Consider the following 72,089-nt stretch of genomic DNA (forward strand, 5'->3'; position numbering starts at 1 on the left):
AGTGATGTTTTGGGGCTGTTGCTGGGCAACACGGACTTTCAATTCCCTCCACAGATTTTCTATGGGGTTGAGATCTGGAGACTGGCTAGGCCACTCCAGGACCTTGAAATGTTTCTTACGAAGCCACTCTTTCGTTGCCCGGGCAGTGTGTTTGGGATCATTGTCATGCTGAAAGACCCAGCCACGTTTCATCTTCAATGCCCTTGCTGATGGAAGGAGGTTTTCACTCAAAATATCACGATACATGGCCCCATTCATTCTTTCCTTTACACGGATCAGTCGTCCTGGTCCCTTTGCAGAAAACAGCCCCAAAGCATGATGTTTCCACCCCCATGCTTCACAGTAGGTATGGTGTTCTATGGATGCAACTCAGCATTCTTTGTCCTCCAAACACGACGAGTTGAGTTTTTACCAAAAAGTTATATTTTGGTTTCATCTGACCATATGACATTCTCCCAATCTTCTTCTGGATCATCCGAATGCTCTCTAGCAAACTTCAGACGGGCCTGGATATGTACTGGCACTGCAGGATTTGAGTCCCTGGCGGCGTAGTGTGTTCCTCATGGTAGGCTTTGTTACTTTGGTCCCAGCTCTCTGCAGGTCATCCACTAGGTCCCCCCGTGTGGTCTTGTATGTCTTACATTTCCTAATAATTGCTCCCACAGTTGATTTCTTCAGACAGATTTGCAGATTCAGTCTTCCCAGCCTGGTGCAGGTCTACAATTTTGTTTCTGGTGTCCTTTGACAGCTCTTTGGTCTTGGCCATAGTGGAGTTTGGAGTGTGACTGTTTGAGGTTGTGGACAGGTGTCTTTTATACTGATAACAAGTTCAAACAGGTGCCATTATTACAGGTAACGAGTAGAGGACAGAGGAGCCTCTTAAAGAAGAAGTTACAGGTCTGTGAGAGCCAGAAATCTTGCTTGTTTGTAGGTGACCAGATACTTATTTTCCACCATAATTTGCAAATAAATTCATTAAAAATCCTACAATGTGATTTTCTGGAATTTTTTTTCCTCATTTTGTCTGTCATAGTTGAAGTGTACCTATGATGAAAATGACAGGCCTCTCTCATCTTTTTAAGTGGGAGAACTTGCACAATTGGTGGCTGACTAAATACTTTTTTGCCCCACTGTAGCTGAGGGAAGTAAGGGTGCAGAGGATGCTGCAGCACCCCTTGAAACCATGTTTGATACCATTTCACTGATTCTGCTCCAGCCATTACCAGGAGCCCATCCTCCCCAATTAACCTCTTGTGGATCATTCTGATCCAGATGTCACAAAATCAACGTCCTACAATCTGGATTTTCAGTGCTTTTAAAAATCACAACCTCATTCTAAATACATATTATCATCTGAAAACGCAATTTGGGCATCTTTCAACTGTGCTTGGAGTAAGCGAATGCACAGATTTGTCTCTTTGTTGGAGCATGACAACTTGATCTTCAGCCAACAAGTCTGCTTTTCTGCTCTTCCATAGGCATTATCACTGGTGTCTTTCTCAATACGCATTTTATCCTAATCACTACCTCAGAGCTTTGAAAAATGTAAAAACAACATTTAATCCTGATTTAAAGGTGAGATTGGATGACCCAATCCTTATCCCTATCCAGATGATCAGAATCACATTTTTCAGTTTTGAAAACCCAATTCTAACATTTGGGGAAATCCTAGCAGATCATTTTTGAAAAACTGGCCCCTGGTCTGTACAGACTAATTTAAATGAATGAATTGCAGTAATTCCAGGTCAATTCAATGTAAATCCGTAGAAAATGAGGCAGAGGAATGGGGAGATTCCAGAGTTAAATTGCTATACATATGGAGCTGGTTTCCCAAACACAGATGAAATCTAATCCAGATTAAGCCTGGACTAAAAATCCAGGACTATGCTTAAGTCTGTGTTGAGAGAACCTGCATGTAGGATTTATTGATGGTGACCCCAAGCTTTTATTCATATTCAAAAAGGTATAGTATGTAATGTCTTAATGGACTCCCTGGAGTCAAGTGTATTTTCATTGTTGCTGATATTGATCTCTACATGAGGTGAAATGGAGTTAACCACATGCTCTCAGCTAAATGGTAATACCAAGTGTCCCATCAACCCATACACTCACTTGTATTATGAGAGGCTTTAGCTAAGAATGTATATAAGCAGCTGTAGGTGTATATAGGCTATAAGAGTATAGCTAAAAAGCTATACGCATGTGATTTGCTGCAGAATTTGAGAGAATTGATATTGCTGAATATCACAAAAATAATTTGTCATTCAATACGGTTTGAGTAGGTGAGACACAGAATGAGAAATTGCCATTTCTATGGATCATGCTGCTGGACTGATGTTGCGTACCCACTGTTTCAATAAATTGAGAAGGTCAACAATCTGCATCATAAAGGTTTCTCTGTGAGTATCAGAAAAGGGGCAATTATCTACCCACAATGCAGTCACCTTCCCAGGGTCCAAGAGGCTATTTCTGACCTGGATTACCATATTCCCCAATAATATTGACTGACTTTTCTGGGGGGTTTTCTGTTCAGATTGCATTGCTTACCATTCAAAACAAGAAGAATATATAGTATAATTGCTTATTATACTGTGTGTAGATAATCTTGACCTTCTTATGACTATGCGGCTTATCCTGTTGTGACGTTGTTCTTGCAGCGGACTATGCCAGAGGTATGAATATCTATTATTGTTTTTGCAAAGAGGTGATAAATGGTGACCAATTCGATACAAATAGGCAAGTCTCCCCAGATCCAGATTATGTTACAGCTCTTGGTCTGTGTTCACACAGGCAGACCGTCATTTTCTTTCACGAATGAAATCTGTTGACCAATCAGATCAGCTCTGAAAAGGATCTGATGTGAAAGATCTATTGTGATTGGACAAAATACCAATTATTGGAGAAAAAAAAGAGTTGGTCTGCCTGTCTAAACTCAGCATTATTATGTTGGTACCATAATGAGCAGCAGTAAATGTTATTCACATAGGCCTAGATGATTTACATGTCTTTACATGCCAATTTTGCTAAATCTGTATATTGAGGTCCTAACAGCTTTGTGTTATCCGAGTCAAATGTCTTAAAGTGGAAGTTAGTCCTATTGGTTGATCAATATTTTATCAGGCTGATGCAAATGAGTAGTAGTGACACAAGCACAGACATATGTCAGCCCTGTTTTGCTGTTGTCACCTGGTGAATGTCTCCTAAAAATGGAACTCTCATTAAAACTTGATGACCTAGTGAATACATTGCTGGCTTCTGTTTTTAGATTCCATTGTCACGTAACCAGGAATCTAATATCCTCATATCTGATTCTACCGCTTCTGCACAGCGCCGATCATATTATATTTTAATTAAAAAAAAATGTTTTTTTAAATAAATACATTTTACCCCCTTTTTCTCCCCAATTTCGTGGTATCCAATTGTTAGTAGCTACTATCTTGTCTCTTCGCTACACCTCCTGTACAGGCTCGGGAGAGACGAAGGTTGAAAGTCATGCGTCCTCCGATACACAACCTAACCAAGCCGCACTGCTTCTTAACACAGCGCGCATCCAACCCGGAAGCCAGCCACACCAATGTGCCGGTGGATACATCGTGCACCTGGCAACCTTGGTTAGAGCGCACCGCGCCCGGCCCGCCACAGGAGTCGCTGGTGCGCGATGAGACAAGGATATCCCTACCGGCACATTGGTGTGACAAGGATATCCCTACCGGCACATTGGTGTGACAAGGACATCCCAACCGGCACATTGGTGTGACAAGGATATCCCTACCGGCACATTGGTGTGACAAGGATATCCCTACCGGCACATTGGTGTGACAAGGATATCCCTACCGGCACATTGGTGTGACAAGGATATCCCTACCGGCACATTGGTGTGACAAGGATATCCCTACCGGCACATTGGTGTGACAAGGACATCCCTACCGGCACGTTGGTGTGACAAGGATATGGTGTGACAAGGACATCCCTACCGGCACATTGGTGTGACAAGGATATCCCTACCGGCACATTGGTGTGACAAGGAGGATATCCATTGGTGTGACAAGGATATCCCTACCGGCACATTGGTGTGACAAGGATATCCCTACCGGCACATTGGTGTGACAAGGATATCCCTACCGGCACATTGGTGTGACAAGGATATCCCTACCGGCACATTGGTGTGACAAGGACATCCCTACCGGCACATTGGTGTGACAAGGACATCCCTACCGGCACATTGGTGTGACAAGGATATCCCTACCGGCACATTGGTGTGACAAGGATATCCCTATTATCAATCAACTTCCCTTTTGCCCCTTTTGGCATTGGAACTATTATTTTACTGCACTGGGCACGAAGCATCTCTGAGTAAGATCACGTCCTCTCTGTCCATATAATCAATCATATTCATTATGATTGTAGTGGAATTTTAATGGGTCTCTTTCTGCTTACTGTGTCTCACAATTGTCATACATGTTTGACCTGTTGCATACTTAACTGATCCTATATCAGCACCTCAACTCTTTGTGAGTATGGGCCCTGTTCATAAGAAGTTTTGCATTTCAGACACAACCCAAGCCTCGCCAACAGAACAGGAGACGTCGTAACAACAGCATGTCTTTTTGAACTCCAGATAAGGTATCCTATTCAGGTAGTAAGCCTTCAAACACCTTCAAATCTAAGAACAGTAACAATTGTTTGTAAAGAAAGTTAAGCAATTTATGATGCAAGATAAACTAGTCTGGAATGGCTGGCCTTTTCCCAATCCCATGGACTCTGGTCCTGGTAGGGTGGGTCTCTGAGCAAAGAGTTAACACTCAAGCCAATGTCCTGATAAATCCTTAATCCTTAATTTCTTTGAGGGCTCTGTTTGGTGTTTGGTTGATACAGGCTTCGGGGGGAATAGGCTATGGGTGTGGAGGTTTAGATAATGAGTGGATAAGTTAGTGTGAAATGTGTACGTGTGTGTGTATGTATGTGTTTTTGTGTATGCGAGCGAGCGAGAGATAGAGATTAAGTGTCAGTCTGCTTTTGTCCTTTCAGATTTTCAGAATTTTACCATGGTGTCATCCGTTTCTGTTGTTGCACATTTGTTACGGTTGGAGTAGTGATAGGATAGGCGGAGCCATTTGTCAGACACTTGTTAATGTTTGTAAACTGCTCAAGAGTCTCACAGATGCAGTCTGACAATATTCAGAACTGTTATTGTGCTCTCGCTTTTTCTCTCTAGGCTTCACAACAATGCTGCTCGTAATCCATGAGATGAAATGACTGAACGACCGCAACAGGTTCCAAACACGTCGAGAGTAGAGCGATAACACAGGCGAACTACCTTTTATAATCTAAAGCGCAGCAGTTTTCAGAGAGCTCACACACACAGGTAGGATAGCTGTATTACTTCCTCCTTCCTGACAGCGGGTGCACTCTTAAAGTGGCAACGCAAGGTAAAGGCTCTGTGCAGGATTTCGCCACACTCCTCCCCCACATTAAAAAACCATGCCTGTAGAAACCGAGACAATTCAGGCTTTGGCAGGCGAGGTTCATACTACTCAAAACCAGGGAAGTCCTCATCATCAGAGTCCTCCAAAAGAGCTCCTGCGGGTGATATCTGGGCATCAGTCCAAATTGTGTTATTACGCAGTTAGTAAAAGCCACTGTCAGCAACATTAGCATAGCAAGGAATGATTGGACTGGTGTGTAGATATCTCTGATGCTACATGAGTCACCGAGGGCAGTACAGACTTACTTTTGTAAGTATTAATTGAGGACCAGGTGAGGAGGGACACGATCGTGTCGGCTGCCAGGTCCTCTGCTGCCAGGTCCTCTGCAGCCAGTTCCTGCACCCTGATAGACACAGTGTTGTGGTAGAGCTTGAAGAACCTGTCAAGAACCTGTTGGGAAGCACTGCACCAACTTCCCTGCTCACTGTGGCCTCCAGCCTTGCTCATGGTGCACTGCAGCACTATACACAATTGCTTGACCAGGTCGTCCCGAGAGGCCCTGCACTTTGCTAAAGTAGTTTTGAATGAGGTTCATGTTGTGCGTGTTCTTGATGCCCATGCAGTGCTGATCGTACATGAGGTCATTCCATGAGCCCTCCGGGTTCATGAGCTTGCGGTGGCCCTACATTAGCTCTGCCGCTAACTCAGGCACTGCACAGGAAGGGATAAGAAGTATTAATACACAAATACATTGTAGCTGTACAGTATCACATCAAATGCAATGCAAGACAACCATAATAGTTCCCAATCAAATGGCATGTAACTGGTGGAGTTAAAACACACCTGAAAATATATTATTCAGGTTCCCCACGGCTGAGGCAAGCTGACTGTGTTGCAGGATCCGTCCCAACATATTCTATGTCCTTCGCGTTTGATTTGATTTAGTAATATCCTCATTAGCCGACACCAATGGCCATAGCTATTCTTACCGGGGTCCGACACGTAACAGAAAATACATTACAGACAAAAAAGACTTTACAATTGACATACATTGAAAAACATGAACGTGTAGTGTGTGTGCATCTATCAGTTACACATACATCTCAGTACATACACACAAGTAGATCACATGGGGGAGAGGTGGTGCTCTAAAAAAATTCAACCAGCTTTGCTGATCACTTGCACTTTATGAGATGGAATGGAGTTCCATGCATGGTTTTGTATAATACTGTATGTTTCCTTGAATTTGTTCCGGACCTGGGGACTGTGAAAACACCCCTGGTGGCATGTCTGATTGGGTAAGTGTGTTGTGTCTGTGCCGAGTGTAAATGGACTTTTCAAACAACATGTTTTTTTTTACAAAAACGAGAAGTGACGCAGTCAGTCTCTCCTCAACTCTTAGCCAAGAGAGACTGGGATGCATAGCATTAGTATTAGCCCTCTGATTACAATGAAGAGCAAGATGTGCCGCTCAGTTCCAGGCCAACTGCAGCTAATCCAGGTCTTTGCAACGCTTGACCATATGACAATGATCAAGATAAGATCAAACTAGAGCCTGCAGGACTTGCTTCGTGGAGTGTGGGGTCAAAAAAACTAAGCGTATCTTTATTACAAACAGACTTCTCCCCATCTTTACAACCATTGAATCTACTAAATAATATGACATCCTACGGGATTGGTGTCCCTAAACCAGGACGGTTGTTGCTAATGTGCGCTAATGTGACTAGAACGTCGTAAGTAACAGCCAACTTTCCAGGACATAGACATGTCTTATATGAGCAGAAAGCTTCAATTATTGTTAATCTAACTGCACTATCCAATTTACAGTAGTCACTACTGTGAAAAAAATAACATGCTATTGTTTGAGGAGAGTGCACAACAACAAAACACTTATCACTGCAACTGGTTTGCTACATTCACCTCTGAAGGAAAATAATGTACAGAAACAATTTTTTTTCCATAAACAAGCTCTAAATCATGTTTGATGCACTCTGGATATCCAATTGTTTTTATTATAGCATTTTCGTATGTTCTATATAGTTATGTAGTTATGCTTCACTGGATCAGTCTGAAACTTTGCACACACACTACAGCCATCTGGTGGCCAACAGCCAAACGACACCTAAAACTATAACTGCATGGCCTTTTCTCTTGCATTTCAAAGATGCTGCATTTTTGAAAACGCATGTTTTTGATCTAATGTGTTATATTCTCCTACATTCATTTCATGTTTCCACAAACTTCGAAGTGTTTCCTTTCAAATGGTATCAAGAGTATGCATATCCTTGCTTCAGGTACTGAGCTACAGGCAGTTAGATTTGGGTATGTCATTTTAGGCAGAAATTGAAAAGAAAGGGTGGTAACTAGTTGCGACCACTCTGCAGAGGCTAGGACTAGGTAAAGGGTGGAACGATAGTTGAACTCATCACCCTCGCGTTCGGCAGACCTTAAAGTGGGCGGTGTCGGAGTGCACGTTGTTTTCTTGTATTTTAGGTCCTGGAAAGGAGAAACGAGAGTGGTCAGCTCAGTGTGTGAAGGGTTGGTCGACATGGTGGGAGAGTACAGATGATGAAACATTGAGAACGGAACACTAGACCGATCATAGTTCCTAAATCGGACCGCGAGACGAACACGGTGATTATGCCCAGCGCAGCAGTGAGACGTTTATCACAAGTCGAAAAATACCTCAACAGCCGGAACGATATGGTAACTTGACGACTTTTTTTGTTTTCCCTTTCTTCTACTCAGCATAGTTTATGGGCTAGGCTGCTCAAACATTGGAGGCATTGTACTGAATCGTCATCATAACGGATCGAATGCCTCCGTATGTGAACATCTGTTGTCCTACTTCTCGCTCATATCTGATCATTCACTGGGTTATGGGCTATGCGACTATTGCCCTGAATAGGGTTTAGTTGCGTTTTAAGTAACGTTACGCGATTGTATGCTACACTGTGTACACTATTTTTTGTGTTACATATAAATGTTGAGGGGGGATTGGAGGAGTCTATTCTTTATAACCGTGTTAATATTTTCAACAGATTTTTAATAACACAATCATGCCGTTCAGTATTGCCTAACATAAATTCGGATTATTATTTGAGCATTTCAAATAACACAATTGTGTTTAATTGGTCTTTCATAAAAATAAATTGTTACCGTTTTTAAAAGTTGAAAGAACACAATAGAATATAAAGGATTAGCAGCTCACCACGACAACCACTCACTTGGTTTTGGTCCAATATGACTTCCTAGTGTCCAAAGCAATGTTCTGTTCTCTATTATCTGTTCTGTTCTCTTACTGTTGTTGCTGTTCCGATTGACAGCTGGATAGACCTGTTATCACTCAGATAAAAATGTTACATATGGCTCACAGTGGGATACAGTTAGCTATTCCATGTTATTACAATGTTGCAGCTGTACAAGCATTATCGAAACCCCAGTGTACTATTGAATAACATGGACGTGTGCACATCATGTAAATGACTGGAGTACTTGATCATTTATTGATAGTTTACCCCTTTAGAGTATAGAGTATAAAACATTATAGAGTATAAAACAACCTTACGTGTTGGCTTATGATGGGGTTAGACAGTTTACAAGGATGGAAAAATCACAGAGTGGCCCTTTAAGGAAATAGTTGTGTCACTGTTGAAAATTGTCCCTAATACTAGTCCACTGTACAAATTTAAAAACAGATTGGTCTTCTCGTAAGCCTAATGACACACACACACACCGAGTGTACTAGTACAGTGACACACACACATTAAAATGCCCGTTCCCTCGAGCCTGGAGCACTGTGTGTCCCATGGTTATGTGTGAACACTCAGTGAAAACCCCAAAAATCACTCAACTGTCAAAAGAGAGAGCATGTTGTTTCTATTTATCCTGGAGGATATCATGCCTGCTGGCCAAATAACCACAAACCTTTGAGGATTAGCCAGTTTGTCTGTTGACTGACTGTTTGGCTGACTGGTTATTTCCAAGCTGTTTATCATGTTTGAACATGAGGTGGATGTCATCTTGAGCCGGTTGTTAAAGTGTCAAGTACACGTTCCTTGATTGCTGCACTCAATGCCTCACCTCTCCTTCGCAATATACACTACCGGTCAAAAGTTTTAGAACACCTACTCATTCAAGGGTTTTTCTTTATTTTTCATTATTTTCTACATTGTAGAATAATAATGAAGACATCAAAACTATGAAAAAATACATATTGAATCATGTAGTAACCAAACAAGTGTTAAAAAAATACATTAAAATATATTTTATATTTGAGATTCTTCAAATAGCCACCCTTTGCCTTGATGATCAAAGGAAACAGCATGCACCTGAGCTCAATTTCCAGTATCATAGCAAAAGGGTCTGAATACTTATGTAAATAAGGTATTTCTGCTTTTCACTTTGTCATTATGGTATTGTGTGAAGATGGGTACTAAATTATTATTTTTTTAATCCATTTTTAATTCAGGCTGTAACACAGCAAAATGTGGAATCAGTCAAGGATTATGAATACATTGTAACACCAATGTACTTAATGCATTGCACTGGGATGCAATCAGATATGTAGACATTTTAATATGTAGTTATGTTCTTGCCAATCTGACAACTTTTAATCAGGGTGCAATATGACTGAACATTGTGAAAGTTTATGGCTGTAACTCACACTGAGGTTATGCCACTTGATAATCCCCCACTGATTAAAAGTTTCACATTCACAAGCCGTCAAACCTTTTCATACTTCTTCCTTACAGGGCATTGTGCCATACAGCTCAACATTTTAAAAAGTTAAAGCTCTACCAGCAGTTATACCACTTGATAATGCCACTAATTTAAGAGCTTCACATTCGTAAACTGTCGTGACTGGGTCATACTTCTTCATCTTACGTTCTTAGTTGCTTCTTTACCCTCCATTCATGCTTTCCTTCCTTCTTTCTGCAGCTAATGAATTGACTGCACTTAATCTCCAATAGTCAGGGTTACGGCAATACTTTAAAATGCACTGGGCCTAGGCTATACCTCCCTAGTCAAGGTTTTGTCTGTCTGATTGGTTCTCAGACAGGTGCTGCTTCTTCCTTACCTTGCATTCATGCTTTCCTTCTTTCCATTTTTTCCTTCTTTCTGCAGATAATGACTGTGCACTTTTTCCTGAAACAAACTAGATGCATAAGGGGATCAGGGGCCCTCTGTTATGCAACACTGCTCAAGCTGTAGGCTAACTGCAGTGCTGCTTAATTTACTTGCCAGCAGCATATCACTACTTTCAGTCTCTTTACAGATTTTTACAGCTTTTTCAATTTTTTACTAACGACATGCCACTAACTTTGAGTAAAGCCAGAGTGTCTATGTATGCGGATGACTCAACACAATACACGTCAGCTACTACAGCGACTGAATTGACTGCAACACTCAACAAAGAGCTGCAGTTAGTTTCAGAGTGGGTGGCAAGGAATATGTTAGCCCTAATTATTTCTAAAAGTATTGTATTTGGAACAAAACGCTCACTAAACCCTAAACCTCAACTAAATCTTTAAATAAATAATGTGGAAATTGAGCAACTTGAGATGACTAAACTGCTTGGAGTAACCCTAGATTGTAAACTGTCATGGTCAAAACATATTGATACAGTAGTAGCTAAGATGGGGAGAAGTCTGTCTATAATAAAGCGATGCTCTGCCTTCTTAACAACACTATCAACAAGGCAGGTCCTACAGGCCCTAGTTTTGTCTCACCTTGACTACAGTTCAGTCGTGTGGTCAGGTGCCAGAAAGAAGGACTTAGGAAAATTGTAATTGACTCAGCACAGGGCAGCACGGCTGGCCCTTGGATGTACAAAAAGAGCTAATATTAATAATATGCATGTCAAACTCTTCTGGCTGAAAGTGGAGGAGAGATCTTCATTTTCGCCTGTCAGATTATTTTACATTATGAAGCTCACCGTAGTTCCCCAGAACAGTGTAGCCAGTAACTTGTTTGTTTGTAAATAGCACAACGGGAGAAAGTGGGAGCAGGTGAGTCCAGCAGTGTCCAGCCAGGGGTTGCATTTTATATTGAAAGTGTTGTTGTTTTTTGCTTCAATAGAGTAATGAGGGACATGCAACTATAGTTTCCCTTCACAGAAAATACATTAGTGATACATTCAGTTTTTTTGCAAAACCGATGCATCGCCATCATATTTCTAATGTTTATCATAGAGAGAATGTAACCAGCTACATTTCCTAATGTTTTGCTGAAAGTTAATCTTGCATTTTTCTGGAGAAGTGAACCTGAAGCACAACATTTGTTTGATGCTGCGGAAAAATTACAGTAAGAAGCATTTTATGTCTGTGTTTTGTACTTTTCTCGGTATAGCCAGCCTACTTTTCTCAGATAAAATGTGAGGTTAGCTTTTTCACACATGAGTTCCAAAAATATCTAACGGCGTGAGTTGCTTTCTGCACGTGATGTCAGAATGCATGCATGTTAACGCTGCCTGCTAATCAAATCTAGTTTTATTTGTTTAGCAGATGTTATTGCGGGTGTAGTGAAATGCTTGTGCTTCTAGTTCCGACAATGCAGCAATATCTAACAAGTAATATCTAACAATTTCACAGTAAATACCTAATATACACAAATAAGTAAAGTAAAGGAATGGAATTAAGAAAATATAAATATATGGACGAGCAAAGTCAGAACGGCATAGACTGTGACACAGTAGATAGTATAGTTTCAGTATATACATATGAGATGAGTAATGCAAGTTATGTAAACATTATTAAAGTGACATTTTTAAAGTGTCTAGTGTTCCATTTATTAAAGTGGCCAATGATTTCAAGTCTGTATGTAGGCTGCAGCCTCTGTACTAGTGATAGCTATTTAACAGTCTCATGGCCTTGAGATAGAAGCTGTTTTTCAGTCTCTCGGTCCCTGCTTTGATGCAATTGTACTGACCTCGCCTTCTGGATGATAGCGGGGTGAACAGGCAGTGGCTCGGGGTTGTTGTCCTTGATGATCTTTATGGCCTTCCTGTAACATCGGGTGGTGTAGGTGTCCTGGAAGGCAGGTAGTTTGCCCCCGGTGATGCATTGTGCAGACCTCACTACCCTCTGGAGAGCCTTACGGTTGTGGGCGGAGCAGTTGCCGTACCAGGCGGTGATACAGCCCGCCAGGATGCTCTCGATTGTGCATCTGTAGAAGCTTGTGAGTGCTTTTGGTGACAAGCCAAATTTCTTCAGCCTCCTGAGGTTGAAGAGGCGCTGCTGCGCCTTCTTCACGATGCTGTCTGTGTGGGTGGACCAATTCAGTTTGTCTGTGATGTGTATGCCGAGGAACTTAAAACTTGCTACCCTCTCCACTACTGTTCCATCGATGTGGATAGGAGGGTGTTCCCTCTGCTGTTTCCTGAAGTCCACAATCATCTCCTTAGTTTTGTTGACGTTGAGTGTGAGGTTATTTTCCTGACACCACACTCCGAGGGCCCTCACCTCCTCCCTAGTGGACCGTCTCGTCATTGTTGGTAATCAAGCCTACCACTGTTGTGTCGTCCGCAAACTTGATGATTGAGTTGGAGACGTGCGTGGCCACGCAGTCGTGGGTGAACGGGGAGTACAGGAGAGGGCTCAGAACGCACCCTTGTGGGGCCCCAGTGTTGAGGATCAGCGGGGTGGAGATGTTGTTGCCTACCCTCACCACCTGGGGGCGGCCTGTCAGGAAGTCCAGTACCCAGTTGCACAGGGTGGGGTCGAGACCCAGGGTCTCGAGCTTGATGACGAGCTTGGAGGGTACTATGGTGTTAAATGCCGAGCTGTAGTCGATGAACAGCATTCTCACATAGGTGTTCCTCTTGTCCAGATGGGTTAAGGCAGTGTGCAGTGTGGTTGAGATTGCATCGTCTGTGGACCTATTTGGGTGGTAAGAAAATTGGAGTGGGTCTAAGGTGTCAGGTAGGGTGGAGGTGATATGGTCCTTGACTAGTCTCTCAAAGCATTTCATGATGACGGAAGTGAGTGCTACGGGGCGGGGCGGTAGTCGTTTAGCTCAGTTACCTTAGCTTTCTTGGGAACAGGAACAATGGTGGCCCTCTTAAGTACTTTCAAGTACTGATGCCCTTCATGTAAATAACTTAAATGCAATATGTAGTTAATTCATTTGTTTGGAGATTCATTTAAAGGTGGTCTATCAACTTTAGCACTGATGACCTTTCTGAAAAGTTGAGTATTGAAATCTTAGTCTCATTTTAAAATGAAGCCCTCAATGTGAACATACCATAGAATAACTACAAAAATAGAATACAATTAAATTAATTCAATCAAAACAAGCACAACTTGTACATATAAAAAATGGATCAATGTGATGTGCCAATATGCATGTCCATTATACAGGTCCCTAAGGTCAATATTACAAAACGTTCAGAAAACCCTTCTCTTTACGTTTAACACTATGATCAGCAATTCAGTTTTGAATTGAGTTAAACCCATGCTAAAGGCAAGAAATGCCTTTCTGTACTGAGGTGGCAGCAGTAAATAAGTAACTTGTGACCTTGTACACATTCAATCTCTGGCCTGCTTGCTGTACATGGTATTTGAAGGTTTGTTTCCGTTGTTTGTTCTCCTTTGTATCATCAGGTTTACGTCTCAGTTTCACCTCATGCTGCAATAAAAATTGACAATGATAAATTCAGAATTGAATATACTGTAGCACATTCAGGGTATTGCTCGATCAGGACCTCCATCTTTCACACACTCCCAACCTATACACAGAATGAGTTTGTATTGCACCATTGTGTAACACTGCACTTTTAGAGTTAACATTAATGTACGTATCATTACTGTCAAAGTTAAACTATGCAAGTGTTCAATATAGCTATTATAATAATAGGCGTTTTGTCTTATTTCTAACCTGTTCTAAGCCGGAGAGAATCAACGCTGGTTGTTTCTCGTATGGGACAGTGTAGAAACTGTTGAACAGATGCAGCTTGCGCTCATCAGTCAACTTTCCACAATCCTTTCTGCACGTCGTGGAACATGCTCTTCCCTGCAGGACACAGTGTAACGTTACATATAACTAGCTAGCTACTGTAGCCATGTCGAATCATCCGGTGGATGGAGAAAAAGTAGCTAGCTATGTTTTCTTCTATAATCTAGCAATAACATTTGTAACGATAAAGTATAAGTTAGTAGCCAACAAACTTTAGCTAAAATGTTTTCTCTATAGTTACAAATTAGACAACCCAGAACATACATGTTAGTTACTGTACTCTGTAGCTAGCTAGCTTGATTGTTTGATATACGGTTCTTCCACATACCTCTTTTGTTTTTTTCTTGACCCTTACGATTTGTAATAGGGTTTTCCCGTATCCCGTAAGATCTTCCTTTGCCTGTCTTTCCATTCTTTTAGTTTTGTTTTACGTTTCTTTCCCACATTTCGGCGATTTTCATCAGCAACAGAAAAGTTGTGCGCTTGTCCGTCCATTCTGAGTGGTGCACATAAACGTGTTATTCTATCTTTAAATTTTAAATGATTGTTAATTAGCGCGTGGAAAGCTTGTGAAACCGGTTCACTATAGAAAAAGGGTGTCCAATAATGATTTTTCATGTATCTCTTTTTTAAAATGTTTAAATGTCACATATATGGTTCTTCGTCTGTAGGATTCAATTAGTCTTCTGCTCAGAAGCTGTACTTTCTGTGAACAAGCCGACAACGAACATCTTTGTGTCATGACTGTATTCATCTGAGTGTTATTCTGATGAAGGCCACTGTAGGCCAAAACATTGATCTTTTAACCTTGCTTGAATAAAACAAAGATTTTTCAATGGTGAGCGAACGTTGCGCCTTTTTCTTTGCAATGATGATTATATTTTTGGGTTACACCTCGATTTACGTAGGTTGATACTCCCTCCTCTTCTTTCCTTAATCTGAGCGCCGCACATTCTTTACATGCATGTATGCCTACATGTATGTACATTTTTGTGGAAGCTCTTCGTCCCATGACAGGCCATGTTGCCACATTTCTTGGAATAGACACTTGATCCCAATGCAAATCTGATAGGATCAAATATTCGTTCAGCAGAAGTACTCCTCGTTTTGCTTTTTTCTTGTCTTTCAGGAATTCAATCAAATCTTTCATTTCAAACACTAATTTGTCAGTGCCTGTTCTCCATGTTAACCCTAGTACTTTCGAAGGAGTTTTAATTTTCGCTTACATTTTTTTTCCATTACTTTCTCCTTTTGTCCGTTCAGTTTGCATCTAGTATGAATTTGTTTTGCATTTGCATAGTTTCAAGCTAGTGCTGTCCATGCTCTCTTTAGCCTTCATGGTTATATCAGAGGCTGTTTCTTTGTCCTCTGTTCTGCAGATGAGGTCGTCAACATGCACGCATTCCATCAGTAAAGTTACCATGTCTGTATAGACCCACTCATACTTGTTCAGATTGTGGCTGCTAAAAGCAATGGGCTTGCAGGTGCTCTAAATGGAACTCTCGTCAAGAGTGTACATCTTGATTTCTTCATTTAACATGGGGATTTCACTTGTCCATAAGAATCTCAATACGTATCTGTCCATTTCACTTTGTGAGATTTGCAGAAATGCTTTCGTGGTGTCTGCCATTAGCACTACTCTGTGCTGCCTGAAGTTAATTAGGATACTCAACGGGTCAGGGTTTAGATTTGAACCTGTCAGTAAGCAGTCATTTAACGAACGATGCTCATCAAACATCTTATTACAAAATCATGAGCATTAATATGGAGTTGGTCCCCCTATAACAGCCTCCACTCTTCTGGGAAGGCCACGAGCATTAGCGAGGTCGGGCACAGATGTTGGGCGATGAGGGCTGGCTCGCAGTCTGCATTCCAATTAATCCCAAAGGTGTTTGATGGGGTTGAGGTCACGGCTTTGTGCTAACAGGTAGCATTCTCCTGGCATCCGCCAAACCTAGATTAGTTCGTCGGACTGGCAGATGGTGAAGTCTGATTCATCACTCAAGGCAATGCGTTTCCACTGCTCCTGAGTCCAATGGCGGCGAGCTTTACACCACTCCAGCAGATGCTTGGTATTGCGTATGGTGATCTTAGGCTTCTGTGCGGCTGCTCGGACATGGAAACCCATTTCATGAAGCTCCCGACAAACAGTTCTTATGCTGACGTTGCTTCCAGAAGCAGTTTAGAACTCGATAGTTAATGTTGCAACTGAGGTCAGACGATTTTTATGCGCTACTCACTTCAGCACTCGGTTGTCCCGATCTGTGAGCTTGTGTGGCCTACTCTTCGCGGAGTTGTTGTTTCTCCTAGACATTTCCACTTCACAATAACAGCACTTACAGTTGACCAGGGCAGGTCTAGCAGGGCAGAAATTTGACAAACTGACTTGTTGGACAGGTGGAATCCTATGACGGCGTCACGTTGAAAGTCACTGTGCTCAGTAAGGCCATTCTACTGCCAATGTTTGTCTATGGGGATTGCATGGCTGTGTGCTCGATTTTTACACACCTGTCAGCAACGGTTGTGGCTGAAATAGGCGAATCCACAAATTTGAAGGGGTGTCCACATACTTTTGTATACAAAGTGTATCTCTCTCATGCGAGGATGCATCAAACACTACTCTGTGGGATATCTGAATGATCACTAAGCACCTGCTCTACAATATCTTGGCTTATATAGTCTTGAATCACATCTGTAATGCAGAGAAACATCTTTCTCATCAGATGGTGTAATCTGTTTTCTGCAGTTACATAATTGGATTGAAGCCTCATTTGATATCTCCTGTGGATGTACATCACATTCCCTTCAAACTTCTATAGTGTGTCTTGATTCAACTGTGTTGCACTCTGTTCTTTTTCCATGTGAATACCGATAGATTCCGTTTCCCAAAATGTGCGCTATTGCTCAGAAGTGCTTGCTCTTCTCCACCACTCATGTGCATTAGGGAAAGGGGGAGCCCTAGTGTTAGTTTAGTTCAGTTTATTAATTAAACCATTTTTAAAAACAAGCACACACAAAACTGGAAAAGGCCAAACATGCACATGAGTAAAATCATAGAGGATAACACAAAAAGTCTGGGACTTATTTCCATTGTGGTCCTCTTGAAACAAGATGACTTGGCAAGATCGAACACAGTTAAACACAGTATGGCATTGAGATAATAAAACATAGTTAGTTGTACAACTGAATGCATTCAACTGAAATGTTTCTTCCACATTTAACCTGTTGCGACGAGCAATCCTGTATCCGGGAGCGAAATTATAGCCTCAAGCTCATTACCATAACGCAACGTTAACTATTCATGAAAATCGCAAATGAAATGAAATAAATATATTGGCTCACAAGCTTAGCCTTTTGTTAACAACACTGTCATCTCAGATTTTCAAAAAATTATTTTCAACCATAGTATTGATAGCTAGCATAGCATTAAGCCTAGCATTCAGGCAACATTTTCACAAAAACAAGAAAAGCATTCAAATAAAATCATTTACCTTTGAAGAACTTCGGATGTTTTCAATGAGGAGACTCAGTTAGATAGCAAATGTTCAGTTTTTCCAAAAATATTATTTGTGTGGGTGAAATCGCTCTGTTTTGTTCATCACGTTTGGCTAAGAAAACCCCCCAAAAATTCAGTCATTACAACGCAAACCTTTTTCCAAATTAACTCCACAATATCGACAGAAACATGGCAAACGTTGTTTAGAACCAATCCTCAAGGTGTTTTTCACATATCTATTCGATTATAAATCACTCGTTGCAGTTTGGTTTCTCCTCTGTTCAAAATAGAAAAATGCACGCACCTGGAGATTACGCAATAGTTTCGACGGAGGACACTGAGCGGACACCTGGTAAATGTAGTCTCTTATGGTCAATTTTCCAATGATATGCCTACAAATACGTCACAATGCTGCAAACACCTTGGGGAAATGACAGAAAGTGTAGGCTCATTCCTTGCGCATTCACAGCCATACAAGGAGACATTGGAACACAGCGCCTCCAAAATCTGGCTCACTTCCCGTATGAAATTTCATCTTGGTTTCGCCTGTAGCATTCGTTCTGTGGCACTCACAGATAATATCTTTGCAGTTTTGGAACGTCAGAGTGTTTTCTTTCCAAAGCTGTCAATTATATGCATAGTCGAGCATCTTTTCGTGACAAAATATCTTGTTTAAAACGGGAACGTTTTTCATCCAAAAATGAAATACTGCCCCCAGAGGTTCAAGAGGTTAACTTACTCCAATGTCTTGAGGTTCATATGTGACTGATAACACGGATGTTTCTCCTGCTTTTGTGTCGGTGTCAGATTAGCCGTCCACTCTCGGCTCTCGACCTCATTCATGAGATCTTTAACACTGAGAACTAGAGGTCAACCGATTATGGTTTTTCATCTCCGATACCGATTATTGGAGGACCAAAAAAAAAGCCAATACCGATTTAATCTGCTGATTTATATATATATTTGTAATAATGACAATTACAACAATACTAAATGCACAACAAACACTTATCTTAACTTAATATAATACATAAATAAAATCTATTTTGTCTCAAATAAATACTGAAACATGCTCAATTTGGTTTAAATAATGCAAAAACACAGTGTTGTCTCCAAAAAAGTAAAAGTGCAATATAAGCCATGTCAAAGAGCTAACGTTTCAGTTCCTTGCTCAGAGCATATGAAAGCTGGTGGTTCAATATTCCCAGTTCTTCAATATTCCCAGTTAAGTGGTTTTAGGTTGTAGTTATTATAGGAATTATGACCCGTCGACTATTTCTCTCTATACCATTTGTTTTTCATATATCTTTGACTATTGGTTGTTCTAATAGGCACTTTAGTATTGCCAGCCTAAACTCAGGAGTTGATAGGCTTAAAGTCATAAACAGCACTGTGAATCATGCATTGCTAAGAGCTGCTGGCAAACGCAGTAAAGTTGGAATGAATGCTTACAAGCCTGCTGCTGCCTACCACCTCTGTCAGACTGCTATATCAAATCATAGACTTAATTATAATATAATAAACACAGAAATACGAGCCTTTGGTCATTGATCTGGTAAAATCCGGAAACTGTCATTTCGAAAACAAAACGTTTATTCTTTCAGTGAAATACGGAACCGTTCTGTATTTTATCGCACGGGTGGCAACCCCGAGTCTAAATATTGCTGTTACATTGCACAACCTTCATTATAATGTCATAATTATGTACAATTCTGGCAAATTAGTTCGCATCGAGCCTGTTGGCCCAAACTGTTGCATATACTCTGACTCTGTGTGCAATGAACTCAAGAGAAGTGACACAATTACCCTAGTTAATATTGCCTGCTAACTAAATATGCAGGTTTAAAAAATGTATACTTCTGTGTATTGATTTTAAGAAAGGCATTGATGTTTATGGTTGGGTACATTCGTGCAACGACAGCATTTTTCGCGAATGCGCTTCTGTTAAATCATCCCCCGTTTGGCGAAGTGGGCTGTGATTCGATGATAAATGAACAGGCACCTTATCAAATCAAATCAAATCAAATCAAATCAACTTTTATTTGTCACATACACATGGTTAGCAGATGTTAATGCGAGTGTAGCGAAATGCTTGTGCTTCTAGTTCCGACAATGCAGTGATAACCAACAAGTAATCTAACTAACAATTCCAAAACTACTGTCTTATACACAGTGTAAGGGGATAAGGAACATGTACATAAGGATATATGAATGAGTGATGGTACAGAGCAGCATACAGTAGATGGTATCGAGTACAGTATATACATATGAGATGAGTGTGTAGACAAGTAAACAAAGTGGCATAGTTAAAGTGGCTAGTGATACATGTGTTACATAAGGATGCAGTCGATGATGTAGAGTACAGTATATACATATGCATATGAGATGAATAATGTAGGGTAAGTAACATTATATAAGGTAGCATTGTTTAAAGTGGCTAGTGATATATTTACATTTCCCATCAATTCCCATTATTAAAATGGCTGGAGTTGGGTCAGTGTCAATGACAGTGTGTTGGCAGCAGCCACTCAGTGTTAGTGGTGGCTGTTTAACAGTCTGATGGCCTTGAGATAGAAGCTGTTTTTCAGTCTCTCGGTCCCAGCTTTGATGCACCTGTACTGACCTCGCCTTCTGGATGATAGCGGGGTGAACAGGCAGTGGTTCGGGTGGTTGATGTCCTTGATGATCTTTATGGCCTTCCTGTAACAACGGGTGGTGTAGGTGTCCTGGAGGGCAGGTAGTTTGCCCCCGGTGATGCGTTGTGCAGTCCTCACTACCCTCTGGAGAGCCTTACGGTTGAGGGCGGAGCAGTTGCCGTACCAGGCGGTGATACAGCCCGCCAGGATGCTCTCGATTGTGCATCTGTAGAAGTTTGTGAGTGCTTTTGGTGCCTTATTGATTATATGCAACGCAGGACAAGCTAGTTAACCTAGTAATATCATCAACTATGTGTAGTTAAGTAGTGAATATGTGAAGATTGATTGTTTTTTCTAAGATAAGTTTAATGCTAGCTAACAACTTACCATGGCTCCTTGCTGCACTCGCGTAACAGGTGGTCAGCCTGCCACGTAGTTTACTCATGGAATGCAATGTAATCGGCATCCAAAAATGCCGATTACCGATTGTTATAAAAACTTGAAATTGGCCCATATTAAATCGGCCATGCCGATCTTGTGAACAGGTGATCTCTTCAGGGATAATTTCTATTAGTATTGGAAATAGTAAATTACCTCTACAACCCCCATTGAGTCTAGATTATGTTTTTGGATTTCAATGTTTGTTGCTTTCTTTGCTGAAGTCAAGTTCAAGAGCTTGTTCATTGATGACTAGATTTTTACTTCCAAATCGATTCATTAGCATGGCCTTTTTTTTACCCCCCTTTTCCCCCCAATTTTTGATCTTGTCTAATCTCTGCAACTCCCCAATGGGCTTGGGAGAGGCAAATGTGGAGTCATGCGTCCTCTGAAACATGACCCACCTAACCACGCTCCTTAACACCCGCCAGCTTAACCCAGAAGCCAGATGCACCAAAGTGTCAGAGGAAAACTGTTCAACTGGCGACCGGGGTCAGCCTTCAGGCACCCGGCCCGCCACAAAGAGTCGCTAGGGCGAGATGAACCAAGTAAAGCCCCCCCGGCCAAATCCTCCTCTAACCCGGACGGTGATGGGCCAATTGTGCGCCGTCCTATGGGACTCCCGGCCGAGGCCGGTTGCGGCCCAGCCCAGGAAGGAACCCGGATCTGTAGTAACGTCTCTAGCACTGCGATGCAGTGCCTTAGACCGCTGCGCCACTCGGGAGGCCCCCGTTTCATTAGCATTCTGATTGCATCGTCTTAGTTCTCATCAGATAATGCTAGGCCCACAACTACATTTGCAGCTTACCAGTTAGAAATGACTTGAGATGGGTAAACTTATCTGACTTACTGAGATTTGGGTTCTTTTCCATTTCCGTGTCATATTGCCTCCAAAGCGTTTTGCATTGGCTAATGTCTTCCAATAACGTTTCAATGACCAGTTTGGGTAGTTTCACTGTGTGATTTTGCACATTGTCCAAACGATGGGAAGTAGCACTTGCATTGTCCTCAAACTGTCTGATACATGTTTTCCATACGATTATTTTGTCCATATAACCCATTGCACTGTTCACATCTTAATTCAATTTGTCAATGTCTTGGTCATAGTCATTCAATGTCTTCTCCCAGTACCTCATTAATTCTGATTAACAGGAGTGTCGTAGCCGTCCTAGTCATTCCTCAAATCCATTTCAATTATGCAAGTTGCTCGGCTATGGTTTCTCCTGGTTAACTCCACGTTTCCAATATAATCCTCATTATCCCTTTTGTCATTTTCTTTGAGGAATCCTTTCATTCCCTTCCTCTTTGGTTATGGCACCAATTTGTGGTGTATAGTCAGGAGGTATTGATTCAGTGGTTGCAGTTTAATTAAATAGAGGATTCTAAAACTTTGGGGAAAGGGCAATGGGAACAAAAATCAAATCATAATGGCATTGACTCGTCCTGCCGATTATCAAACATTTCGATAGCCCCACATTCCTCCTTCCCAGGTGTGCGTAATCACTCGTTATGAGCACTGCTGTTGTGCAACACAGCTAAAGAGTGGTCAGAAATAGAGGTCTTCACGGTTTCAACAGAGTGGGTCCTGGGGTACCCACAATACCTCATAATGGCAATGCTAAAACAGGTTTTTAGAAATGTTTGAAAATGTATAAATAAATAAAAACTGAAATAAAACATGTCCATTAGTATTCAGACCCTACTCAGTACTTTGTTGAAGCACCTTTGTCAGAGATTACAACCTCGAGTCTTCTTGGGTATGACGCTACAACCGTGGCACACCTGTATTTGGGGAATTTCTCATTCTTGTGAGCATCTGCAATCCTCTCAAACTCTGTCAGGTCTGATGGGGAGCGTTGCTGCACAGCTATTTTCAGGTCTCTCCAGAGATGTTCGATTGGGTTCAACGCAAAGACATTCAGAGACTTGTTGTCCTGATGGAAGGTGAACCTTCACCCCAGTCTGAGGTCCTCAGCACTCTGGAGCAGGTTTTCCTCAAGGATCTCACTGTACTTTGCTCCATTCATCTTTCCCTCAATCCTGACTAGTCTCCCAGTCCCTGCTGCTGAAAAACATCTCAACAGCATGATGCTTCACCGTAGAGATGGTGCCAGGTTTCCTTCGGATGTGACGTTTGGAAATCAGAGTTCAATCTTGGTTTAATCAAACTAGAGAATCTTATTTCTCATGGTCAGAGTCCTTTAGGAGTCTTTTGGCAAACTCCAAGTGGGCTGTCATAGGCCTTTTACTGAGGCGTGGCTTCCGTCTGGCCACTCTACCATTAAGGCCTGATTGGTAGAGTGCTGCAGAGATGGTTGTCCTTCTGGAAGGTTCTCCCATGTCCACAGAGGAACTCTGGAGCTCTATCAGAGTGACCATCAGGTTATTGGTCACCTCTCTGACCAATTAACTTCTCCCCCATTGCTCACTTTGGCCGGGTGGCCAGCTCTAGGAAGAGTGTTGGTGGTTCCAAACTTATTCCATTTAAGAATGTGATGGAGGCCACTGTGTTATTGGAGACCTTCAATGCTGCAGACATTTTTGGTACCCTTCCCCAGATCTGTGCCTCGACACAATCCTGTCTCAGAGCTCTATGGACAATTCCTTCGACCTCACGGCTTGCTTTTTGCTCTGAAAGGCACTGTCAACTGTGGGACCTTATATGGACAGGTGTGTGCCTTTCCAAATCATGTCCATCTCAGGTGTACTCCAATCAAGTTGTAGAAACATCTCAAGGATGATCAATGGAAACAGGATGCACCTGAGCTCAATTTCGAGTCTCATAGCAAAGGGTCTTAATACTTTAATATATTTCTGTTTTATATATTTTTTTAGACATTTGCAAAAATGTATTAAAACCTGTTTTCACTTTGTCATTATTGGGTATTGTGTGTAGATTGCTGAGGAAAAAAATGTAATTGAATACATTTTACAATAAGGCTATAACATAACAAAATGTGGAAAAAGGGAAGGTGTCTGAATACATTCGGAATGAACAGTGTATCCATTTAATTGTCTTCAAAAAAGAGACACCAACCTCATCTCCGAAGTGTTTACTAGATAGTTGACTAACCTTCTGGTTGAAAAAAATGTACTGACCCGTAAACTTTTCATTGCACAGCCAGTGTGCCCTCCCGTGGACTCTTAACCAAAATCATTTTCGGTGTCTCATAATTTGTTTTACAAATGAAACTTGTGTTTTGAGAAAGTAGATCATTTACATCAAATGTAACTATAATTTCAGTGAAGTGCAGTGACATAAACAATGAATACACTGTGTTGGAGTTTGTTGCATAAATATATTTTAGATGTAATATATATTTTTTCAAATCAATAATTGCATATGAAAACAAGCAAATCAAACAATTACATCTCGACTTCCATCCCTATATTGTGACAGAAATCACAATAGAAATCCAGCTCCAACGCAACCTCCTGGATCCCACTGCACAGACCTGCAGTGGAACCAGTGCTGGCAGAAATCACAGTACACCCATGGCACTTCAGACTTCAGCTTGCAGGCAGATCACGCTCCCCACAGCAAGCACTGCAGGTGGCGTCTTTAAAAAAAAATCAAAACCAAAGAAACTATCAAATTCATTAACATGGTTTGCAAATGTAGAAGTACTATAGCAACAATAGTAATTCATACAACTGAGAGAGAGAAAAACAAACAGATTATGAAGTACCCGAGGGTGGTGCCATGGGTGGCGAGACAGAGGTGGCCGGTGGAGCTTTTCTCTTCCTTTTCTGTGCTGCAGTTGAGAGAAAAGGCAGACAGAGCATGGTTCATGAAAACCATTTATAACTTTTGGAGGAAGCTGAAGAAGTTTTGGAGGAGGTGGACATGCCTTGTTGCTGGTGCTATGGACTGTAGATATGTAAAGAGAAAAAAAACTGCAGTTTTATAAAACACATAACAAAAAGTACCCATGGAGGTGGCTGTATTCAAATTGCTGGGGGCAGGTACACCAGTGCTTAGACCCAGTAGAGACGGCATTAAACGGGGCCCGTCAATAGCTGAAGGGTCAAAAGGGAAGAGGCCACACTTCTTAAACCCTTCCACCACATAGCGCATGTCCTTGTAGAGCTGGTAGGGGTAGCGGAATTCTCTGGCAAATTGTGATTTGTTTACCATGTGGTCAAAATAGCTACTGTTCCCTGGATAATTCAGCTTTTAAAGGGCCAAGGTAAGCATACGTCCAGCTGCTGCAGGACATGGGTGCAGTGTGGTGGAAGACAAAGAAGTATAACCCCTTCCTTTAGTGTAGCCGTGAGCACCTCTGGGTCCATGTGGCTCTTGTGCCCATCAAAGAGGAGAAGGAGAGGGCGCTCCTTCACTGCATGCTTAATGAAGCTCTGAAACTACTTCCTGAACAGGTCCCTGTCAATGTAGCCACTGTTGGACCGTCCATACAAGGGTTGGGGGGTGCCCCCCAGTGTGTAGTGGCCGCCGGGGACACAGTTGGGGTAGATGATAAATGGGGGGCCGTCTTAGCCAGCTGCATTGAAGAAGGCCAGTACTGTTATGTGCTCCTTGGTCCCCGAAGAAGGCCAGTACTGTTATGTGCTCCTTGGTCCCCGGAGCCTGCTGGTACACTTGTTTTGCACCCCGGGAAGCCAGCAGTTTGTGCCTGCTATGGGCTCTACGAAACCCAGACTCATCACAGTTTTAGATTTGTCTGGGTTTCTTCCTCAACCCACTCTCCTCCAAGTGCTTCTTATAAGAAGTGAAGAAGGTGTCCATTGTCAAATCATTGACTTAATTATAGACTTAAGGTGTCCACATTTCCCACCACCTCTTCCCCAGTGGTGGAATTGTCTCCCCTGAGTGCCGAAACCTAGAATAAAATAGAATATAAATTGTTGATCCAGGATTAAAATGTATTTTGGCATCACCATAAACATCAACATTTAGTGTGTTAGCAATGTGGGTGGTCCACTGCGACAACCGTGGGTCACCCGGCCTCTCAGCCTATCTGCCGAGGTACACCATGCACCTTGGTAGATAAGAAAAGGAAACTGTTACTTACAGATGAAATTCACATACAGGTGATAATCTCCGAAAAACCAAAGAAGACTGTTACTCACGCCTCTTGGGAGGAGGGAACGCAACACCCTGCTACACTCAACTCCCCATGGAGTGAAAGAGGTATGTGATTGTAGGTGGGGTGTTGCGTTCCCTCCTCCAAGAGCATAATGTGGGCTCATCCAGGATAATTAAACCAACCAGACCCCGCTGCTCTGAGCTCTCTGATTGGCGATTGAGGTGTGGTGGTAGGTTGTGAGTTTGGGTGACTTGTTTAGTTTGTGTGTTCAGTAGGCTGCTGTGTACAAAATGGCTGCCTCAGCCGTCTTCATGTTTATTGAAGCGCCCACTGTTGATCGGTTGGTGGGGTTGCGTAAAGTAGACCTTTGCACCACAGCTGACCATTATGGACTCTTCGTCCCTGAGAAAGCCCTAAAGGCCGAGCTTTTGGTGCTAGTCAGGGAGGGTTTAGTGAGAAAATTAATTTTCTCGTTGAAAGATGAGAGGGAGGCTTCAGGAGAGGAGACGGGTAGACCTTCCGATGCCAGGTCGGAGGACGGCGCGGAGGAAGGGGTTGCTCGTACCCCCTTTATATTGCCCCAATTCGACCCTTTATCTTCTGCTTCGGGTCGTTCAGACGGGACCGGTAGACTAAAGGTGAGGCTGGCCCATTTGGAAATGGAACAAAAAGATAGTGTGTTAGACAGATGGAGTTTGATTTAGAAATGAGGAAAATGGAAATAGAAGCCGACAAGGAGGTTAGGATCCGACAACTGGAGCTAGACGCTGGCTCCAGTGCGACTTCACAACCTGCTTATCATCAAGCCCACTTCAATATAAGTAAAACATATTGCGTTAGTCCCTCCATTTCGGGAGTCGAAAGTTGATTACTATTTCTCTGCATTTGAACTTATGGTTGCTGCGCTGCATTGGCCACTCGAGGTTTGGCAGCTCCTGTTGCATTGTAAATCCAACAATTGTTTACAGACAGATTATTTCACTTATCATTCACTGTATCACAATTCCAGTGGATCAGAAGTTTACATACATTAAGTTGACTGTGCCTTTAAACAGCTTGGAAAATTCTAGAAAATTATGTCATGGCTTTAGAAACTTCTGACAGACTAATTGACATAATTTGAGTCAATTGGACGTGTACCTGTGGATGTATTTCAAGGCCTTACCTTCAAACTCAGTGCCTCTTTGCTTGACATCATGAGAAAATTAAAAGAAATCAGCCAAGACCTCAGAAAGAAATTGTAGACCTCCAAGTTTGGTTCATCGTTGGGAGCAATTTCCAAACGCCTGAAGAAACCACTTTCATCTGTACAAACAATAGTACGCAAGTATAAACACCATGGGACAACGCAGCGGTCATACTGCTAAGGAAGGAGATGCGTTCTGTCTCCTAGAGATTAACGTACTTTGATGCGAACGGTGCAAATCAATCCTAGAACAACAGCAAAGGACCTTGTGAAGATGCTGGAGAAAACGGGTACGAAATCTGAAAGGTCGCTCACCAAGAAAGAGCCACTGCTCCAAAACCGCCATAAAAAAGCCAGACTACGGTTTGCAACTGCTCAAGGGAACAAAGATCTTATCTTTTGGATGTCCTCTGGTCTGATGAAACAAAAATAGAACTGTTTGGCCATAATGACCATTGTTCTGGATAAGAGTGTCTGCTAAATGACTTAAATGTAAATGTAATGTAAATGTTATGTTTGGAGGGAAAAGAGGGAGGCTTGCAAGCTGAAGAACACCATCCTAACTGTGAAGCACGGGGGTGGCAGCATCATGTTGTGGGGGTGCTTTGCTGCAGGATGGACTGGTGCACTTCCCAAAATAGATGGCATCATGAGGAGGGGAAAATTACATCTCAAGACATCAGTTAAAGCTTGGTTGCCAATGGGTCTTCCAAATGGACAATGACCCCAAGCATACTTCCAATGTTGTGGCAAAATGGCTAATTAAAGACAACAAAGTCAAGGTATTGGAGTGGCCATCACAAAGCCCTGACCTCAATCCTATAGAAAATGTGTGGGTAGAACTGAAAAAGCGTGTGCAAGCAAGGAGGCCTACAAACTTGACTCAGTTACACCAGCTCTGTCAGGAGGAATGGGCCAAAATTCCCCCAACTTATTGTGGAAAGCTTGTGGAAGGCTACCCGAAACGTTTGACCCAAGTTAAATAATTTAAAGGCAATGCTACCAAATACTAATTGAGTGTATGTAAACTTCTGACCCACTGGGAATGTGATGAAGAAAAAAAGCAGAAATAAATCACTCTCTACTATTATTCTGGCATTTCACATTCTTACAATAAAGTAACTGACCTAAGACTGGGAATTTTTACTAGAATTAAATGTCTGGAATTGTGGAAAAACTGAGTTCAAATGTATTTGGCTCAGGTGTATGTAAACTTACAACTTCAACTGTAGTTAAAACAACTGTGTTTGGGGCTTATGCCTGAAGCTTATAGGCAGCGCTTCAGGAACCACAATAAAAAACCTCTCACCATACTTCTCCAACGATCCTAAGCCTTTGTACGAAATCCGTGAATGTTTTTGCTGTCACGAAAAGGGTCATGTGATTGCGGACTTCCCGGTTTAAAAAAATAAACCGCAACAGTCCCTGTCACCATCCCCTAAATTAAAAAGTGTGGGTTTAGTCCAGTCTTTGGCTCGTCCATTGGACCCAGTTATTGATTCAGCATTTGGGAAACCGGATCCTATCTGTGCTCCATTTATCTCTGCCGGTTGTGTTTCCTTAACTGAAGAACAAGCGGATCAAAAGCCCATACAATCTTACGAGACACCGGGGCGGCGCAGTCAGTAATCATTACTGATGTTTTACCCTGGTCCCCTGAAACGTATTGTGGCTTCAATGTCATATTACAGGGGATAGAGACAAAAACCGTACCTGTACCATGACACTGGGTCCACTTAGTGTCAGACTTGGTATCAGGACGTTTCTGTGTTGGTGTAGTGTCTACACTGCCAGTAAAAGGAGTCACATTGCTACTAGGGAACGATATCGCTGGTGGTAACGTCACTCCTGTGTTATAAGTAGTAGACAGCCCAGAAATCAAAACTGCATGATAAACTGCATGATAAATTGGTTCAAGCATTTCCCCATGTTTTTCCTTCTTGTGTGTTAACAAGGGCACAATCTCACAAGCTGGGAGATGTGGTGGATTTGTCTAGTTCCATTTTGGAGAATGTTGAGGTTGAAGACAATGCACCGAGTATTCCTTCTGCAATCGAAATCTTGCCCCAATCACATGGCATTCTTTTCTCTGTCACCCCCGAGAAGGTGATTGAATGTCAAAAGGGAGACACCAGTCTTCGCAAGTGTTTTGCTTCGGTAATTTTCACTGAGGAAGCTAAAACTAGGGAGACCGCCTACTTTATGGAAGCAGGAATTTTGATGCGTAAATGGGTAGCTCATAACACAGTCAGTGACTGGAGTGAAGTGTGTCAAGTGGTTGCTCCTAAACCGTTCCGACAGCAGGTGCTGTCACTCACCCAAACGGGAACCGTTTGAACAAGTGATAATCGATTGTGTCGGTCCGTTGCCGAAAACCATGTCAGGTAACCGTGCGTGATTCTTCAGACAGCTCCTCAGGTAAGCCGTCTCCAGTGTGGCTGCGGTGGTGCTGAAGCCTGGCTGGGACCTAGAGGAGGATAAGGAGGACGGGTTGGAGTTACGCCATACGTTACAGCAATGTGGACGCTTATGTAATTCGGAGATGCTGAAAAAGTTACCCTCTCAAATGGAACATTTGGATAACGATCAAACTAATGATCTTATCCTATTGATAAATAGTTTTCTCAGTGTGTTTCGGGACGTTCCAAGTCGCACGTCTATCTTAGAACATGACGTGGATGTGGGGAACACTGCTCCTATAAGTCAGCATCTGTCCCGGGTTAACGCTAAGAAAAGGGAGGTCATAAAAAGTGAGGTAGCTTATTTATTACTGAATGACATGGTAAAACCCAATAACAGCTCCTGGAGTACCCCGTGTATTCTCGTTCCTAAGCCTAACGGTACGCCCCGCTTATGTACGGACTATTGTCGCGTAAATGCTGTTACAAAGTCTGATTCTTTTCCTCTACCTCGCTTAGATGACTGCATTGATAGAATTAGCTCTGCTGCTTACGTTAGTAAGTTAAATTTGTTAAAAGTTATTGGCAGGTGCATCTGACCTCTCGAGCTTCTGACATCTCGTCTTTCGTTATGCCTGATAACTTCGTACAATGCACTGTGATGCCCATTGGAATGTGTAATGCACCTGTCACTTTTCAGCTTCTAGTTAACATTGTGTTTGCGGATGTGCCAAATTACACTGCTTACCTTGACGATGTGGTGATTCATTCGTCTACTTGGTCTAATCTCGCCACCTTGAAAAGTGTGTTTCAGCAGTGAAATGTAACACCCAATCAAAATCTTGCCGCTGGGTGCGAGTGGACAATCCATTTATGTACTTCAAAATTCGCCAGACTTCCAAGGGAGGCGTGACCGCGACATGATTGTGGACGTATGGCAATGCAAGACTAGTCTAGGCCTAGCCTATATTCTGACTCTTCATTTTCTGCTGACTCAATGCAGCATTCATCCCCCTTTTTCCAGCTTTTGTTTAAAGACGTGGAATCAGTATTTCACTCATATTCAAATTTTGACGTAGACCGTGTGGAAACAGAGGATGATAAACATTTAGAGTAGAGCATTTAAACTATGAAGTGGCACTCACCCCTTTTAAAAAGTGTTTTACTTTAATTGAATCTATTAGAGATAGCAGCGGCGTATTTAACTTGCCTAAATAAAATTCCACTCTGGGAAAAGTGTTTACATTATTCAGAATTAGTCTGTCATTAGGTGTTAGGAAACTTCTACACTTCAACTGATGTCTCCCTTTTTCTCTGCATCCCTTAGTTAGTCTAAGTCAAATGTGTGTTGCACAATGTTAAATAACTACACAAGTGCAGTTTTGTTATTTTTTTATTTTGTGGTGTTAGTTATTCATGTTTGTCCTCTACACTATACAAGGTGTTTTATAATGAGTATGACACTGGAAATGACAGCTGTGGGATGCACATGAGGAAGAGTGGGAAAGAGAGGGGACGGGGGATGAAGAGTCACAGATACAGCACAGATGCAGTCTGACTACATTTAGAAATATTTTTGAAAATCTTGTTCACATAAAAAAACAGTGCGAGATTTTAATTTCATTCTATTTATAAAATGTAACATCAGCACTGTTCTTCAAGTATATGTTTTTGTAAACATTTTTGTGGACATTTTTGAAAGTAGTCTTGTGCATAGAGTTGGTTGTTTTAAGTATGGTTTGTTTAACTTTGCAATCAATGTTTTTTGTTTGTCATATATTTTAAAGTGAAAAAATCTGTCTCGGCATCATTCCGTTGAAACCAGGAAATTGCCCCACTCTCGTTCCGCTGCTTGCTCGCTGCACCATGTGCTGAGGAGGCTAGCCCATATTTCTGTCCCCTCTCTCTTGTTCTGTCTTTCTCTCGCTCTCGCTAGCGGGATGGCTCGGTCTCTGGTGGGGGAGTGTGTGTGTCTGTTTCTGAGACTAGCAGGATGGCTCTAGAGGCGGGGGGAGTGTGGTGTGTGTCACCATGAGGATCAGCACTGGCCAGCTGCCTGGTAGCAATACCATCAGAAAATAAGCGCAAGGATGAACTCAGCGCGAATGGTTCCCACGCTCACTCTCTGAAATCAGATAAAGCACCACAGGATCCTTCCTCTCTCTCCCCCGTGTGTGTGTGTGTGTGTGTGTGTGTGTGTGTGTGTGTGTGTGTGTGTGTGTGTGTGTGTGTGTGTGTGTGTGTGTGTGTGTGTGTGTGTGTGTGTGTGTGTGTGTGTGTGTGTGTGTGTGTGTGTGTGTGTGTGTGTGTGAACACGTCGAACGTGCTGTGCGTGCGTGCAAGATAGACAAAAACAAAAATGTTCAGCATGCAGTGTGCCTGTGTGTGTGTGTCTCTGGGAGATGCCTTTTTCGTGTGTGTGTTTTACTGAAACGTTCCCCTGGTGAGGAACAATGGATTCACTGTGCAGCTTCTCAAAGTCAGTATCGAACCACACACTACTCAATATTTATCACACAGCTCAATATGTTACCACACCCCTAGTATATGGCTTTTTCACACCATTTCTTTTGCATTACTCAATATTTGTTCCATAACTCTAACTATTACGCCCTCTGCTCAATTGACTGGTGTTTTTGCTTCAATTGATAGAATCAAGAATTGTTATGCTGCTCAAGGCGGTTGGTGATCCTCCGTTCCCTCTCCTTATTCGAGATGCGAATCCCTCCCAGCTGCATGGGCTCAGTCTCAAAGCCAGAGGGGAGATGCGGAGCAGGAAACACGTTGATGCGAGCCCTCTTCCACGAGGGAAACACCGTGTTCTATGCGGATGGAGCCCATCTGAAGGAACCTCAATAGCTTAGTCCTTAAACACATTTTTTGAAGGTGTAGGGTTGGGAAAGCATATGAATTATGAACTGCAAGTTTTTCTTCAATTCAGACAGATTCTGTGCTCTAATAGCATCAAAACGAAGTAAATAGCCGATTATGACAGCAGTATAACTGGCCCCTCTCAATGCTCCATTGTTGTGTATATACGAGCGAAATGTTTGTTATTGCATGAAATTGGATTATAACTCAGATCATTGATCCAAGAAGGGATTCATTGTAGCACAGGATATTACAGCAATATCTTCTAGTGCTATACTGTCCCTGACCATACCCGAACAGGTTGTCTGTCAATGGACTTGAGTTGTTGTTTTTCCCCAGACCACAAAAGTGGTCCCTGATGTGTTTTTCTATTTGAGTTAAAATGACACAAAAACACACACAGACACACTCGCTACAATCTTCATTTCAGTGTGTCAGTCAAGAATAGTGCTAGGAAGGTTGTGTAGTGCTGTGTTTGGTCTAAAGCACCACAGGATCCTTCCTCTCTCCCCGTGTGTGTGTGTGTGTGTGTGTGTGTGTGTGTGTGTGTGTGTGTGTGTGTGTGTGTGTGTGTGTGTGTGTGTGTGTGTGTGTGTGTGTGTGTGTGTGTGTGTGTGTGTGCGTGTGCGCGTGATTGACGCAGCCTTGATTACAGTCACCGGATTACAATCATCACTCATGCTCACATTCTCCTGACCTCAGTGCACCCTGTCTGCACATAGGCTTGTCTATCAGGTTTCAGGTAATAATATAATAATATATGCCATTTAGCAGACGCTTTTATCCAAAGCGACTTACAGTCATGTGTGCATACATTCTACGTATGGGTGGTCCCGGGGATCGAACCCACTACACTGGCGTTACAAGCGCCATGCTCTACCAACTGAGCTACAGAAGGACCACAAGACCCAAATGCAGACTGTGTTGAAGTAACAATGTTTATTACAGCAACAGGGGCAGGCGGACGACAGGTCAAGGCAGGCAGGGGTCGATAATTCAGAGTAGTGGGCAATGGTACAGGACGGCAGGCAGGCACAGGGTCAGGAGCAGGCAGGCTCAGAGTCAGGACAGACAAGGGTCAAAAACCAGGAGGGCAAGAAACAGAGAGACTGGGGAAAAGCAGGAGCTGAGGCAAAACATTGGTTGACTTGACAAACAAGACGAACTGGCAACAGACAAACAGAGAACACAGGTATAATAATATAATAATAATAATAATAATAATATATGCCATTTAGCAGACGCTTTTATCCAAAGCGACTTACAGTCATGTGTGCATAAGTACCCAGGGGATAATGGGGAAGATGGGTGACACCTGGAGGGGGTGGAGACAAGCACAAGGACAGGTGAAACAGATCAGGATGTGACATCTCTACTACTGACTGACACACTGAACTGAAAATTGTAGCGAGTGTGTATCTGTGTGTGTTTTTGAGTGTGTTTGTGCGTGTGTGTTGTGTGTTTTGTTCAGGCAGGTAGATGTAACCTTGCCTGAAACTAAGAAACCTCACCTTCGTTGAACTGTGTGTGATTCAATGTGAATCACTATAATTGACTGGTAAACACTGTGTGGAGCAGGGTCTCTTGTGCCAGAGAAGAGACTGCTAGCTAGTGGACAGAAGAGCAGGCAGATACTCCTTTACAGCCGAGGCAGGCTCCCTCCCCTGAAAGTCCTCAATCTTGGTAACGATACCAGTATCACAATACCATGATACTTGCTTTTCCATGGCAAAGAAGAAAACACAAAGCAGACTTACCTCTATGTTCCTTTAAAAACCTGCTGTATGTAAAATATTGTGTGATATAGCTTGGAAAAATACAAATGTGACACGTGACAGAAGGCGGTGTGTTTGCAACATTATAATGTTTTTTCTCAGGTAAATAAGTCTGCTTCATGTTTTTGTTTCCTTGCCACAATATATCAATGTATTGCGATACTGCTATTGTGATAACCCTATTGGTTAGAGTAGGGCCATGCATGGCCGGCCCCAGGCAATTCCCCCCAACCCCCTGTTTCAGCCATGATGGAAACACAAACGTCTGAGTCTTTTTAGACCAAGCATAGGTTTAAATCCCTCCAGTGGAAATGGCCCACAAGACTGGACCCAGTGAGGCCCCAACATCGCTCGCCTATCGCTGTCTCCTACATTAGTAGAATCCTCTCCCTTATCTGTTTCATTTCTATAGGTCCTCACCCAGGGACCTCCACTCGCCTCCCCAACTTCCCTCCTCACCAATAGTATACAGTACCTTGCGAAAGTATTCGGCCCCCTTGAACTTTGCGACCTTTTGCCACATTTCAGGCTTCAAACATAAAGATATAAAACTGTATTTTTTTGTGAAGAATCAACAACAAGTGGGACACAATCATGAAGTGGAACGACATTTATTGGATATTTCAAACTTTTTTAACAAATCAAAAACTGATTGGGCGTGCAAAATTATTCAGCCCCCTTAAGTTAATACTTTGTAGCGCCACCTTTTGCTGCGATTACAGCTGTAAGTCACTTGGGGTATGTCTCTATCAGTTTTGCACATCGAGAGACTGAATTTTTTTCCCATTCCTCCTTGCAAAACAGCTCGAGCTCAGTGAGGTTGGATGGAGAGCATTTGTGAACAGCAGTTTTCAGTTCTTTCCACAGATTCTCGATTGGATTCAGGTCTGGACTTTGACTTGGCCATTCTAACACCTGGATATGTTTATTTTTTAACCATTCCATTGTAGATTTTGCTTTATGTTTTGGATCATTGTCTTGTTGGAAGACAAATCTCCGTCCCAGTCTCAGGTCTTTTGCAGACTCCATCAGGTTTTCTTCCAGAATGGTCCTGCATTTGGCTCCATCCATCTTCCCATCAATTTTAACCATCTTCCCTGTCCCTGCTGAAGAAAAGCAGGCCCAAACCATGATGCTGCCACCACCATGTTTGACAGTGGGGATGGTGTGTTCAGGGTGATGAGCTGTGTTGCTTTTACGCCAAACATAACATTTTGCATTGTTGCCAAAAAGTTCAATTTTGGTTTCATCTGACCAGAGCACCTTCTTCCACATGTTTGGTGTGTCTCCCAGGTGGCTTGTGGCAAACTTTAAACGACACTTTTTATGGATATCTTTAAGAAATGGCTTTCTTCTTGCCACTCTTCCATAAAGGCCAGATTTGTGCAATATACGACTGATTGTTGTCCTATGGACAGAGTCTCCCACCTCAGCTGTAGATCTCTGCAGTTCATCCAGAGTGATCATGGGCCTCTTGGCTGCATCTCTGATCAGTCTTCTCCTTGTATGAGCTGAAAGTTTAGAGGGACGGCCAGGTCTTGGTAGATTTGCAGTGGTCTGATACTCCTTCCATTTCAATATTATCGCTTGCACAGTGCTCCTTGGGATGTTTCAAGCTTGGAAAATGTTTTTGTATCCAAATCCGGCTTTAAACTTCTTCACAACAGTATCTCGGACCTGCCTGGTGTGTTCCTTGTTCTTCATGATGCTCTCTGCGCTTTTAACGGACCTCTGAGACTATCACAGTGCAGGTGCATTTATACGGAGACTTGATTACACACAGGTGGATTGTATTTATCATCATTAGTCATTTAGGTCAACATTGGATCATTCAGAGATCCTCACTGAACTTCTGGAGAGAGTTTGCTGCACTGAAAGTAAAGGGGCTGAATAATTTTGCACGCCCAATTTTTCAGTTTTTGATTTGTTAAAAAAGTTTGAAATATCCAATAAATGTCGTTCCACTTCATGATTGTGTCCCACTTGTTGTTGGTTCTTCACAAAAAAATACAGTTTCATATCTTTATGTTTGAAGCCTGAAATGTGGCAAAAGGTCGCAAAGTTCAAGGAGGCCGAATACTTTCGCAAGGCACTGTACCTCTGCACAGCCTTTGGAAAAAACTTACGTGAAAATGAGAGTAGCTCCAGGGCAGATTGGGAGTACAGTCAGTACACTTATTCATTTCTAAGAGTTTTTCATCCAAAGAGAAGTACAGATTGAGAAGCAGTTTGAGAGTCAGTTGTGTAGAAACGCGAGACGAACGGCAGTGTAAGTTATAGCGTGACAAGGAGCAGGTGTGCAGTAAATGTGAATGTAGCCTACTAGTTTTGTTTTTCTGATGAGTACTATTCTTTCCAAGATCACCAACTCATGTCAGGTTTTGCCCCAGCTGCAAGCCAAGAGTCATCAATATAGAAGTCATCCGAGCACCAAACCTCTCCCTGAATTTATTTTATATTTCTACGTTCCACATCATGGCACCGTTCAGTACTATAACTGCAATGGCAGCTTCACGCTTCAATCTAAACCAGAAATAGCCTAAACGGGTTGTCCTCAAACTGAAGGCATAGAATCAAAGAGCTGTTGCCTCAAGCATTTTCCAGTGGTTCCAGAGCCAGACTAACATGCCGTGCATTCTGGGTAACTCTGGGGCAGAAACAGACAGGTCATTGTGTCTGTCTCTGAACTCAAAAACACCACTGGTAATCGGACCAGACACACGCACACACTTCTCTGCACTTCCTCATCAAAGAGGACAGCTTCTCTCTCGGAGTCTGACAGAGTGTACCATTTTGAGTTTCCGAAGGATTAAAATACAGCGTTGTATTGGGGCACCATCTTAGATATTAAAATAAGATTAAACTTGTCCCACCCAGGGCCCATATGTCAGAAGACACTGATTGAGTCAGGACAGATGATCCATATGCATTAGCTGGGCCTTTGGACCACAGTCCTGGACAGAGGCTGGACAATGAATTGTTCTCTGCAAAGAATGAGGCCTCTGTTTAGGGAAGCTTGACACGCAAGTGAGAGGGAGAGAGGCTGGAGAAAGAGAGGGAGGCAGGGATGTGGTTGTGAAGAGAGTGTTCTGTTCAGTCTCTTGTTCTACAGTATTTATACATATACAGGAGCCACATGCTACTATAGAATGGCAGATAAAGCCTGAGTAGATGCATACGTAAGAACTAAAGGCTGCTGCAGGTAGTAGTTCTCACAGTGTATCTGTAAAACCATAATGGTTCAACCCACATCCTACCAAGATCTGTGCATACCTACGTTATATTCTTCATGATGTTCATAACTTCACGCTTTCTCGCTGTATTACACAGGAACCTAGTGTGTGGCATCGGGAAGGAGAGGCATCAGCTGACGCAATCTGAGAAAGATGGCATCCTAGCAGTTCCTCGTAGGCTACTCTACCCCTTTGTCTTCCAAATGATAGTTTGAACTACCACCAAGCTATTTGCAGTAATAGATTAACTTTCAGTTATAGCCAACAGAAACTCAACCTTCCCCATTACGCACATGTCCCAGAAACGCTCGATAAGGCCCGCAGCATGGAATCGTGCGAGAAAGAGACTTTATCCAATTCTTTTGAAGCTGGAGAAACACTTCGCACGAGCCTCAATGCCTGCCTGGATGAGCTGAAATCTGGCCTGAATGAATACAAGAAATACATCAAAGAGCTGTGCGATGACTGTGTTTCTTTGTCCAAGCTCGTGGGAAAATCCGAGGCCACTATTACCAAACACAGAAAGTCACTTGAACCCCTAGAACCCATGCTTGAACTTCTAGAATCCAATCTTTTCGAGATGGAAGATTAAAATAAGGTTCTCTCCTTGCTCAATCAATCTAGAAGAAGGAATTGAAAAGAACAATACTATTTCCTACTTAACAGAGTATATCCCCAAATTGTTCTCACTGCTGTCTGGTTCTCCCATAGAACTTAAAGTATGTGCTGTCACCACATAGGCATACCTCGGCCTAACAAGAAGAGGATCATGATAATGAAGCTTCTCCGGTATACTGACGCCGACCACATGGTCAAGGCTTCCAGGGATTAATCACTGGATATTGCGGCCAAGCTGTGCGCTTTGGCCATGACTTCAGTGCGCACACCAGGAGCAGACACCATTCCTGCTACCCTCTGATGAACAATGCACGGGAGGCCGGCTACCAAGCCTTCCTCCTCTACCCAGCAACTATCAAGTTGACTCGGGCGACAGAGCAGCTAACCTTCCAGAACATTACCATGGCTGAATGCTTCATTGCATCCTGGGACTCTACTGCAATGAAAATTAATTACTTAAAAATAATACAATGAGTTTTTCTGGATTTTTGTGTTAGATTCCGTCTCCCACAGTTGAAGTGTACCTATGATAAAAATGACAAACCTCTACATGCTTTGTAAGTAGGAAAACCTGTAAAATCGGCAGCGTATCAAATACTTATTCTCCCCACTGTATATATATTCCAACTCAAACAAACATTACCAATCTGTTCATAATGGAACAAAGATATACCAGCAGTAGATATTAACTGCAGTACCCTCTGGTCCAGTATCACATTTTCATCAAGAAACCCAAAACGCCCACTGTAATTTTGCCCATGAGTTATGCGATTCCCCAAAACTTTCCAGATGAACATATGTCTGTATGCTCTGCCCCCAGGGTACTCTTGGCACATTTATTCATATGGTCTGGAAGTGCCCAGAGGTTTTCTCCTTTGGGCATTCTGTTGCTTCATCACTTACAGGCATTTTGTCTAAACCCATCCCATGTCTGCCTTTATGTGCTTCTGTTTAATGACGACTCTTCACTGATCATAACATACAGGCAGAGAAAGATTTCGCTTGCCGGCCCAACAGCAGCCAAGACACTCTGCCACATCAGAAATGTATTTACTAATGGACATAGCTCAAGTTGAATTCTCGATCTCTCGATTGCATGTTGCAAAATCAGAGAATATTTAATATTAACATGTGTACAACAACACTTGGCAGTATGAAATCATTACTTAGGGGGCAGTATTTTGATGTTTGGATGAAAAATGTATTCAAATGAAACTGCCTATTTCTCAGGCCCAGAATCTAGAATATGCATATAATTGTCAGATTACGATAGAAAACACTCTAAAGTTTCCAAAACGGACAAATTATTGTCTGAGTATAACAGAACTGATATTGCAGGCGAAAACCTGAGGAAAATCCAACCAGGAAGTGCAGTTTTTCCTGAAACCTCTCTGTTCCATTGCATGCCTTCCCTCCATTTAAAGGGATATCAACCAGATTCCTTTTCCTATGGCTTCCACATGGTGTGAACAGTCTTTAGACAGTTTCAGGCTTTTATTCTGAAAAATGAGCGAGAAAGATCACATTGTGTCATTGGATGGCTGGGTGCCAGCAGAGTTTTGCATGCGTGAGCAGCTTGGAGCAGACATTTTATCTCTTACTCCTATTGAAAAAGCTAAGGTCCGGTTGAAATATTATTTATTATTTATTGTAAAAACAACCTGAGGATTGATTATAAAAAACGTTTGACATGTTTCTACAAACTTTATAGATAGTATTTGGAATTCGTCTGCCACGTCGTGACCGCTCGAGCTTGTGGATTTCTGAACATAACGTGCCTTGTCAACAAAAAAAGTTATAAAAACTTGATCACAAAAAAAAGAAACCTAGTGTGACAAGTTGAGTGTAACTGAGGGTAAGATAGTAAGTGCCAGTGAGAGTCAAAGAGACTAAAATGTTGCTGTTTCAAAACCAAGCAGGAGTAGGCTTCTGTTGTGTTCTTGCGAAACACATCTAACCCTTGTGGGAGTATAAATGTTGTATGAAGACAAAGATAAGGTTGTCAGCCACTTTGGTGCTATACTAAGAGCTTGATACACAGTTTTACAAAATACCAAAATACTGGTACCGACAGTGATGGGAATGAAAAGAGGAAGCGCTGAGCTGAAAGTGTGTATCTGAATGTGCATGTGTTTGTGTGTTGTGTGTCTCTCTCTTTGTGTGTGTGTGTGTGTGTGTGTGTGTGTGTGTGTGTGTGTGTGTGTGTGTGTGTGTGTGTGTGTGTGTGTGTGTGTGTGTGTGTGTGTGTGTGTGTGTGTGTGTGTGTGTGTGTGTGTGTGTGTGTGTGTGTGTGTGTGTGTGTCAAAACAACTTAACCAGGCTGTTTCTGAACCCTCTCAATGTTTCAGCTGACAGTCATGGGGCAGAGGGGAAGCTTTAACTCTAGATGTCAAGTTGTATTTTAGTCCATTGATCAAGGGTTAGGCTACAACAGGGTTAGGGTTAACCCTGACCCTTATGTGATTTTCCCCCTCGCATTTCCTTGGCGGTATTCAGTGTTATAAAATGGTTAAAAGTAAGTGCCGTTGGGAACCTATATTGATCAAGGATTAGGCTACAGCATTCTGAAGTAGTTTTATGGGTGTTTTTTGTCTTTCCTTGTATGCTTCAGTAATTATATAAATCGATAGTTTAAGCCTTTTTATCTCACATGGCTTTGATATTTAGTCAGTAAATAAATGATTAACACTATGACTTCGGAAGTGTGAATTATTCTCTTTTCTCGTAATGATGAACTTCTCACATACTTAATATTCTCACACAAGGTTTTGCCAAGATGGTTCACTTCAACTCTGTGAGGAACAAGATACTGTAGTTGAGTGAAAGCTATATGAACAAGAGATTGAAAAACTGGCAACAACAAAAACCCTAACCCCAATGGTTGTTTCTAGTCAGTTGTGGTGTAGATTCTAGTCCCAACCATAGCCCAACAGCCTGGTAGGTAAATAACTGATTAGTACCACCATTTTACTTATCTAAAAACATTATTACTTGTGTTACAGGATCAACGTGATAACAATGTGCTGATTCCATAGGAAAATAATAACACTGTGTCAATACCGAAGGATGGAAGATTGGTTCTTCATCTTTGTGGGGACCAAAAATCCCCAAAAGTCCCAACAAGGAAAATGATCCCATGTGGGGACATTTCCCACGTCCCCATGATGACAACGGCTATTATAAGCTTAGGGGTTAGGGTTACAATTAGGGTGTGTGTGTGTGTGTAAAACCCTTATTTGGCACCTGTTATATTTTGGGACCCAGATTCTAATTTGCTTGCGCTGTAGCGTCCAACAAATATGACGGTCATATTGTGTGTTATGATTATGAGAAATGCAGCATGTACATCTAGGTCAAAGATAATGACCGAAATACACACAATACAGCACCAGAAAAATAGGTGTTTGGAACACATTTTTTAAATAGCCTTTGTGTCAATGTAGATAAGGTTGAGCTTTCCAGTGGCATTTGGAATATGTCTCATGTCAGTTAGGGGATTGAATGTTACATTGTAATATTGTCTAATCTTGTTGCCAGCCCTATGCAGCTCTCTATGGATTAGTTTATAAACCCTTATGTAAAGTATACTTATGTACCTTATCTAAAGTGTGACAAAACACTTCCATTGTGTGGTGGGGCTTGGTACTGTGACAGGAAAAAGAACAACTTCAATTGTCTCTGTATAATGGATAAATAAAGAGGAATTGTATAGCATTGTGTCTATCTGACTGAAGGTTCTGTGGTTGTCTCGGGCAGGCGGAACGGAGCAGTGGCGAAGGGAACTCCCGGAACATTCCGGAGTCGATGCATCACGGCAGCTTGGAGAACAACCTCGATCTGGACCTGAGCGACATCCCAGACTCCCAACGCTACCTCGACTCCTCCCACCGCAGCCTAGACTCCTCCTACCGCTCCCTGCCCCCCGGACTCAACAGCTTGCAGCAGAAGGTCCTCAGGGTTTGTTGTTTAATGGTTATGAAGATTTCCTAGAGTTTAGAGTGGTGGGCCAGAAACAGGGGGGAGGGATGCTGGTTCAAATCCAAAGGCCGATTGGAATATCTTGTGAGCCGCAAGAGGGTTCCTGGCATAAGTATCCTAGATGTAATCGCTTGCCATTATACCCTGCCATTATACAACGTGTTTGTGTGCCTAGCAGGTTTGGCTAAAATAAAAATGAATTTCTGTGGACTGTAAGGAACATGGTAAAGAACAAGAAGGCCCGTTTATGCTCCCAATTAATGCTTTATTGACAACGTTTCGATCGAAAACAAATTTTCATCAGGTTTAACGGACTGAGTGCTCACTTCGCAAAATATACACATTTACACCTCGTATGACCAGGCGTCCGACATGCTTCCCAGTCGAAACAGTTCGAAAGAGCTTGTGTATATATTATGACAACATTTTGTGACGTTTTTCTTTGTTTTGGACTTCTTCAGTAAGTGTTTTTATGGCTGTTCGGGCACACACATTTTTGTCTCAGAGCATGCCTTAAGTCGGTAGCTGAAGTCTACTACCCTTCGCCGATGACTGGTCAACAGTAGGGATTCATCAATAAAGTCTTTGTTATCATTCAACGAGAGACAACTCGTTTTCACGCACATTTTTTCATTGAGAAATACTGCACCAAACATCTTAGTTAGATGTAAAATTGCGTAACTAAGATCACTTCGTCAATTTTTTATTATTTTTTAAAATTACATTTCTTTAGTTGTCTTAGATTTCTTGACTATTTTGAAGAAGTTTATACTGGCTACAAAATAGACAAACGGTATTATCAAAGATTTACATAACTAACCCAAATAGACCACCGCCTGACACTGATCCGGTGCTCCATGTCCTTTCCTACCGCTCCGTTAAAAATCACTCCAAGCTCACAGGAAAAAAACTCCCGCTCCAAATTTGCTCCATTAATGAAAATCACAATTTCATTAACACCCATCTTTTTTTGTGACTACCTGGACCTACAATTTTCTTTAGGTATTGAAACCAAACCATATGGGTTTGAATGAAACGTATTTGAATAAACATGAAAAGGTGAAGAAGCGAACATCATTTCAAATGGGCTACATTTCATATTAAACACTCTAAATAGGTCAGGAGCCAGACAGGGAGCATAAGAAGGAACAAATGTTTATTTATTTAGGCTATATTATTTCAAGGCTATAGGCTATAGTACATTGTGAAAGTTTTGCGAGTGCGACACAATAGGCTGGTAGGGACATAAAGAGCTCAACATTTAAACAACATTTAGTTGTATTAAATCATTATAGTCTATAAATTGCACATACTTGTAAGTCAATTGTGACTTACTTATAATTAAATACAAGGATAAAATGAAAAAATGACACATTTGAAGTCGGAAGTTTACATACACCTTAGCCAAATACATTTGAACTCCTTTTTTCACAATTCCTGACATTTCATCCTGGTAAAAATCCCCTGTCTTAGGTCAGTTAGGATCACCAATTTATTGTAAGAATGTGAAATGTCAGAATAATAGAAAAGAGAATGATTTATTTCAGCTTTTATTTCTTTCATCACATTCCCAGTGAGTCAGAAGTTTACATACACTCAATTAGTATTTGGTAGCATTGCCTTTAAATTATTTAACTTGGGTCAAACGTTTCGGGTAGCCTTCCACAAGCTTCCCACAATAAGTTGGGGGAATTTTGGCCCATTCCTCCTGACAGAGCTGGTGTAACTGAGTCAGGTTTGTAGGCCTCCTTGCTTGCACACGCTTTTTCAGTTCTACCCATACATTTTCTATAGGATTGAGGTCAGGGCTTTGTGATGGCCACTCCAATACCTTGACTTTGTTGTCCTTAAGCCATTTTGCCACAACTTCAGAAGTATGCTTGAGGTCATTGTCCATTTGGAAGACCCATTTGCGACCAAGCTTTAACTTCCTGACTGATGTCTTGAGATGTTGCTTCAATATATCCACATCATTTTCCTCCCTCATGATGCCACCTATTTTATGAAGTGCACCAGTCCCTGCTGCAGCAGCACCCACACAACATGAGGCTGCCACCCCCGTGCTTCACCTTTGGGATGGTGTTCTTCAGCTTGCAAGCCTCCCCTTTTTCCACCAAACATAATGATGGCCATTATGGCCAAATAGTTCGATTTTTGTTTCATCAGACCAGAGGACATTTCTCCAAAAAGTATGATCTTTGTCCCCATGTGGAGTTGTAAACCGTAGTCTGGCTTTTTTATGGTGGTTTTGGAGCAGTGGCTTCTTCCTTGCTGAGTGGCCTTTCAGGTTATGTCGATATTGGACTCGTTTTACTGTGGATATAGATACTTTTGTACCTGTTTCCCCCGGCATCTTCACAAGGTCCTTTGCTGTTGTTCTGGGATTGATTTACACTTTTCGTATGCATGTCCATCTCTAGGTGTTTATACTTGCATACTATTTTTTTGTACAGATGAACTTGGTACCTTCAGGCGTTTGGAAATGTCTCCCAAGCATGAACCAGACTTATGGAGGTTTACAGGTCTTGGCTGATTTCTGTTGATTTTCCCATGATGTGTCAAGCAAAGAGGCACTGAGTTTGAAGTTAGGCCTTGAAAAACATCCACAGGGACACCTCCAATTGACTGAAATTATGTCAATTAGCCTATCAGAAGATTCTAAAGGCTTGACATAATTTTCCCAAGCTGTTTAAAGGCACAGTCAACTAAGTGTATGTAAACTTCTGACACACTGGCATTGTGATACAGTGAATTATACGTGAAATCTGTCTGTAAACAATTGTTGGAAAAATGACTTGTGTCATGCACAAAGTAGAGGTCCTAACCGACTTGCCAAAACTATAGTTTGTTAACAAGACATTAGTGGAGTGGTTGAAAAATGAGTTTTAATGACTCCAACCTAGGTGTATATAAACCTCCGACTTCAACTGTATTAAGTGCTTTTGATTTCGTTTTTCAGAAAGATGAATTTGGCCAGTCTGTGGCTTCAGGCTCATGCGATAGTGCCTGGAGAGCTGGCCAGCAGCAGAGAATATCCTCTCCAAACAGCCACTGGGCAGAGATGCAGAGTTGTTTTAACATGTTTCTTTCGGTAGCCCTGAAGGTTTTTAGGCAAAATAACCCAATCAAAACGGAACACTCCTTGAACGTGGGAATTACGCCTATTGGCTCGTTCTAGCATGTATTTGCATATTTCCGTGAGCGAAGTCCTACTCTGAAGTGCACATGTGCAATATTAGAATTATCCTTTGCACTTCTTCTTAACAACACACTTTTTTGAAACCCACTCTGTTCAAAACAGATTCTATTTTTCAAAACATAGAACTGTATTGAGATCAAATGTTTCACCGGATGCAGAACACAGGAGTAAAATCAGGACTCTTGATCAGAAAACGCCTGTGGTTGCGCATTTCATGGAGTCACATCAGCTCTCTGAGATACATTGGTATCGAACATGTTAAGGCTCCTAGGAGGGGGGAGATACTGATAATCTATCACTGAGGAAATAATTGTATTGGACTCCAACATGTCTCCTAAAGGTCTGAACCAAGAGTTTGATGTCAGGCCATTTCTTACATGAATATGTTACGTTGATTTATTTTAAAAAATATATTTAAAAAATGGAAATATACATTTACATAATTATTCAGACCCTTTACTCAGAACATTGTTGAAGCACCTTTAGTAGCGATTACAACCTTGAGTCTTTTGGGGTATGACGCTCCAAGCTTGGCACACCTGTATTTGGGACTTCCTCCCATTCTTCTCTGTAGATCCTCTCAAGCTCTGTCAGGTTATATGGGGAGTGTCGCTGCACAGCTATTTTCAGGTCTCTCCAGAGATCAGTTTCAAGTCAAGGCTCTGGCTGGGCCACTCAAGGACAATCAGAGACTTGTCCCGAAGCCACTCCTGTGTTGTCTTGGCTATGTGCTTAGGGTCGTTGTCCTGATGGAAGGTGAACCTTCACCCCAGTCTGAGGTCCTTATCCCTCTGGAGCAGGTTTTCATCAAGGATCTCTCTGTCCTTTGCTTCGTTCATCTTTCCCTCGATCCTGACTAGTCTCCCAGTCATGCCGCTGAAAAACATCCCCACAGCATGATGCTGCCACCACCAAATTTCCTTCAGATGTGACACTTGCCATCAGGCCAAATAGTTAATCTTGGTTTCATCAGAACAGAGAATCGTCTTTCTCATGGTCTGAGAGTGCTTTCAGTGCCTTTTGGCAAACTCCAAGCGGGCTGTCATGTGCCTTTTACTGAGGAGTAGCTTGTGTCTAACCACTGTACCATATTGGTGGAGTGCTGCAGAGATGGTTGCCCTTCTGGAAGGTTGTCCCATGTCCACAGAGGATCTCTCGAGCGCTGTCAGAGTGACCATCGGTTTCTTGGTTCCCTTTTTTCTTTATTTACTTCACCTTTATTTGGAGGTTAATTAAAAATGAATTTAAAATCCTACAATGTGGTTTTCAGGATTTTTTTCTCATTTTGTCTGGTGGCTGACTAAATACTTTTTTGCCCCACTGTATATTTTTCTATTGTGTTACTAACTTTACATTTCTTTATGTGTAACTCTGTGTTGCTGTTTTTGTCGCACTGCTTTGCTTTATCTTGGCCAGGTCGCAGTTGTAAATGAGAGCTTGTTCTCAACTGGCCTACAAGTAAGATTTCTGGCTCTCACAGACCTGTAACTTCTTCTTTAAGAGGCTCCTCTGTCCTCCACTCTTTACCTGTATTAATGGCACCTGTTTTAACTTGTTATCAGTATAAAAGACACCTGTCCACAACCTCAAACAGTCACACTCCAAACTCCACTATGGCCAAGACCAAAGAGCTGTCAAAGGACACCAGAAACAAAATTGTAGACCTGCACCAGGCTGGGAAGACTGAATCTGCAATAGGTAAGCAGCTTGGTTTGAAGAAATCAACTGTGGGAGCAATTATTAGAAAATGGAAGACATACAAGACCACTGATAATCTCCCTCGATCTGGGGCTCCACACAAGATCTCACCCCGTGGGGTCAAAATGATCACAAGAACGGTGAGCAAAAATCCCAGAACCACACGGGGGGGGGGCCTAGTGAATTACCTGCAGAGAGCTGGGACCAAAGTAACAAAACCTATCATCAGTAACACACTACGCCGCCAGGGACTCAAATCCTGCAGTGCCAGACTTGTCCCCCTGCTTAAGCCAGTACATGTCCAGGCCTGTCTGAAGTTTGCTAGAGAGCATTTGCATGATCCAGAAGAAGATTGGGAGAATGTCACATGGTCAGATGAAACCAAAATATAACTTTTTGGTAAAAACTCAACTTGTCGTGTTTGGAGGACAAAGTATGCTGAGTTGCATCTAAAGAACACCATACCTACTTTGAAGCATGAACATCATGCTTTGGGGCTGTTTTTCTGCAAAGGGACCAGGACGACTGATCCGTGTAAAGGAAAGAATGAATGGGGCCATGTATCGTGAGATTTCCATCAGCAAGGGCATTGAAGATGAAACGTGGCTGGGTCTTTCAGCATGACAATGATCCCAAACACACCGCCTGGGCAATGAAGGAGTGGCTTCGTAAGAAGCATTTCAAGGTCCTGGAGTGGCCTAGCCAGTCTCCAGATCTCAACCACATAGAAAATCTTTGGAGGGAGTTGAAAGTCCGTGTTGCCCAGCAACAGCCCCAAAACATCACTGCTCTAGAGGAGATCTGCATGGAGGAATGGGCCAAAATACCAGCAACAGTGTGTGAAAACCTTGTGAAGACTTACAGAAAACATTTGACCTCTGTCATTGCCAACAAAGGGTATATAACAAAGTATTGAGATAAACTTTTGTTATTGACCAAATACTTATTTTCCACCATAATTTGCAAATAAATTCATTAAAAATCCTACAATGTGATTTTCTGGATTTTTTCTCATTTTGTCTGTCATAGTTGAAGTGTACCTGTGATGAAAATTACAGGCCTCTCTCATATTTAAGTGGGAGAACTTGTACAATTGGTGGCTGACTAAATAATTTTTTGCCCCACTGTATCTTATATCGTTTTCAAGGTAGTCTTGTTGTTAATCCCACCACAGTGTCAGATTTCAAATACGATTTACAGGGAAAGCACCACCAACGATTATGTTAGGTCACCAACTCACTAAAATACACAGCCAATTTTACCAGCCAGAGAGAGAGAAAAAGCACAAAGAGATAAAATGAATCACTAACCTTTGATAATCTTCATCAGATGACATTCAAAGGACTTCATGTTACACAATACATGCATGTGTTGTTTGATAAAGGTCATATTTATATAAAAAAATCTGAGTTTACATTGGCGCGTTACATTCACTAGTTCCAAAAACATCCAGTGATTTTACATAGCCACATCGATTCAACAGAAATACTCATCATAAATGTAGATGATAATACAAGTTATACACATAGAATTATAGATATACCTCTCCTTAATGCAACCGCTATGTCAGATTTGTAAAAAATTTACGGAAAAAGAAACCCATGCAGTAATCTGAGACGGCGCTCCGAAGTAAAAATCACCACAGCCGCAAGATGGCGTCAACATAAACAAGAATTTACATGATAAATATACCCTTACCTTTGATGATCAACATCAGAAAGCACTCCAGGAATCCCAGGTCCACAGTAAATGTTTGTTTTGTTCGATAATATCCGTTATTTATGTCCAAATACCTTCTTTTGTTAGCGTGTTTGGTATACATATCCAAACGCTCATTCTGGTCAGCGTTACATCGGACAAAAACTTCAAAAAGTTATATTACAGCTGGAAGAAACATTTCAAACTAAGTACAGAATCAATCATTAGGATGTCTTTAACATATAGCTTCAATAAAGTTCCAACCGGAGTATTCCTTCTTGTCTTCATGGGAACGCAAGTGGGTACCATGAGGAATAAGCGTGATCAGAAAATGGCTGCTTGATAGACACCTGATACATTCTGCTCCCATTCACTCTCACAACACCATAGAAGTCTCGTTAAAATGTATATTATTGGTTGACATCTAGTGGAACCCCTAGGCAGTGCAACATCATTAATATCTCAAGGGGATTTCATTGGGGACTTGGTGAATACATACAAAGCTCAGATTTCTCACTTTCTGTTTTGATTTCAACTCAGGAATTTGCCTGCCATATGAGTTCTGTGATACTCACAGGCATCATTCAAACAGTTTTAGGAGCTTCAGAGTGTTTTCTATCCAATAATAATAATAATATGCAAATATTAGCAACTGAGACTGAGGAGCAGGTTTACTTTAGGCACCATATTCATCCAAGCTACTAAATACTGCCCCCCCAGCCATAAGAAGTTAAGCATATCCCAGTTTAGGTCACCTAACAGTGCGAACTCTGAAGATAGATGGGGGGGCAATCAGTTCAAATCAAATCAAATCAAATCAAATTTTATTTGTCACATACACATGGTTAGCAGATGTTAATGCGAGTGTAGCGAAATGCTTGTGCTTCTAGTTCCGACAATGCAGTGATAACCAACAAGTAATCTAACTAACAATTCCAAAAAAAACTACTGTCTTATACACAGTGTAAGGGGATAAGGAACATGTACATAAGGATATATGAATGAGTGATGGTACAGAGCAGCATACAGTAGATGGTATCGAGTACAGTATATACATATGAGATGAGTGTGTAGACAAAGTAAACAAAGTGGCATAGTTAAAGTGGCTAGTGATACATGTGTTACATAAGGATGCAGTCGATGTTGTAGAGTACAGTATATACATATGCATATGAGATGAATAATGTAGGGTAAGTAACATTATATAAGGTAGCATTGTTTAAAGTGGCTAGTGATATATATATATATATATTTACATCATTTCCATCAATTCCCATTATTAAAATGGCTGGAGTTGGGTCAGTGTCAATGACAGTGTGTTGGCAGCAGCCACTCAATGTTAGTGGTGGCTATTTAACAGTCTGATGGCCTTGAGATAGAAGCTGTTTTTCAGTCTCTCGGTCCCAGCTTTGATGCACCTGTACTGACCTCGCCTTCTGGATGATAGCGGGGTGAACAGGCAGTGGTTCGGGTGGTTGATGTCCTTGATGATCTTTATGGCCTTCCTGTAACAACGGGTGGTGTAGGTGTCCTGGAGGGCAGGTAGTTTGCCCCCGGTGATGCGTTGTGCAGTCCTCACTACCCTCTGGAGAGCCTTACAGTTGAGGGCGGAGCAGTTGCCGTACCAGGCGGTGATACAGCCCGCCAGGATGCTCTCGATTGTGCATCTGTAGAAGTTTGTGAGTGCTTTTGGTGACAAGCCGAATTTTTCCAGCCTCCTGAGGTTGAATAGGCGCTGCTGCGCCTTCTTCACGACGCTGTCAGTGTGAGTGGACCAATTCAGTTTGTCTGTGATGTGTATGCCGAGGAACTTAAAACTAGCTACCCTCTCCACTACTGTTCCATCGATGTGGATAGGGGGGTGTTCCCTCTGCTGTTTCCTGAAGTCCACAATCATCTCCTTAGTTTTGTTGACGTTGAGTGTGAGGTTATTTTCCTGACACCACACTCCAAGGGCCCTCACCTCCTCCCTGTAGGCCGTCTCGTCGTTGTTGGTAATCAAGCCTACCACTGTTGTGTCGTCCGCAAACTTGATGATTGAGTTGGAGGCGTGCGTGGCCACGCAGTCGTGGGTGAACAGGGAGTACAGGAGAGGGCTCAGAACGCACCCTTGTGGGGCCCCGTGTTGAGGATCAGCGGGGAGGAGATGTTGTTGCCTACCCTCACCACCTGGGGGCGGCCCGTCAGGAAGTCCAGTACCCAGTTGCACAGGGCGGGGTCGAGACCCAGGGTCTCGAGCTTGATGACGAGCTTGGAGGGTACTATGGTGTTGAATGCCGAGCTGTAGTCGATGAACAGCATTCTCACATAGGTATTCCTCTTGTCCAGGTGGGTTAGGGCAGTGTGCAGTGTGGTTGAGATTGCATCGTCTGTGGACCTATTTGGGCGGTAAGCAAATTGGAGTGGGTCTAGGGTGTCAGGTAGGGTGGAGGTGATATGGTCCTTGACTAGTCTCTCAAAGCACTTCATGATGACGGAAGTGAGTGCTACGGGGCGGTAGTCGTTTAGCTCAGTTACCTTAGCTTTCTTGGGAACAGGAACAATGGTGGCCCTCTTGAAGCATGTGGGAACAGCAGACTGGTATAGGGATTGATTGAATATGTCCGTAAACACACCGGCCAGCTGGTCTGCGCATGCTCGGAGGGCGCGGCTGGGGATGCCGTCTGGGCCTGCAGCCTTGCGAGGGTTAACACGTTTAAATGTCTTACTCACCTCGGCTGCAGTGAAGGAGAGACTGCATGTTTCCGTTGCAGGCCGTGTCAGTGGCACTGTATTGTCCTCAAAGCGGGCAAAAAAGTTATTTAGTCTGCCTGGGAGCAAGACATCCTGGTCCGTGACTGGGCTGGATTTCATCTTGTAGTCCGTGATTGACTGTAGACCCTGCCACATGCCTCTTGTGTCTGAGCCATTGAATTGAGATTCCACTTTGTCTCTGTACTGACGCTTAGCTTGTTTGATAGCCTTACGGAGGGAATAGCTGCACTGTTTGTATTCAGTCATGTTGCCAGACACCTTGCCCTGATTAAAAGCAATGGTTCGCGCTTTCAGTTTCACGCGAATGCTGCCATCAATCCACGGTTTCTGGTTAGGGAATGTTTTTATCGTTGCTATGGGAACGACATCTTCGACGCACGTTCTAATGAACTCGCACACCGAATCAGCGTATTCGTCAATATTCCCATCTGACGCAATACGAAACATGTCCCAGTCCACGTGATGGAAGCAGTCTTGGAGTGTAGAGTCAGCTTGGTTTGACCAGCGTTGGACAGACCTCAGCGTGGGAGCCTCTTGTTTTAATTTCTGTCTGTAGGCAGGGATCAGCAAAATGGAGTCGTGGTCAGCTTTTCCGAAAGGGGGGCGGGGCAGGGCCTTATATGCGTCGCGGAAGTTAGAGTAACAATGATCCAAGGTTTTACCACCCCTGGTTGCGCAATCGATATGCTGATAAAATTTAGGGAGTCTTGTTTTCAGATTGGCTTTGTTAAAATCCCCAGCTACAATGAATGCAGCCTCCAGATAAATGTTTTCCAGTTTGCAAAGAGTTAAATAAAGTTCGTTCAGAGCCATCAATGTGTCTGCTTGGGGGGGGATATATACGGCTGTGATTATAATCGAAGAGAATTCTCTTGGAAGATAATGCGGTCTACATTTGATTGTGAGGAATTCTAAATCAGGTGAACAGAAGGATTTGAGTTCCTGTATGTTTTCTTCATCACACCATGTCCCGTTAGTCATGAGGCATACGCCCCCTCCACTCTTCTTACCAGAGAGATGTTTGTTTCTGTCGGCGCGATGCGTGGAGAAACCCGTTGGCTGCACCGCCCTGGATAGCGTTTTCCCAGTAAGCCATGTCTCCGTAAAGCAGAGAACGTTGCAGTCTCTGATGTCCCTCTGGAATGCCACCCTTGCTCGGATTTCATCAACCTTGTTGTCGAGAGACTGGACATTGGCAAGAAGAATACTGGGAAGTGGTGCGCGATGTGCCCTTTTCCGGAGTCTGACCAGAACACCGCCGCGTTTCCCTCTTTTTCGGAGTCGTTTCCTTGGGTCGCTGCATGCGATCCATTCCGTTGTCCTGTTTGTAAGGCAGAACACAGGATCCGCGGTGAGTTGACGCTGATCTTATATTCAGTAGTTCTTCTCGACTGTATGTAATGAAACCTAAGATGACCTGGGGTACTAATGTAAGAAATAACACGTAAAAAAACAAAAAACTGCATAGTTTCCTAGGAACGCGAAGCGAGGCGGCCATCTCAGTCGGCGCCGGAAGTTACAGGGGTGGGGTGGGGGTCTAACACATCATAACAGCCAGGGGTGGGGTGGGGGTCTAACACATCATATGGTGACCAGGGCATAGCTCTCTGACCAAGGCCCTTCTCCCCCCGATTGCTCAGTTTCAGAAGAAAGGTCTTTTTTCTGGACATTTTGAGCCTGTAATCAAACCCACAAATTCTGATGCTCCAGATGCTCAACTAGTCTAAAGAAGTCCATTTTTATTGCTTCTTTAATCAGCACAACCGTTTTCAGCTGTGCTAACATAATTGCAAAAGTGTTTTCTAATGATCAGTGCCATTGGATCACAGGAGTGATGTTTGCTGATAATGGGCCTCTGTACGCCTATGTAGATATTCCATTTTTTAAGAATCAGCCATTTCCAGCTACAATAGTCATTCACAACATTAAGCATGTTGTCACTGTATTTCTGATAAATTTGATGATATTTTAATGGACAAAAAAATGTGCTTTTCTTTCAAAAACAAGGACATTTATAAGTGGCCACAAACTTTTGAACGGTAGTTTATGTAACTAAGCCATTACATTTTTTTCATTTCAATTTTCATTAGTAAAATTTTCCAAAAAACTGTTTTCGCGTTGTCATTATGGAGTATTGTGTGTAGTTTGTTGAGGGAAAAATACATTGAATAGATTTTAGAATAAGTCTGCAACGTAACAAAATGATCAATGTGTCTGAATACTTTCCGAATGCACTGTATGTACCTCTGTGATTAATTATGATTGACTATGCGCAAAAGTGAATTGAATTGTTTCCACACCGCCATGTATGAAATGTGTATATTTTGGGATGTGAGCGCTGTCTGTTTGACCTGATGAATATCCATTTCGAATGGAAATGTTGTCAATAAAGCGGTGAATTTGAATTTGAATTTGGTGAACAGTGTGCAGGCCTTCCTGTTCTTTACATGTATTCCTCATTGGCCCAACACCTACATTTTTAAAGATGTGCATATGACCACAAACCTTTCTGTAAGGAACATGGACCATAAAGTATCCTTCTTCTCCTTCCCAAGGTGACAGAGCAACTGAAGATTGAGAAGGAGTCACGGGACGACAATGTGATAGAGTACCTGAAACTGGTGAACAGTGTCGACAAGCAGCAGGTGTTTACCTTTTTAACTCTTGTACTTTCTTTTCTTTCTTGCACTCGCACTCACACTCGTATTTTATTACAAGAATAGAATCTGATTGCTAAATGTCCCCCTTATGTAAATGTTGATGCAGGTGGGGCGCATCAAGCATGTGTTTGAGAAGAAGAACCAGAAGTCAGCTCACAGCATTGCCCACATGCAGAAAAAGCTTGAGCAGTATCATAAGAAGATGAAGGACAGCAGCGAGAAGGACGCCAGCTCCCAACACCACAGCATCTCTAAAGAGAGCTCAAAGGACATGCTAAGCCACACCATGAGCAACGTGAGCAGTGGTAGTGGACGACACCCACTGGACAAGATCAAGACAGTAGGGCCTGGCGTCTCGCTCTCGCCACCCTTCTTTTTCAGCAAGCCCCGGGACTTTGCCAACCTCATCAGGTACCGATGCAGTGTTGCATGCTGACCAGACAGAAGAAACAGCTGGTCTTATCGCACACCCTCAGTGGCTGCAGTGGATATGGATTCATCAGGCCACCATAGGACACAGATTTGTTCATCTCTGACGATAGATAATACAAGTTCATCTTCTTTTTTCTCTTTTTCTTCAGGAACAAGTTTGGCAGTGCCGACAACATCGCTCACCTGAAGACCTACCTCGACACGCCCTCTCCCTTCCACTCTGAAGGAACAGGGCGGGCCTTGAGTGGGAGCGCCACCTTAGTGAGTGGGAAGACCCCTGCCGCCACGTCCACGCCCAAGTACACCAGCGATGACGAGTGTTCCTCGGGCACGTCCCTGTCGGCGGACAGCAACGGGAACGCAATGGCTCTGGGCGTTGGCCTGGGTCTAGAAGTGGGTGTCGGGGCGGTGATGACCCCAGGGCAGATCCTGGAGTCTGGGGACAGCCAGGAGAGGCTGGGCCTGACCACGGAAGAGGTTAGGGAGATCAGGGAGGCCCAGGGGCAGCTGGAGGAGGACATGGAGGGATTCAAGACCCAGTTCAAGAAAGACTACAGCTTCATCACCCAAACGCTGCAAGAGGAGAGATACAGGTCAGGTCACAGTTATATACACTATACAGTGCATTCGGAAAGTATTCAGGCCCCATGGCTGTTTTCACATTTTGTTACGTTACAGCCTTATTATAAAATTGATTAAATAATTTTTTCCTCATCAATCTACACACAATAACTTATAACGGCGAAAAAACAAAAACTTTTTGGAGAAATGTCCTCTGGTCTGATGAAACAAAAATGGAACTGTTTGGTTATAATGACCATTGTTATGTTTGGTGGAAAAAGGGGGAGGCTTGCAAGCCGAAGAACACCATCCCAACCATTACGCACAAGGGTGGCAGCATCATGTTGTGGGGGTGCTTTGCTGCAGGAGGGACTGGTGCACTCCACAAAATAGATGGCAACATGAGGCAGGAAAATTATGTGGATATATTGAAGCAACATTTCAAGACATCAGTAAAGAAAGTTAAAGCTTGGTCGAAAATGGGTCTTCCAAATGGACAATGACCCCAAGCATACTTCCAACGTTGTGGCAAAATGACCCACTGGGAATTTGATGAAAGAAATAAATGCGGAAATAAATCCCTCTCTCTACTATAATTCTGACATATCACATTCTTAAAATAAAGTGGTGACCCTAACTGATCTAAGACTGGGATTTACCAATTGTAGTGTTTATGTAATTCTATTCCTGGTAGGTATGACCAATCACAGTGTAAATGTAATTGTATTTCCTGGTAGGTGTGAGCGGTTGGAGGACCAGCTGAATGATCTGACTGAGCTCCACCAGGCCGAGACAGCCGACCTGAAACAGGAGCTGGCCAGCATTGAGGAGAGAGTGGCCTACCAAGCCTACGAGAGGGCTAGAGACATACAGGTACTGTACACACACACTGGTGCATTGCTGCTGGCGTCAGTACAATGACAGCAGCTAGCTGTTCCCATAGACTTCCAGTCATAGAGCCAATGACTATCAATTGAAAGAAATGTATACTTAAAAAATGACATCATATTCTTTGCAGTTTCCCCTATAAATTAATATAGGGGAAACACTGCACACAATCTAGATTTTTCTAGACAGGGTTTATAGACCACGTTCTTCCTTCCCTCTCCCTCCCCCTCTACAGGAGGCCCTAGAGTCATGCCAGACGCGGGTCTCTAAACTAGAGCTCCAGCAGCAGCAGCAACAAACCGTACAGCTTGAGTCCCGTGATGCCAGGGTGCTTCTGGGTAAAAGTATCAACATCATGCTCGCCATCGTCACCGTGATCCTTGTATGCGTCTCCACGGCCGCCAAGTTCGCCGCACCCCTACTGCGGAGCCGTCGCCACGTGATGGGCACCTTCCTGGGCATGTGTCTGTTGGCGCTGTTCTGGAGGAACTGGGAGAATCTACAGTGTGCTGTGGAGAGGGTCCTGGTGCCAGCCTGAGGGGGGACAATAGTCTAATGCTGTCCATGTCACTCACTGCAACAAATGATCTATGGACTGATCTCAGAATTCCAACAAAACAGCCTATTGAGGTAGTAAAATGCAGAAGGTGCATAATGCAAAAGAAGTCCGCTAGGGGGAAATGGAGCTAGCAAAGCATGGTCACTGACTGGTTAATCGCATCACCTAGAATAACACTGAATATCAAGACATTGTGGGGTGAATGAACACACAATGACTGACATAACAACAGAAACGACAACCACACTGCTGAAGAATGTTGTAATCCTTGATCAATGCTGTTTCTTGCAATTGTAAGGTTTATAATCGATGCTCCCAGAAACAAGTCTTGCAGTGTTAAGTCCATCATGAGAGACTACTGACTTCAACATATAGGTTCTCCATTGGTCAGAAGAGGGGATGCTGTCCAGAACATACTACAACAAATAATTTCCAGACAGTCAGATCACGTGCATAGTGCAGAAGAATTGCGATAGAGCAAGCATGATTGGGGAAAGATGAGAGCTGGGTAAAGCATGGTTACTAACTGACTGACTGTTCATTATACAGTATATTGCTGGATCACAATCTCCAATGTCTCTGACAGGGTTGGTAGGTTGGTCACGGCACACAATCATCAGAGGGCACGGTTGCATCACGGTTGTCTTACGGTCGCAGAGGTTCATGGTTCTTCACCCTATCCACGCCATCAATACACACACGCACACACACAACTCAGCCTTGATGGGGGGCCCTCCCAACATTCTACTACAGAGACTACAGTCCACAATACAGGAGTCGGGGAGGTGGACATCTTGTTTTGATCTTTTATGTCTTAAGGCTTATGTCTTACAGCCAATCCTCATTCCTTCTTTATTACCTTGCCTGCAGTCAGAAGTTTGTCAGCCTTCTTTTACAACTGTTGTTGACTTGGTTAGTTTACTTCTTTTATTGGATACATTTTAAAAGTGAAATATGTTTGATCGCTTCTTTTTTCTTTTTAACAGCCACTTGTTTGTTTGTTTGTTTGTTTATAGGAAAAGATGTTCTCTGTTTCCCTCTAGATGGAGAAATGACGAGATGCTGTCTGAAGGTTTGGGGGATGTAAAAAAAAGAATCATATATATATTTTTTCATATAGAAACGTATACATACGAACAACAAATTACAGACACAGCCAAACAATGACTACATCTCTTCTGCCCGGAAACAGCATGCTCACACCCCCATCCCTAATGCCTGCATTATTGTTTGCCACCCTTCCTTAAATTGCATCAATTTGTTTTTCTGTCGCCCCTACTATTTCCATATTTCAATAATACCGAATGTCAATAGTTATAATTAATAGATAGAGAAAGTATTTCTCGGAGAGGAGGAGGGACTGATAAGGTTGATTTGGCCAATTGATTGATGTTTGTTGACCTTCTAGAGGAAGTAGTGGACTCTCCATAACACTGTCATATGAGGCTTTTACTGTTCCTCTCAAACACTTTTTTCTGTTCCAGTGGGTGATAGGCTAGCTAGCTACTCTAGTCCAATGAGAAGCAACTGAGCATTGAGCAGCCTTACATATACTCCACAGAGGACAGAGGACCCTACAGGTTTGCTTCAAGATAAGCCATAAAAAAAGAGTATATTTTATGGGACGTCTGGGGGGGGTCGACTAGTACGAGGACTAGTATCTGTATGTGGACTTAACATGACAGATACAGACCATATCTAATGTTTGTTTGTTGTAATAACATTTCCTCTAATTTGTTTGTTTGTATTGACCTAGTCACGCACAGACAGGGTTTTTGTTATTTACCTGGTGCTGACTGTATGTACAGTATGAGATTTGGGTAATACTTTATTTTACAGCACAGTTTAAGATGGTTCTAGTGTTTGCAAGACTCAGGTAACTTTCCCAAAATGTCCATGTTTTCCATAAATCCTGTTTTATTAGGATTCCCAATTCTCTGCTTATTCCCATTTTGATTCCAGGAATCTTCCAACTATGGATATGGGGAAAGTTACCGGAATTTTGCAATTATTACGTAATTACCGTTTTAACATTTTAATTTCTAACTATAGTACCTGCTAAACAGGGGGTACATTTACATTTACATTTAAGTCATTTAGCAGATGCTCTTATCCAGAGCGACTTACAAATACAGAGATGATTTATGTTCCTCTGTTTTGATACACCTGAATAATTTACCTGAACATGGATTAGATTCATTAGTCTCTTATTCATCTTCAGTGAACATGGATTTGATTCATTACAGTCTCTTATTCATCTACAGTGAACATGGATTTGATTCATTACAGTCTCTTATTCATCTACAGTGAACATGGATTAGATTCATTACAGTCTCTTATTCATCTACAGTGAACATGGATTTGATTCATAACAGTCTCTTATTCATCTACAGTGAACATGGATTAGATTCATAACAGTCTCTTATTCATCTACAGTGAACATGGATTAGATTCATTACAGTCTCTTATTCATCTACAGTGAACATGGATTAGATTCATTACAGTCTCTTATTCATCTACAGTGAACATGGATTTGATTCATAACAGTCTCTTATTCATCTACAGTGAACATGGATTTGATTCATAACAGTCTCTTATTCATCTACAGTGAACATGGATTAGATTCATTACAGTCTCTTATTCATCTACAGTGAAGTCTCTTATTCATGGATTTGATTCATAACAGTCTCTTATTCATCTACAGTGAACATGGATTAGATTCATAACAGTCTCTTATTCATCTACAGTGAACATGGATTAGATTCATTACAGTCTCTTATTCATCTACAGTGAACATGGATTAGATTCATTACAGTCTCTTATTCATCTACAGTGAACATGGATTTGATTCATAACAGTCTCTTATTCATCTACAGTGAACATGGATTAGATTCATAACAGTCTCTTATTCATCTACAGTGAACATGGATTTGATTCATAACAGTCTCTTATTCATCTACAGTGAACATGGATTAGATTCATTACAGTCTCTTATTCATCTACAGTGAACATGGATTTGATTCATAACAGTCTCTTATTCATCTACAGTGAACATGGATTAGATTCATAACAGTCTCTTATTCATCTACAGTGAACATGGATTAGTCTCTTATTCATCTCAGTCATGGATTAGATTCATTACAGTCTCTTATTCATCTACAGTGAACATGGATTAGATTCATTACAGTCTCTTATTCATCTACAGTGAACATGGATTTGATTCATAACAGTCTCTTATTCATCTACAGTGAACATGGATTAGATTCATAACAGTCTCTTATTCATCTACAGTGAACATGGATTTGATTCATAACAGTCTCTTATTCATCTACAGTGAACATGGATTAGATTCATTACAGTCTCTTATTCATCTACAGTGAACATGGATTTGATTCATAACAGTCTCTTATTCATCTACAGTGAACATGGATTAGATTCATAACAGTCTCTTATTCATCTACAGTGAACATGGATTAGATTCATACCAGTCTCTTATTCATCTACAGTGAACATGGATTAGATTCATTACAGTCTCTTATTCATCTACAGTGAACATGGATTTGATTCATTACAGACTCGTATTCATCTTCACTGCATAATAATATGATTTATCTGCTCTCATACATTATGTGCCTTCTTGTATGCGACAATTCTGTTTAAATTAAACAAAAAAATGTAGTCAACAAACCACTCCATGATATTTGAGCGAGTGGGATATTTTGTGCTTGCCTGTCAGATATTTGCATATGATAAAAAAAAAATTAAAGTCAGGAATACCACCTTAGTGGTATGGATGACAGTAATGGTCAAAATAATGAATAAACTAATGAAATAAAGTAATTATTAGTTCATTCATGTCTGAGGTTTCTCCATTGATAAAGTTGAGCTGTCAACTGTCCAGGTCTGTTCTATAACCACAAGGGGGTGTAAGTGCTTCAACATAAATCCTGATGAATAGTTACCTGAACAGTGCAACAGCATCCTCGACTGGCCATGATATATCATGACATGATTCCTCTACTAAGCTCTCTCCCGTCTAGTTTCCGTCTAACACTGCAGTGAATCAAGGTCTGTCTGTCCGTGGATCGATTCCAGTGTAACTATGGCAAAAATGACCCCTATTTCTCTCTCTGTGTGTGTTGTCTCCAACAGGGCGGCCATCCATGGGTTTCTAGTGTAGTGTTGATGTTCACAGAAAGAGATGCTGCTTAGCCTGGCGGGGGAGGGGGGGGGGGTGTTAAGAAAACAGATTTCCTCTGCCTCTGCGATGTGGGTCACCTATCTGGCAGTGCCATGTGTGTGTATGTTTGAGCCTGCGTGACCGAATTTGTGACTACCGGCATGTCAGGAATAAGTGCAGCGAGAGAGAGAAGGAATGAGGATGGTACATAGATATGTATGAGTATAGTGTTCTAACTCTAGATAGATAGCAGTATCAAAAAAGTAAAATAAGATACTGTAGCTAGCTGTATCTGACTGTGTGGATCACTGGTACCCATGTAATGGCTCTATCTAGCTCTGTGAAGGATGGGAGCCATAGACTGGGAGGTTGGAGCTTAAAACAGCCAGTCACACACTCAGTTTGTGTGTGTTGTGTGGGTGGACTAGCTCTGGTTGGCTTTGTGGAACAGCGAAGGCCTCTAGGGGAAAACACAAGCATCTCAGATGTGTATGACACAGAGAGCATGGATATGACTACGAGCTACACACACGCTCTGGGACACAGGGATTAAGAGATGAAGTAGTGGGTATAAATGGAGGGGCAATCATTTCTCAATTCTCTCCAATCTGTTTTCTGTAAAGCTGTGTTTATTATGCACATAAAGGGAGAGAGCAAGAGAGAGCGAGAGCTGTCTGGATGTAACCTCATCGTTGAGTGTTTTCCTTTCATTACTTCCCAGCTGTGTGTGTGTGTGTGTGTGTGTGTGTGTGTGTGTGTGTGTGTGTGTGTGTGTGTGTGTGTGTGCGTGCGTGCGTGCGTGCGTGCGTGCGTGCGTACGTGCGTGCGTGCGTGCGCTGGCTGCAGCCTATTAACTTGGCTCTGCTTCATAATGAGCTAGTAATTATCCTGGGACTTCATCAATTCTCTGCAGACACACACAGAGGATGCATCCTAAAAGGCACCCTATTCCCTATATAGTGCGCTACTTTTGACCAGAACCTATGGACTTTAGCGCGCTATATAGGGAATGAGGTGTAATTTAGGACAAAGCCGCAGAGCAGAGGGGCTGGAGAGCTTCCTCAGGTTGACATGGTGACCACAGCAGGCCAGGGGATGGGTCGTGGAATTGAGCACAGTAAAGCGCTACTGGAGGAGAATCGGGTGAGGGTGAGATTATTTTTTCGTAGAGAAAGTTTAGACAATGTGTGCAAATTCATTGTCAAATCAAAATCATTTTTTGATGTTACATCAATGCCATCCCTTAATTTGTGTGTGTGTGTGTTTATTTCTCAGATGGGAAAGTTATGACCTCGCCAACCAACTTTCAGGCGATGATTTAAACTGCTATGGCAGTATAAGACCCTTCCTATTTCCTGTTGATGCTGTCATAGCAACAGCACATGTTTATCTTCACCTCGCCCTCTATTATAACAAAGTTTGTCCCGGTTTTATTCATTATAATACAATGTATCAATGCACTTTGAAACACATGAACAAATTGTTATACACACCACAAGACATGTAACCCTACAATATACACTACATGACCAAAAGTATGTGGACACCTGTTGAACATCTCATTCCAATGCCATGGGTGTTAATATGGAGTTGTTCCCCCCTTTGCTGTTATAACAGTCTCCACTCTTCTGGGAAGGCTTTCCACTAGATGTTTGAACATTGCTGTGGGGACTTGCTTCCATTCAGCCCCTAGAGCATTAGTGAGGTTGGGCACCGATGTTGGGCGATAAGGCCTGTCTTGCAGTTGGCGTTCCAATTCATTCCAAAGGTGTTCGATGGGGTTGAGGTCAGGGCTCTTTGCAGGCCAGTCAAGTTCTTCCACACCGATCTCGACAAACCATTTCTGTATGGAACTCGCTTTGTGCACATGGGCATTGTCATGCTGAAACAGGAAAGGGCCTTCCCCAAACTGTTGCCACAAAGTCGTCTAGAATGTCATTTTTTGCTGTAACTCTAAGATTTCCCTTCACTAGAACTAGAACCTTCTCACCCCCCCTTTAAGATTTAGATGCACTATTGTAAAGTGACTGTTCCACTGGATGTCATAAGGTGAATGCACCAATTTGTAAGTCGCTCTGGATAAGAGCATCTGCTAAATGACTTAAATGTAAATGTAAATGTAAACTAAGGGGCCTAGCCCAAACCTTGACAAATAGCCCCAGGCCATTATTCCTCCTCCGCCAAACCTTACAGTTGGAACCATGTATTGGGGCAGGTAGTGTTCGCCTGGCATCCGCCAAACCCAGATTTGTCCGTCGGACTGCCAGATGGTGAAGTGTGATTCATCACTCCAGAGAACGCTTTTCCACTGCCTCAGAGTCCAATAGCGTCGCGCTTTACACCACCAGCAGACGCTTGGCATTGTGCATGGTGATCTTAGGCTTGGAAACATGGAAACCCATTTCATGAAGCTCCCGACGAACAGTTATTGTGCTCACATCGCTTCCAGAGGCAGTTTGGAACTCGTAGTGAGTGTTACAACCGAGGACATGCAATTTTTGTACGCTATTCTGTAAGCTTGTGTGGCCTACCACTTCGTGGGTGAGCCGTTGTTGCTCCTAGACATTTCTTCTTCACAATAACAGTGCTTGCCGTTGTCCGGGGCAGCTTTAGCAGGGTAGGACATTTTACAAACTGACTTGTTGGAAAGGTGGCATCCTATGACCGTGCCATGATGAAAGTCACTGAACTCTTCAGTAAGGCCATTCTACTGCCAATGGAGATTGCATGGCTGTGTGCTCGATTTCATAGACCTGTCAGCAACGGATGTGGCTGAAATAGCTGAATCCGTTAATTTGAAGGGGTGTCCACATGCCTTTGTACACATAGTGTATGTATGCTGGCAATATTTATATTTCACAAGTTCCCAAGGATCATAGTGATCTTCCTCAACTAACACACATGATATCAAATTATGTCTTCTGTGGAAATATTTGATCAGTAAGAACCCTGAATTGTTACATAACCCAGCAAAGCACTTCTTTAAAATGCCCTAATTCAAAGGCACCTCAGAGTTGCTGCTTTAGTTGCTTAGCAACCATCCAGCTCCACAGCTATGCTTGAAGCTAAAACAGCAGCAGCAGCACAGTTTTCCTAAGCAATAGATTGTATGTTGGGTGAATGTGCATCACTGTCGTTTTAAACCCAAAGGTTGGATTACATGTATTACCTAATGTAATGTAACATTGTGAAAAGTTTATTTTACTCGTTCCATGTAAAATAAGTTGATTGTGCAGGTGTAAATAAATAGCCCACTGGCCTAATATCATGTATCCAGGGGAACTCGGAGGCAACAGCATGTCACACCCATGTTCATGGTCAATATTTCTTAGATTTGTGTCGGGACTATATGTTGTGGAATGATTCAATAGTATGAATAAATTAATAAAATAAAATAAAATATATAAAATATATCAATCATTATTTGAATATGTCGGTAACCCGTTGTATAAAAGTGATAATGCCCTAAAGGCTGGTGTTTGGAGGATATATTGGCACGGTGTTCTAGCCCGAGACCGCCTCGAACCTAACAACACACATGCCACACATGCCAATATATCCTCCAAACACCGGCTCATTATCACTCAAACAAACCATACAAACTATACATTCCATCATCATCTCTGCATGTTAAAACACATAGACAAAACAAAGACCACAGTATGTTTGGCTGAGAGGATCCGAGGAGAACTCTTTCCCCTCCTTATGACCTCACAATGGGAACATTCTCTCTGGGAATATTGTCTTGGCCTTCCAGGACAAACGAGTTCTCTTCTCTCTGAGAAACACTGACTACCACTGCATGAAGTCAACATTCCTAACCTCCCATCAGTCCCCTGGCTCTGCTGTGGCTGTGGCTGTTCAGACGTAGAAATGGAGCAGGAAAATTCCCTCGGACCATGACAATCTAACAGTACATTCATGGATACATCCAAAATGGCTGACATGGTATTTGTGATGCATATTATTGCCTAACTTCTCTTGCCAATGCTGTGGCTGCGGCTGTTCAACCCATGAAAGCTCATCAGACCATGACAATCTGACAGTACATTCAATATGGCTGTCATGGTCTTTGTGATGCATAGAATTGCTATGGTAATTATATTTTTATAGTTCAGTTTACCCAGAGATGCATCTTATGGGACTAGTATTACCATAGAATGTGGGTTTTGTAATAATTACCCCAGCATGTCCGTTTTTTCAGTGCACGATTCGGACGGGATTAGTTTTACCAAACTACCCCTGTGTGTGTCTGTGGCAACCGCTTCCTCATCTGACGGTACATCTGTTTGAGGAAACAGACACGTGGAATTGATGAAACTGGTTCTGAAGAGACATCAATCTTTCTGTCTGTTGTTGAATTTCCTTGTCGCATTGACTCTTGGATCTTGTTTTCTGTCCTTATCTCACACACACGTGTTTGTTTCTCAGTGCTGTACAGATATAGGAAAACATGTTGTTTTGAACACCTTTCTCATCCAGATAAAACATGCTGCTTGATTCATGTGTGAGCACTTCCTGCTTTGTGACAGTGTTGTGATATGAACATCCTCTGGTGAGGGAGGGAGGCAAACGAGGCGTTAAGCCCTCTCTCCTCTCTTCTCTTCTAATCTAGTCCTCTAGAGTCATATTTTCAGACTCTGTCTCACGTCACGATTTTGGCTTGTTGCCTAGATAAGCTGCCATATGTGAGAAAGACAGTCGTAGATAAGCGGCCAGATGTGAGTGAGAGAAGAAAAGGAAGGAGGAAGAAAGAGAAGAGAGGAGAGGGGAGGGGTGGGGGGAGGACGTATACTTGAGAATCGTTTTTTTAGAAGAGCGCTGTTCATTAGCAGTAAACACGAGAAAGAGAGAAACTCAAACCGGGGGAGGGGAAAGGAACAATGGATCAGCAATCTACAGAGCTAGCTGTCAGCCTCCACAGCCACACACATGCAAATTATATTTTGCCTAATCCTTAACCTAACCTTAAATCTAAAATAGCATCTTTCCTTTTGGGGACCGGCGAAATGTCCTCACATTTTCTTTGTTTTTACTATCCTTGTGAGGACTTTTGGTACCCAAAAGGATAGTAAGTTAGACCACACACACACAACACACATTGCTGAGAGATTAGTGTTTTTCTAGGTCGGTTCAGTTTCGGTTTGATTATTAAAAAATAATCACGTAAATGCATGATAAAATAACATATGGAAGTGTTTTAAAATGGTCGTACCATGTATCATTTAGATATTTGGACTTTTAGGCCTCTTTTAGGTATGTAAAAACATATATATAATGAGACTTTACTTCTATAGCCGATAGAAACACATTGAATAAGACATTCTGAAAATGGCAAGAAATACAGTCAAAAGAAAAATAATAAGGAATAAGGTTTTGAAGTGTCTGTCCTATATCTAGGAGTTATAAGAAAGTTCTGGAAATATATATATATATATATATATATATATATATATATATATATATATATATATATATATATATACAGTGTCTTGCGAAAGTATTCGGCCCCCTTGAACTTTGCGACCTTTTGCCATATTTCAGGCTTCAAACAAACACTTTTTTGTGAAGAATCAACAACAAGTGGAACACGATCATGAAGTGGAACGACATTTATTGGATATTTCAAACTTTTTTAACAAATCAAAAACTGAAAAATTGGGCGTGCAAAATTATTCAGCCCCCTTAAGTTAATACTTTGTAGCGCCACCTTTTGCTGCGATTACAGCTGTAAGTCGCTTGGGGTATGTCTCTATCAGTTTTGCACATCGAGAGACTAAAAATGTTTCCCATTCCTCCTTGCAAAACAGCTCGAGCTCAGTGAGGTTGGATGGAGAGCATTTGTGAACAGCAGTTTTCAGTTCTTTCCACAGATTCTCGATTGGATTCAGGTCTGGACTTTGACTTGGCCATTCTAACACCTGGATATGTTTATTTGTTAACCATTCCATTGTAGATTTTGCTTTATGTTTTGGATCATTGTCTTGTTGGAAGACAAATCTCTGTCCCAGTCTCAGGTCTTTTGCAGACTCCATCAGGTTTTCTTCCAGAATGGTCCTGTATTTGGCTCCATCCATCTTCCCATCAATTTTAACCATCTTCTCCGTCCCTGCTGAAGAAAAGCAGACCCAAACCATGATAGTGCCAGCACCATGTTTGACAGTGGGGATGGTGTGTTCAGGGTGATGAGCTGTGTTGCTTTTACGCCAAACATAACGTTTTGCATTGTTGCCAAAAAGTTCAATTTTGGTTTCATCTGACCAGAGCACCTTCTTCCACATGTTTGGTGTGTCTCCCAGGTGGCTTGTGGCAAACTTTAAACAACACTTTTTATGGATATCTTTAAGAAATTGCTTTCTTCTTGCCACTCTTCCATAAAGGCCAGATTTGTGCAACATACGACTGATTGTTGTCCTATGGACAGAGTCTCCCACCTCAGCTGTAGATCTCTGCAGTTCATCCAGAGTGATCATGGGCCTTTTGGCTGCATCTCTGATCAGTCTTCTCCTTGTATGAGCTGAAAGTTTAGCTGTTTTGCAAGGAGGAATGGGGAAAAAATTCAGTCTCTCGATGTGCAAAACTGATAGAGACATACCCCAAGCAACTTACAGCTGTAATCGCAGCAAAAGGTGGCGCTACAAAGTATTAACTTAAGGGGGCTGAATAATTTTGCATGCCCAATTTTTCAGTTTTTGATTTGTTAAAAAAGTTTGAAATATCCAATAAATGTCGTTCCACTTCATGATTGTGTCCCACTTGTTGTTGATTCTTCACGAAATAATACAGTTTTATATCTTTATGTTTGAAGCCTGAAATGTGGCAAAAGGTCGCAAAGTTCAAGGGGGCCGAATACTTTTGCAATACTTTTTTTTTACACATATTTAACCCCTTGTTTTTTTTGCACAAAATCTCCCTTACTTCTATTTTTTGTATAGGTTACCTTCAGATGAGCGTTCATGAGAGTCTCCCCTTTCACCATATTAGTTTGTAGCTCAAACGGTTCAGACGCTACAGACAAATTGGCACATCAGCTTTACCAACTTCGGATGAGTCCTGTGACACTTGTTGGGCTCGTAGAGCAGAAAGGATAATACTGTAGTTTGTAGTAATAGCCGAACCATTCAGACACTACAGATGTTTTCATGAAAAGACCAATTTTCGGGGTGTCTTATGGTCTGACATACACCACTATAGCTCGGCCACCTTCCACCGCAGATGCGGAAGGCTGACATAGGCGGATGCAGTGGATTGGCTGATATCTCTAGCTTAAACTGACAGATTTTGATGGGGATTTTCGTATTAGGTCTCTTAGATTGGCGCACTGGTGCACATTTTAATAACTGAACCCCCACCGAAATGTTGGTTAATCGCTCAGCAAAAAAACACACACACACACACACACACACACACACACACACACACACACACACACACACACACACACACACACACACACACACACACACACACACACACACACACACACACACACACACACACACACACACACACACACACACACACACACACACACACACACACAGTCTGGATTTCATTATAAGTAAATACATTTGGCAGTGGGTCCGTGTGTGTGAGCGGGAGAGAGCAAGAGGGAGTGCTGAAAAGCTTTCAGAACTTCAGCGCACACACACCACTGTGCAAAATCAGTTGTAGAAAAAAAGGGAAGGAGACAGACAGACGGAGGTTGTTGTTTGGAAAAACTGCATATTTTTTATTTCATTCTGCTCCTCCCCTCTTCTCTCTCAGCAACTCTCTCTCCCACGCTACCGAGAAGAGAGCAGAGGCTTCAGCTCTCTGGAACTCTCCACTACTCCTAAGGTATTGACTGTGTATGTGTGTGTGCCGTGTCTGTTTGTTTGTGTGTGTGTGTGTCTGCTTGCCAGCTGCTGTGCTGCCTTTCAGCTCTTTCTGAGTGTTTTGTCTCTGCTTGCAGCTGAGGTGGGCGTGTGTAGGAGTTCACTGACCATCTCGCCTACTCTCTATCTTCCCCCATCATTCTTTCTCTCTCTTTTATTCTCTATCTATCTTGTTCTCTCTCTCTCTGGAATTGCAGGGAGGTCATGGATGGACTGCGATTACCTCCACTCATTGAGGATGCGCTGGAATCTACAGGTCTGTGCCCTCCAGCGCGCACGCGCAAATTGTTTGTTGACTGTGTGTATGTAATCTGAGGGGGCCCAAAGTACATGAGGATGGCTGGGGGGTGGTCCTATGAGGATGGCTAGCTCATCCGTGTGTGGAAGTTGGAGAATTTAGCATTTTAGCTTTTTTGAAACAACTGAAACTGATTTTTTACTGCAACTGAGAGCCATAATCATTATGCTTAATTCTAAGTTTTTTTTTAAAGGTTTATTTTTCTGAATATCTAACCATACCTCTTGAGCTGACTGTCCTGACTGGTGGTTATTGTTTAAAAGAAACACAATGTGTCCGACCGGCTCGATTTGGTCTTATGTAGCAAAATTTCAAATTGTGTTTTGTGCAAGTAGAGACTCAGAGCTAGAAAATGGTATATTATACCCTACAAATGAGGAACAATGGGAAAGTAATTCTGATTTGAAAGTTGATCATCTTGTAACCCCATTTTTTGAGAAAGTGGCCCTTAAATGTTTTGGTACACCTACTGGAGAGCTCTTCTTTGTCTACACCCATTCACCATTGTTCATATCCTCTTAAGCCTTAGCCCCACCCATCTCTTTAAGGATTCACATGTGGGCCATGTGCTGAACAGAGTGAGTGTGTACAACCGAAGGTTTCAAGACTATAGACAGTTGTCCCAGTGACACCATGAACATTCTATTGTCATCCGACAATATAAGTATAAACACAAAAAACGACAAGCTGCAGCCTGGTGGTCCAAAATAGCATAACTGGTGTATTTTAACACCACTAAACCCATCAGTTTAAAAATGAATTTAATATACTGTATGTCAATCTAGAAAACCAGGCAACTAAAAGCAACTTTCTAAATGTTTTGGTTTGTTTCTAGCTTGTTATCTCGTTAGTTAACTTTAAGTTAGCTGCGAGCCAGTTCAAATAATAACCATATCATATAGCTGACAACGTCTTAAATTGAGCTCATTTGAATGAATTATTACAGAAAAATAAACTCACAAAATATCATTGTTTACAAATTAATAGCGAGTTTAATTACATGAAATAGTTTACAGTTGTGAGTGTGAAGAAATAAAAGAATGGTATTCTAATGAACTTGGACACTGTCTCGTTGGCCTAACGTTAAATCCTAATTTGACTTTGGTGCAGGTCATGTTGTTCTTCACATTAATGTCTCTGGTAAATGCATGCTATATGAAATACAACCAAAGTTTATTTGTTACATGGACAGGATACAGAAGGTGTAAATGGTACTTTGAAATGGTTACTTGTATAGGGGAGTCTTTTGTCATGAGTAAAGTAAATACAAACAAAAAACACAACTTTCACTCGAAATGACGAGGATAAACTGGAGACTCGATCTTGAACAGCAGGTGAACAGCAGGTTGCCTCGGGAAGGCACTTGAACCAGACAGACTCAGACACCTGCTCACCACGCAGCATCTGAGGAAAACACGACACAACAGGGCGATACACAAACACAGCACGGTGAATTCTAGACAAGGAACCGACAGGACAGGAACGGAACACAAAGGAAGAAATAGGGACTCTAATCAGGGGAAAGGATCGGGAACAGGTGTGGGAAGACTAAATGATTGATTAGGGGAATAGGAACAGCTGGGAGCAGGAACGGAACGATAGAGAGAAGAGAGAGCGAGAGAGTGAGAGAGGGAGGGGGAGAGAGAGGGATAGAAAAGGGAAAGAACCTAATAAGACCAGCAGAGGGAAACGAATAGAATGGGAAGCACAGGGACAAGACAAGATAATAAATGACAAAACATGACAGTACCCCCCCACTCACCGTGCGCCTCCTGGCGCACTCGAGAGGAATCCTGGCGGCAACGGAGGAAATCATCAATGAGTGAACGGTCCAGCACGTCCCGAGACGGAACCCAACTCCTCTCCTCAGGACCGTAACCCTCCCAATCCACTAAGTATTGGTGACCCCGTCCCCGAGAACGCATGTCCATGATCTTATGTACCTTGTAAATAGGTGCGCTCTCGACAAGGACGGGAGGGGGGGAGGGAAGACGAACGGGGGTGCGAAGAAAGGGCTTAACACAGGAGACATGGAAGACAGGATGGACGCGACGAAGATGTCGCGGAAGAAGCAGTCGCACAGCGACAGGATTGACGACCTGGGAGACACGGAACGGACCAATGAACCGCGGAGTCAACTTACGAGAAGCTGTCGTAAGAGGAAGGTTGCAGGTGGAAAGCCACACTCTCTGGCCGCAACAATACCTTGGACTCTTAATCCTGCGTTTATTGGCGGCTCTCACAGTCTGTGCCCTGTAACGGCAAAGTGCAGACCTCACCCTCCTCCAGGTGCGCTCACAACGTTGGACAAACGCTTGAGCGGAGGGAACGCTGGACTCGGCAAGCTGGGATGAGAACAGAGGAGGCTGGTAACCCAGACTACTCTGAAACGGAGATAACCCGGTAGCAGACGAAGGAAGCGAATTGTGAGCGTATTCTGCCCAGGGGAGCTGTTCTGCCCAAGACGCAGGGTTTCTGAAAGAAAGGCTGCGTAGTATGCGACCAATCGTCTGATTGGCCCTCTCTGCTTGACCGTTAGACTGGGGATGAAACCCGGAAGAGAGACTGACGGACGCACCAATCAAACGACAGAACTCCCTCCAAAACTGTGACGTGAATTGCGGGCCTCTGTCTGAAACGGCGTCTAACGGGAGGCCATGAATTCTGAATACATTCTCGATAATGATTTGTGCCGTCTCCTTAGCGGAAGGAAGTTTAGCGAGGGGAATGAAATGTGCCGCCTTAGAGAACCTATCGACAACCGTAAGAATCACAGTCTTCCCCGCAGACAAAGGCAGACCGGTAATGAAGTCTAGGGCAATGTGAGACCATGGTCGAGAAGGAATGGGGAGCGGTCTGAGACGACCGGCAGGAGGAGAGTTACCCGACTTAGTCTGCGCGCAGTCCGAACAAGCAGCCACGAAACGGCGCGTGTCACGCTCCTGAGTCGGCCACCAAAAGCGCTGGCGAATAGACGCAAGAGTGCCTCGAACACCGGGATGACCAGCTAACTTGGCAGAGTGAGCCCACTGAAGAACAGCCAGACGAGTGGAAACAGGAACGAAAAGGAGGTTACTAGGACAAGCGCGCGGCGACGCAGTGTGCGTGAGTGCTTGCTTAACCTGTCTTTCAATTCCCCAGACTGTTAACCCGACAACACGCCCATAAGGAAGAATCCCTCGGGATCAGTAGAAGCCACAGAAGAACTAAACAGACGGGATAAGGC

At 42.5% G+C, this 72,089-nt stretch overlaps 2 protein-coding genes across 3 annotated transcripts in view; both read left to right on the top strand.

Annotated features, from left to right (window-relative positions):
- The first annotated feature begins 7,876 nt into the window (after positions 1-7,876).
- LOC124004822 (transmembrane and coiled-coil domain protein 3-like) lies at positions 7,877-59,156 on the top strand. Its single transcript, XM_046313637.1, has 7 exons — positions 7,877-8,132; positions 41,838-42,038; positions 53,964-54,053; positions 54,175-54,479; positions 54,650-55,093; positions 55,799-55,934; positions 56,185-59,156. Exons 1-7 carry the CDS (start codon positions 8,067-8,069, stop codon positions 56,485-56,487), a joined length of 1,545 nt encoding a protein of 514 aa, XP_046169593.1. The 5' UTR covers positions 7,877-8,066; the 3' UTR covers positions 56,488-59,156.
- Positions 59,157-68,306: 9,150 nt separating this feature from the next.
- Positions 68,307-72,089, top strand: part of LOC124004829 (coiled-coil domain-containing protein 136-like) — a 65,095-nt gene continuing 61,312 nt past the window's right edge. Inside the window, exons 1-2 of one of the 2 annotated variants that reach the window (XR_006833542.1) lie at positions 68,307-68,527; positions 68,763-68,821. Coding sequence is in view for 1 of the 2 variants with exons in the window: in XM_046313650.1 (XP_046169606.1) it covers positions 68,770-68,821 (52 nt within the window). In the remaining variant the exon portion in view is untranslated. The remainder of the gene's footprint in view (positions 68,528-68,762; positions 68,822-72,089) is intronic. The other variant, XM_046313650.1, reaches the window with a different exon arrangement.

This window comes from Oncorhynchus gorbuscha, linkage group LG02 (genome assembly GCF_021184085.1).
Source record: "Oncorhynchus gorbuscha isolate QuinsamMale2020 ecotype Even-year linkage group LG02, OgorEven_v1.0, whole genome shotgun sequence".
In the NCBI taxonomy this organism is placed as follows: Eukaryota; Metazoa; Chordata; class Actinopteri; order Salmoniformes; family Salmonidae; genus Oncorhynchus; species Oncorhynchus gorbuscha.

Coding starts and splice junctions, on each gene's coding strand:
- LOC124004822 (XM_046313637.1), top strand. CDS start 8,067: ATGCCCAGCGCAGCAGTGAGACGTTTATCACAAGTCGAAAAATACCTC. Junction 42,039..53,963: donor TGCAGCAGAAGGTCCTCAGG/GTTTGTTGTTTA, acceptor CTCCTTCCCAAG/GTGACAGAGCAACTGAAGAT. Junction 54,054..54,174: donor ACAGTGTCGACAAGCAGCAG/GTGTTTACCTTT, acceptor ATGTTGATGCAG/GTGGGGCGCATCAAGCATGT.